This window comes from Lampris incognitus, chromosome 19, assembly GCF_029633865.1.
Source record: "Lampris incognitus isolate fLamInc1 chromosome 19, fLamInc1.hap2, whole genome shotgun sequence".
In the NCBI taxonomy this organism is placed as follows: domain Eukaryota; kingdom Metazoa; phylum Chordata; class Actinopteri; order Lampriformes; family Lampridae; genus Lampris; species Lampris incognitus.
The window spans coordinates 8,600,378-8,669,042 of NC_079229.1; the positions used below are offsets into that span (position 1 = coordinate 8,600,378).

At 45.1% G+C, this 68,665-nt stretch overlaps 1 protein-coding gene across 1 annotated transcript; it reads left to right on the forward strand.

The window, feature by feature from the left end:
- Nucleotides 1-38,684: 38,684 nt before the first annotated feature.
- Nucleotides 38,685-60,264, forward strand: zgc:112982 (uncharacterized protein LOC503771 homolog). The gene is made up of 11 exons (XM_056299399.1): nt 38,685-38,897; nt 40,428-40,471; nt 40,633-41,313; nt 41,905-42,747; nt 47,135-47,304; nt 49,381-49,501; nt 52,283-52,352; nt 52,642-52,778; nt 53,200-53,308; nt 53,443-53,557; nt 59,032-60,264. The coding sequence occupies exons 2-11, from the start codon at nt 40,437-40,439 to the stop codon at nt 59,043-59,045; spliced, it is 2,295 nt and encodes a 764-aa protein (XP_056155374.1). The 5' UTR covers nt 38,685-38,897; nt 40,428-40,436; the 3' UTR covers nt 59,046-60,264.
- The last annotated feature ends 8,401 nt before the right edge of the window (nt 60,265-68,665 follow it).

The following is a 68,665-nucleotide window of genomic DNA, read 5'->3' on the forward strand; positions in this document are numbered from 1 at the left end:
ACACTTTGGCCTGCTGTTCAATCTGAGCGTCAATCCCCGGCCACCAGATGTAACTACGACCCATGGCTTTCATTTTAACCACTCCCAGTGCCCCACATGCAGCTCTTTCAGTAATTGTCTCAATTTTGGGAGCACAATTACCCAGTTGCCCCACAGAAGGCACACCTGGACCACTGTGAGCTTATCTTTCCTTAAGTAAAAGGGTGTCAAGGCAGTGTCCTGCCCTTTCACCACAGGAAACTGCGCTGACAAAATCATGCCCACCACTTGAGAGAGCACTGGGTCATACCTCGTTTCTTTGTGAATGTCTGTGATGAATACAGGCAGGGAGTCCAGGTGATGTATCACCACTGTATCCACTGAACCTGGTTTGTCCTTGTGTGCTACCTGCAGCAGCAGGCATGACAGGCCATCCGCACTACCATGATCACATGTGATCACGTGCCATGATCATCCCTGTACTGAATCGTGTAGTTGTGAGCTGTTAATACAAGGGCCCATCATTGAAGCCTAGCAGCTGCCATAGACAGACGGAACAGCTTTGCTGGGGCTTAATATTGTTGTCAGTAGCCGGTGGCCAGTGAGTAGGGTGAAATGACACCCATACAGATATGCAGGAAATTTGCATACGGCAAATATTTCAAGGGCTTCCCCTTCGATTTGAGCATAGTTTTGCTCTGCTTTGCTCAAGGTTCTGGAGGCGAACGCCATGCGTCTCTTGACAATCAGACATCATATGAGAAAACACCATGCCCATGCCATAAGGCGAGGCATCACATGCTAGTCTGATCTGCAGTTGGGGGTCATAATGAGTCAGTACTCTCTCTGAGAGGAGCTGGTCTTTTGCCACACAGAACACTTTTCACACTCCAGAGACCATTTCCACTGTGCCCCCTTGTGTAGCAATGCTTGCAAGGGGCTGAGTTTTGTTGCCATGTTTGGAACAAATCTGCCATAATAGTTTATTAATCCCAGAAAAGAGCGGAGCTGGCTTACACTCATTGGGGCAGGGGCCTCTGGGGATTTGTGGAGGCCTGTGGCATCGATATGTCCCAGGTATTCCAGTGAGCTTTTTAAAAACTCACACTTTTCATGCTGCACCCAGAGGCCAAATTTCTTCAAGTGACTCAGCACTGTCTCCCAAGTTTTTCAGGTGATCAGTGTCATCACATCCAGTTACTAGGACGTGATCCAGAAAAGAGTACACATCGAGGATCCCCTGAACAACTTGGTCATGACTCGCTAGGAGACAGAGGGCGCTGACGTTATTCCCAAAGGCAGCCGGTTGTAACGGAACATTCCCTTGTATGTTGTGGTGGTGAGGTATTTGTGGGAGCTCTCCTGGACTGGCACCTGAGAGGTCAAGTTTGCTGAAACCCTGGTGCCCCGCTAAAGAAGCAAACAAGTCCTCTATCTGGGGGATGGGATAATGTTTAGCACAGAGGACGGGGTTGATGGTTACTTTAAAATCCCAGCAGATGCACACACCCCCTTTTCCTTTGTGATTGGCACGATGGGGGTGGCCCATTCACTGAACTGGGGAAATCAGCAAGAGTTGTTGTAGGCACTTTCAGCTTCTCTGAAATAAGGGAGACTGCTGCCCCAGTGTCTAGATCCACCTCTGCTGTTTGCCCCTCTATTTCTGGCCTGACCCGGATTGCAGAAGAGGCTGGATTGTCCCGCTGTACGACATTTCTTCTCCACGTCTCATCATTAGCTACATCTACCATGTTCAGGGCTAATTCAGCGTCTGAGTGTCGTATCAGTGTCACTCGGCTCAGCACTAGTGTCCAGCTTATTAACCTGTCTTTGCATTTTCCTTCCTTTTCCTTTTTCTCCCTCACTGTGTTTGCTGCTTTATTTCCCTGCTTCTGTCTTTGCATGTGCGTGAAACGTGGCCTTTCTTATCAGGGCGGTGGCAGATCTGATCTTTGTAGAAGCAGTCACTTTCAGCATGATTTGAACTACCACTCCGGGTGCATGTCCTCCCTGGAGTTGATGAGGGACGTGGCATTCACCTTCATGGAGCTGGTAAGCGGCTGGGACTCCCTTGCCACCGTCTCTATAGAGATAGCGATTTCCACCGCTTTCTGGTAGGTAAGGGCAGCTTCCAATAACCCCACTCTTCTGCTCCACCCCCTCTGCCGATCCGGGGAGGGCTGCAGACTACCACGTGCCTCCTCCGATACATGTGGCGTCGCCAGCCACTTCTTTTCACCTGACAGTGAGGAGTTTCGCCAGGGGGACGTAGCGCGTGAGAGGATCACGCTATTCCCCCCAGTTTCCCCTCCCCCCCCGAACAGGATCCCCGACCGACCAGAGGAGGTGCTAGTGCAGCGACCAGGACACAAACCCACATCCGGCTTCCCACTTTCCTCTGTGCAAAACTGTAGTCCACTGACTTCCGGTTTCTACTGCAGCGGTCATACCAATTTCCTGTTTGTTGGCGCGTGCTATTGACAATGGCATGTTATGAGGATGAGTCCTCATAATTGTGGACGTAACCTGATATGTACAACTTGAAACTTTTCACCCGTTTGCTGGTAGGTGCAGGTGAAAGTTGGTTGACTATTCTGTGCATGTGCATGAGTGTTAGCATGAAGGAGGTGGATATTTACTTTATCATCCATTTTCTTCAATGTCTTTAGAGGAAAAATGGATAGTGAAGAGACTGGTGTAACGGCGTCCAAGCCATGTCCAAATAACACAAAAAGACAAATGACAAAATCAAAGTTTGTGTTATCTGGTTTCAACGAAAGGACTGGCTAACGGCAAGTGTAGCTTAAGAATTCCCTTTTCTGTTTCCCATGCTTGATGTTTGGAGGAGACACGACTTGGACCCAAAGAAATTGTGGATTTGAAACATTTATCCAACAAAATTAGGAAACGTGTGTGTGTGTGTGTGTGTGAGAGAGAGAGAGAGAGAGAGAGAGAGAGAGAGAGAGAGTGAGTGAGTGAGAGAGAGAAAGAGAGAGAGAGTGAGTGAGTGAGTGAGGGTGAGTGAGTGAGTGAGAGAGAGAGAGAGAGAGAGATAGAGTGAGAGAGAGAGAGATAGAGTGAGAGCGAGTGAGAGAGAGAGAGTGAGAGAGTGCGTGAGAGTGAGTGAGTGCGTGAGTGAGAGAGAGAGAGTGAGTGAGAGAGAAAGGGAGAGAGACAGAGAGAGAGAGAGAGAGAGAGAGAGAGTGAGAGAAAGGGAGAGAGAGAGAGAGAGAGAGAGACACACACACAGAGAGAGAGAGACAGAGTGAGACAGAGACAGAGAGAGTGAGAGAGAGACAGAGAGAGAGAGAGAGAGACAGAGAGAGAGAGACAGAGAGAGAGACAGAGAGAGAGAGAGAGAGAGAGTGAGACAGAGACAGAGTGAGAGAGTGCGTGAGAGAGTGAGTGAGTGCGTGAGTGGGAGAGAGAGAGTGAGTGAGAGAGAAAGGGAGAGAGACAGAGAGAGAGAGAGTGAGAGAAAGGGAGAGAGAGAGAGAGAGAGAGAGAGAGAGAGAGAGAGAGAGACACACACACAGAGAGAGAGAGAGACAGAGAGTGAGACAGAGACAGAGAGAGTGAGAGAGAGACAGAGAGAGAGAGAGACAGAGAGAGAGAGACAGAGAGAGAGACAGAGACAGAGAGAGAGTGAGACAGAGACAGAGAGAGAGTGAGAGAGAGAGAGAGAGACAGAGAGAGTGAGAGAGAGACATACAGGAGTAGTTTTTGGCATCAGGCCGTTCTTGTGGGTACGTCTCTGTGTGGTTGCTGTAGACCTCTTGCTGTATAACAAGGTAGATAGTGTCGCTGCTGTAACTTGGTATCTGGGATGTGATGCTGCTGTTGATGCAGCGTGAGCTGTTGATGGCCCCTCAACCCGTTCTTCACATTCCTCCCATCTGGTTGCAGATAAAGGCCGACATCCTGGAAAAAAAAAAGCCTGCTTTGACTGAAGATCTGTCCCCTTTGCCATAGCAGCTTTAAATAAAGTACCCCGGTGACAACGCTCGTCCATGTGTCTCATTAATGGTCATGCACAGTTATATGTTGTGTTACACACAACATAGAACTGTGCATGACCATTAATACAGTTACAGTTGTTGTGTGTAACAACTGTGTAACTGTATCTAACTATGGACGTATGTATTATGTAAACAGTATGTCACATACTGTAGACATAATACATACGTCCATAGTTAGATACAGTTAGATAACTGACCAAAGATAAATTAGATAACCGGCCAAATACAATTAGGGAGAAAAAGAAGGACAAACCCCCCCCCCCACCACCAAAAATACACATACTGTATGTGTAAGTATGAAGATGAACTTGTTTTCTGATGTGATGAACTTGTATTTGGCTGTACAGACTGTGTGGTAACAAAATTCATTAAGTAAGGACAATTAGGCATCTACCCATCTACCTATCTATCTATCTATCTATCTATCTATCTATCTATCTATCTATCTATCTATCTATCTATCTATCTATCTATCTATCTATCTATCTATCGTTGTGGTCAAATCTTATGTTTTAATGGCCTAAAAACTGAACCAAAACAACAAAAACACCCAAAAAAACCCAAAACAAAACAAACAAACAAACAAACAAACAATATGAGCAGCAATTATTAAATAATTTAGCAGCTCATTGTCAATAGTTGTTCATTTCATATATCTGCATTATTGGTCCCTGGTTGTATTTTCTTGCTGACAGGTTCCGGAATTCTTTTGATGGATGGATTCTAGAATTAGTGAAACAGCCTATATAAAGCCGGCTCATGTGGAAATTGACCATTTCGCATGTGGAGGTGAACGAGTGAAGACGTATAACGTGCAAAGTGCTGATTGTTTGATTTGTGAAACAAGAATGAGTTCCTCATCAGAGAAATCCATGTCAGACGGGAAGGGATTTCAGTATTATGTTCTGCCTAGCAGTACTTCCTACTACCTGCTGCAGAGCTTCCTAGGAGAGGGCTGCTTTGGACAAGTCGCCCAGTGTCTCAAACTACCTGCAAAAGAGACCGTGGCTGTTAAGATCCTAAAAACTAACAGCAAGTATGCTCTGGAGGCTGAGAAGGAGGTAAAGATTTCAGCCTACAAAATAATGAGTAGGCTGACTAAAACGTTGTTTTAAAGTCCGTTTTTGTTGCTAAAATATTTAGTCTCAGGGGCGTCTGGGTGGCGTAGCGGTCTGTTCCGTTGCCTACTAACACGGGGATCGCCGCTTCAAATCCCCGTGTTACCTCTGGCTTGGTCGGGCGTCCCTACAGACACAACGGGCCGTGTCTGCAGGTGGGAAGCCGGATGTGGGTATGTGTCCTGGTCGCTGCACTAGCGCATCCTCTGGTCGGTCGGGGCTCCTGCCAGGTTAAAAGAAGCAGCTGGCGACTCCACATGTATCAGAGGAGGCATGTGGTAGTCTGCAGCCCCCCCCCGGATCAGCAGAACGGGTGGAGCAGCAACCGGGACGGCTCGGAAGTGTGGGATAATTGGCCGGATACAGTTAGGGAGCAAAAGAAGGAAAAAATTCAACAAAAAAAAAAACCTGTCTCATCAAAATGTATGAGGTGAACAGCTGGTATAAGTATTTATATTTGGTATAAGTACTTTGTATGAACCTCTCTAACTTGTGTATCCACAGCTGGCCATGCTGGAAGTAGTCAGGAGTCTTGATCCAGACACTCATAACATCGTCCGCTTCCATGAAGGCTTTTTCTATCGCGGACTCACGTGTCTGGTGTTTGAACAGCTACACATGAGTCTCCTCGACTACATGAGACAGACACACTGTCAACCTCTGTCTCTGAATGAGATTCGTCCCATCACAGTACAGGTACAGTGACACGTTAAACTCTCGGGTTGTTCGTCTTGCACACCTTGAATCTACTAGGAAAATGAGTGACAGAATGTGACACGGTGCCCAACATTCAAAACTCTGCCAGTGTGGCGAGTGTGGAGAGTCATCTCTTATTTCTGCCTCTCCGTCTCCAGCTGGCCACCGCCTTCAAAGCTCTGAAGAGCATCGGGCTGATTCACACAGACCTGAAACCAGACAACATCATGCTGGTGGACCAAGTCAATCAGCCGTTCAGGGTGAAGCTGATTGATTTTGGTCTGGCTGTTCTCTCCTCTGAGGTTCAGCGTGGCAGCATCCTTCAGCCTATTGGTTACAGGTGAGTAGTACTGAGACCCGAACTGTCCAGCAGTGTGTCTGCAGTTCTGCTGGAAACCAGAAGCTACAGTTGTGCTATTCTTCCATACTAATGAGGAGAAATGTTAGATCTGATCATTCTCAGCCGGTGAGGACATTAAGCACTGATTTTTGTTCATTTATTTATTTAACCTTATGTGACTAGGAAGGTCTCTCGAGATTGAAAATCTATTTTTTGAGGGAGACCTGGCCAAGACAGCACACCACAATCACAAAATCATGTTAAGACATACAGCGGATACACAAATGGAGAAAATAGAAATATATCAAGCTTAGGAAAAGCAATTTCACTCTTCCCTACACCGTCTTTTATTACAGGTGTGAGTGATGGGTGAATTCATCTACAAATGTGTGATTTTGTTTTGTGGGTCCTTGGTAATGTTTGCTGTCTTTGGTCCTTGTCTCCCCACCTTTAGGGCACCAGAAGTTGTCTTGGGCCTCCCCATCTCAGAGGCAATAGACATGTGGTCCCTTGGCTGTGTAATGGCAGCGATGTTCTTGGGAAGAAACCTCTACCCTTCTTGGAAAGAATTTGACATGGCAAGTCACCTGGTGTCCCTCACCAGCTGCTTCATCACACAGACAGAATCTCACAAACCCATTGCTGAAGCTGAAGGTGGGTTAATGTGATGTTGTGTTGTCTCTCCAGATGAGAGCCATTGTGGCGACACAAGGCATGCCGGCAGATCACTTGTTGGATGCTGGTTTGAGGACGAGGTGTTTATTCACCAGGGACTTAAAACATCAAACCTGGAGGCTCAAGGTAGTGCATCATAACAACTTGCTGCTTCAGCTGCTCAGAAAACACATTAGATAAGTAACAAGTGAAATTGTTGAAAAGGTTTCAAAGACTTGTTGCACGTTTGTTATTTCTTTTAGCTGCCATGGGAGTACTTCCGGGACACAGGAAAATCGCCTAGGTGCCCCAGCAGGTTTAGGTTGGGCTCCCTTGATGTCCTGTTGAAGGTAAGTGGTACCGCTGGTACCGGTTTATTCTACAAGTGATGACTCAGTTGAGAACCGTCACTTTGCTCCTTTAACATGAGCCAGGCATTTTCTTTTGACTTGACTGACTTGTGGTTTGTGTGGTCTCTAAATCCAGTGCAAACCTGAGGGGGCAGACGAGCACGAGGAGGAAGACATCCGGGCATTTGTTGATCTGCTCAAAAGAATGCTCAACCTGGATGCTGCCCAGAGAATCACCCCCAGCCAAGCTCTGAGACATCGCTTCCTCAGCATGACCCACCTTGCTATGGGCTATCACCACAGCTCCTAGTGAGTGACTGTGTGTGTGTGTGTGTGTGTGTGTGTGTTTGTTTGCGAAAACACATGTCCATTTTAAATGCTAATTCTCTTTCTTTTATAACACGGGTCTTATTTGTCTAGTTTTCCATCGTGCATATCAGTTGTGATATTTTTCTCACCAACTTCATTGTCAAGGTTTTGAACACGGGGCCACCACAGGCCTCAGCTTTACAACAACGTCTTATGGGGCAAGTGAATATGAGCGCCAGACATGTTTTAACAAGTCCAGTTGAACCCAGTTATCTCACCACATATTCAAAAGTTAAAACTACCCCGAGATCCCAGAAAGTTGAGTCAGTTATTCTGGACACAAAGTTAGCAGGAGAAACGTGTCACCACTCATCTGATGCCGGGATCAGACTACACGAATTCAGCCCGATTTTGACACGACTCTGTCGTTGCCAGCAAGTTTCCAGCATCAGGCCTGATTATGAACATTGGGAACGACGAACGGGGGTCTTGACCCCGTGTAGTGTGACATGATGGAAGAACAGCGACGTGGCGTCTGGACGCTCCACGACACCCTGACATAAAGTCTAGCATGTCAGAATTTATTTTATGTTCCTGCCTCGTCCGACATCTCCTACAACGTGTTCCTTGAGTATCGCCAGTCTCCGGGCTTTCAGGAATGACCAGCCTATTTAAATACCCTAGGTAGCAGTAACCATCAACTAACTACGCTGCCAGTGCAAATTAAAAGTCATAGATAATGGGAAATCATGAACACAGTGTAACTCAGGCACTAGGTCTTCTTTTGTTTTTTGTTTTGTAGCTTAAAGGACGGGTTCAAGCTTGTGTTCAGTTGTATCATAAGTGGCTGTTTTAAAGCTGCGTCTCGCTGTGGTCCCGTGTCCAAAAACACAAAAACGAAGCCGGTAATTAAAATATCATAACTGATATGCACAATGGCAAAAACTATAAAAGTAAGACCAGAAAGGATTGATCCTTTAAGGTGTTTAATTCATAAAGACATATTGACGTGGATTCATTGATTCATTCACTGATTTATTCACCAGTTGATTCATTGACTGATTGATACATTATTTGTTTTGTATCCAGCGTGATGGACTCCTTTAACAACATGTACATCTGCCCACTCTCGGAGCCGTCTTGGGGGTCTGAGATCGCTGAAACCTACAGCCAGCAAGACCAGGACCCCATGACCTCCCTCCCATATGCTAATGGAGGAGGAGATGATAAAGAGGAGGGTGACATCAAAGGAGATGATAAAGAGGAGGGTGATATCGAAGGAGGAGATGATAAAGAGGAGGGTGACATCAAAGGAGTTGATGATAAATTGGAGGGGGACATCAAAGGAGGAGATGATAAAGAGGGTGACATCAAAGGAGGAGATGATAAAGAGGAGGGTGACATCGAAGTAAGAGATGATAAAGAGGAGAGTGACATCGAAGGAGGAGATGATAAAGAGGAGTGTGACATCAAAGGAGGAGATGATAAAGAGGAGTGTGACATCGAAGGAGGAGATGATAAAGAGGAAGGTGACATCGAAGGAGTTGATGATGAATTGGAGAGTGACATTGAAGGAGGAGATGATAAATTGGAGGGTGACATCGAAGGAGGAGATGATAAAGAGGAAGGTGACATCGAAGGAGTTGATGATGAATTGGAGAGTGACATTGAAGGAGGAGATGATAAAGAGGAAGGTGACATCGAAGGAGTTGATGATGAACTGGAGAGTGACATTGAAGGAGGAGATGATAAATTGGAGGGTGACATCGAAGGAGGAGATGATAAAGAGGAGGGTGACATTGAAGGAGGAGATGATAAAGAGGAGGGTGACATCGAAGGAGGAGATGATAAAGAGGAGGGTAACATCGAACGAGTTGATGATAAATTGGAGGGTGACATTGAAGGAGGAGATGATAAAGAGGAAGGTGACATTGAAGGAGGAGATGATAAAGAGGAGGGTGACATTGAAGGAGTTGATGATAAATTGGAGGGTGACATCGAAGGAGGAGATGATAAAGAGGAGGGTAACATCGAACGAGTTGATGATAAATTGGAGGGTGACATTGAAGGAGGAGATGATAAAGAGGAGGGTGACATTGAAGGAGGAGATGATAAAGAGGAGGGTGACATTGAAGGAGTTGATGATAAATTGGAGGGTGACATCGAAGGAGGAGATGATAAAGAGGAGGGTGACATCGAAGGAGGAGATGATAAAGAGGAGGGTGACATTGAAGGAGTTGATGATAAACTGGAGGGTGACACCGAAGGAGGAGATGATAAAGAGGAGGGTGACATTGAAGGAGGAGATGATAAACAGGAGGGTGACATTGAAGGAGGAGATGTTAAAGAGGAAGAGAACATCAAAAGAGAAGGTGGTGTAGAGGAAGGGAACATCGAAAGAGAAAATGATGAAGATAAGGGACACACTGGGGACGGTGACAAAGAGGGGCTCACCCAAAGAGAAGATGATCAAGAGAAGGGAGACAGAAGAGAAAATGGTGGAGGGGAGCAGAAGAGAAGTGAAGGAGCAGGATGTAGAGACAAAATTGGTGGAGAAAAAGATGAAGGGTTGAAAAGAGAAAGAAAAAGAAAAGGAGGAAGAGGAGTGATAGGAAGATGGAGAAAGGGTTGGAGAAGTAGGAAGAGGACAGGAAAAGATGAGGAGGAGGAGAAGGAGGAGAAAGCAGAGGAGGCGGAGGAGCAAAACAAAGAGGACAAGATGAAACAGAGCACATTGATATCCCCACCAACAAAAACTAATATTCTTACTCCTCCTTCCCCCTCCTCACGTTCATCCCCTCTCCGTCGCCCCTCGGCCCGTCCTCCATGCTGCACACTCCTCTAACCCAACAGACATGTAACATAAATGTATAAATGTTAAATGTAAATATTGAGCCTACATATAAATGTTAAATAGTCATGTGAATGTTGGAGCTAGATGTGCTCGGTGTCAGCACTCTCATCAGAGCTCCTGAGTCTTCTTCCTGTGAGGACGTCCTCTGACATACCTGCACTGAGACAGCTGGACGCAGGACGCTGTATGTAAGAATGTCCAGTCAGTCCTGGCTCATCCTGGCCACCCCCTGTCCAAGGGCTTCAAGTTGCTTCCGTCTGGCCACAGATACAACCTGCCAACACACAGGACCAATACACTCAACAACTCATTTGTCCTGGCTGCCATTAGCCTTTTATTTACTGTTATTTGTCTGATGGACAATTGTTTATAAACTGTATATAAGATAAATATGATGAATTAATTGATGAGTAGTGCAGAAAGGGTAGGCTTAAATAAGTTTACGCTTCCTCCTACTCCCTTTTGAACATGTTATATTTAATGTGTTGTTTATGATAATTTATTTATTGATTTTGTTGCATAGGTTTATTCATTTCACTTTAATATTATTTTGTTTATATCCTTTTTGTGTTTTTTTTGTTGTTTGTAGAGAAAAGCACTTTACTGTTGTTTAATATTTTCATTCATGGTTTTAGAAAAAAAAAAAGACTGGCCTGTTTAATTTCTTTCCTGTACTTATTCAGTCTATCCTTGTAGATTTCATGGTGAACCTGAAGTTTAGTCTTTCTGCACCGTCTTTCTGCCTGGCGACACGCTCTCTTGAGCTGCCTAACAACCATTCCATTTCTCCAGGGGGCTTTTTGTTTTACTATGTTTTTAGTTTTAACCGGTGCAATGTTGTCAAAAGATCTTTCGTATTTTTGAGTTGAAGTTGTTCACAAGATCTTCAGTTTGTGATGCCATGAACAGTGATAACTCATTTACAGTTTTCTTAAAGGTTTCAATTGTATTATTGTCAATGAAACGTTTTTTGTTTTTGGGATTATTCAAGTGGTCTCATGGCACAAGATACATTAGAGGAAGTTAGAAAAATTAGGAACAAAATGGTTAAAGCCTGTTATACTCCCCACCCTGAACTGGGCTTTAAAAAAAAAAAGCGCAAACGCCACCTAGCTGGAAGGAGGCGATAATCTCAGCTATACCAAAAGAAGGCAAGGATAAAATGGAATGGGGGTCTTTTATATCAATGTCTGTTCTTAATGTAAATTATAGACTATTTACCTCCTTCATGGCCAAATGATTAGAAGAGTTCCTACCCACACTGACACATAATGATCAGACAGAGCGATACACAATGCCCTACAAGACATTTTTAAATGTGAAATTCTTCTAGATAGTAAGACCATATATTTTGGGTATATACCCCAAGAATGGTTGAAAGGAGAGAAATATTTAATGAATATACTACTGGTGGCTAGTAAAAAGACTCTTACCAGGAAATGGTTATCACAGGAGAACCCAACTTTAAACACATGGATGGAAATTACAGTGGACATTTATAAAACGGAGAGGATAACAGCATCTGTTGATCATAAATTGGAACAATTAGCCTTATACTGGAAAAAATGGTTTGACCATGTAGCATCCCATGGGCCTGATTTTATTTTCACAAATCAATGATTATGTTGTGAAGAAAAAAATCCCCCCCTACCTGTACATACTTTTTTCCTGTGTTCTGTTCTTCCTTTTCTATAAGTGGATAACAAAGAAAATTATAAATATATATATATTTAAAAAAAAAGTACCAGCATATAGACATTCCCAAAATGCTTTCCTAAATGAACCTGGTAAAGAATATTCACATCTATTTAATTTGTCAGACCAGCCTGGTTAAGGTGTGTCGTGGAATCTGTGTGGATGCATTGTTGCCCCAAAGCAAAACACCAAAATATGGAAGTCATTCTGGATGTTTAGCTGTTTGTACCAAGATTATTCACGGGACATTCAAGGACGTCTCTTGGGTTTCCAGGTTTGAGCTGTAGAATGGGTCACTTGCTGACTCCTTCGAGGACTGATGATGTGCTGACGGACTTTACAATCATTAATGTCGCAAATGCTGCGCTGTGCTTTTGTTAATTCATTGCTGTTTTAGTTCTTGTTTATGTTTGGTTTTGTTTCTTCTCTTTTTTTTCTACTTTCCTTTTTTGGTCTTTTGTACTTTACCATTTGTATGTATGTTCCTTAAAGAAACTCAATAAAAACTTAAAAGAAAAGAAAAAAAATCAAGTGCTCTTCTGTTGTACAGGAAAAGCAGACATCAAAAAACATGCAACAGTGACCTGAAATAGCAACATCCATGATACAGGGTACAGTAATATTAAGTCCTTTTGATATGACTAAGTCTATAGTATGTCCCCTATTGTGGGTGGGTCCAGAAACATGGTGAGTGAGAGCAAATGCCTCCAATAAGCCTTTAATGTTTCTAGCATCAGGGTCTGTTTGATTGTCAACATGAGCATTAATGAAGCCGGGGGAATTACACACGGGACATTCAAAGATAAGTTTAGGGTCTTTATTCCAATAGTAAAACTATGGATAGATAAAAGGTAAGGGGTTCACAACATCACAACATCCCACTTTAGCTCTGTGGGAGTGAGAGGGTTTTTTTTTTGTTTTTTGGAGGGAACAACCGCTTCAATTCAATGCAGTTCAAAAAAATACAAATATGAATAAATACGGCAGTGGCAGCCTCTATGGATAAAAATAAACAGCATTCTACACCACTCTTTGTATTCACAAATGAAAATACAATGAAAAAATATAAAAATAAAACAATCTCTATTACACTGTTGTATTAGCATTAGCCTATTCTCAAGGCTCAGCGTTTTTACCAATTTTCACCAAACAATACCCAGATTTTATTAAAAGGAGCAGATCGGTTTAGAGTGATTTTCACCCAGATTTTATGCTTCCACGGATCCAAAAGTTGTTCCTGTTCATGTGAGGTTATGTAACAGTGTTCTCTTGTGGCGAAATTCGGCATGCTGGATGGCTTTGAAAAATAAAAAACTGAAAACGCTGAGCCTTGCCTATTCTCTTGAAGTCTACAACAGCGAATCTAATTCGCCAACTCTTGTTCTTATGCACAAACATACATATGCACCTCAAAGTTATACAAATAAACAAAACAAACTCTTATCGTTTGATTCACATTTGTAAACGGTTTTAACAAACCTCAAAGGTTGAAAGAGCTTAGGGCGGACACAAAACCCTCGCCGCCATCTGGTCTGCAATCGTTCGCCTTCTCTCACGTTGTGCCTGCTCTGTTCTGCATGGTCCAAAAAAAGCGTGTTCACAACAACCATTGTTCATGTCCTGACAGCGCGACACAATCAGTGATACGCGTTCCATACTTAAAGCGGCAGTAACATAAATGTCAATATAACAGAAATAGGGACTTAAACCGTGGTTTCCGAGTTTATAAGAACATAAATGAGTTTCTTTACATTCTACACTAACACTTCTTTACCACCGGGTTACACCACTCGCTCCTGCTTAACTATCGACGTCCTCGGTGACTGGATCAGTAGTCTTCACCTCTTTCAAAGCTTCTCTAAGGAACACTGAACCTAAATTCGCTAGGATCTGAGATACAACTGCTGAACTTAGGGACAGTGACTCTAAAGCTGATTTTGGCTCAATTTGCGGGTTTGTATGCACAGCAGCATCGATTGTCTTACTCCTGCGAGGAGCAGGGATGGGAACCTGTACTACAGTTACAGGGTCAGGTACGGGCTCTGAATCAACAGTTACTGACTGTCCCAGTTCAGGGTCCAAAGTATCAGTCTCCATAACACTGGGCTCTACATCAGACATTACTGCCTCAATAGACTGAGGGTCAGCAACAGGTAGGGGATTGGTTTCTGAATTATTCTTTACCCTAAGAGAAACCTCTTCAATCACAATTCCATCATCATGTTCTCCCATCTGACCTCTATGATTCTGAACCTCCAGACTGAATAAACTCATGGACTGGTCTGGTAATCTTCTTTCTAAGCATAGAGCTAGGGAGAGTTGGATTTACACATGGCCTAATGTCTACACTGTTCACTCTCTTAACAGGCCCTCCCTCAACAGGTTGAACTGTGTACGTAGTTCCCTGTATCGCCAAAATCTGATACACAGTTGCACCCCATGCATTCTGTATTTTGTTTCTCCCCAAAGGTCTATGTCTTAAGTACACATGCTGACCTTCCTCTACCGGGGGGACAGGACACCTTGTCATTGTGAACAGCAATCTGTTCAGCAGCTTTCTGCTCTGAGTATTCTTTTGCTCGTGCATGTGCATCTCTTAGTCTTTGATGATGAACAGCCAACCAGTCAAGTTTCTTATCCTCAGAATGCTCCTGTCCAAACAGGGCATCAATTAGGAGATGAGGATCCACACCATACAGTATGTAATGACAATAACCTGTCGTTGAGTGTGGAGTCACGTTGTATGCATACACCAATTCTGGTAAATGCTCAGGCCAATGCCTCTTTCTGTCAGCGGGCAGTGTGCGCAAAAACTCATGTAAATTTCTACTAACGCTCACATTGTATAAAAACTAAAAAAAAAATTTTTTAAAAAAAAACCGTTCACATTGTGCATTTCCTGTAGGATGATGGGGAGTAGTTCGCATTTTCTTTATCCCATACAACTTGAGAAGTTCACCTATTAGCTGGCTCTCAAAATTTCGGCCCTGATCCAAATGCAACCGTTCAGGCACACCATACTTCATGAACCATTCCCTTATCAGCACCTTAGCTATGGTGTCTGCCTTTTGGTCACGTGTGAAAAACGTGTGTGAACTTTGTAAACACGTCTGTAATCACAAGAACATTTCCTCTGCCATCTGTAGCTGGCTCAAGCACTGTGAAATCTACAGCTACAACCTCCAAAGGTCTCGATGCAAGGAATGATCTCATAGGGGGGTGAATTTTTGGATGTGGCATTTTAGTGAAACAACAGCGCTGACATTTTTTGACCCACAGCTCCACATCCTCATGCATCCCGATCCAAGAAATGCGGCCAACTGTGCTACCAACCTTTGCTCTTTGGCCCCTAGTTTTGCACTTTTGAGATCACATAAGGGGTTGTTGTCAGTCACTACCTTGAATTTTGAATCAAGCAGATATCCAGTAGTTCGAGCATCATGCTACTTTAGTTCTTGTCATTCTTTTCTGCATTTCTCAGCCTCCAACTGGCATATGCAATTACCCTTTTTCTGTCATCCTGTTGCTGATATAGGACCGCTCCTAAGCCATGACTACACGCATTGGTCTCTACTATGAATGGACAGGTAAAATTAGCATAATCAAGTATGGGTGCACTGTACGTTTTTCTTTCAAGGTGTCAAAAGTATTTTGACATTCTGTGTTCCATAATGCACAAAGCATTTAGTTGACTTTAGTTGGGCTGCCAGTGTTAAGACACAAATTCACAACATCATGAAGTGGACCGGAAATCTTTGAAAAGCCCTTAACATATCTCCTATAATAGCTACAAAACCCAAGGAATGATCTAAGTTCCTTCAATGTAGCAGGGGCTGGCCATTGTTTTACAGCTGCTACGTTTCCAGGATCTGTTGCTATACCATCTGTGGAGATTTGACGCCCCAGGAACTTGACTTCTTTTTGAAGGAGATGCCATTTCTCCAACTTCACCTTCAGTCCTGTCTCTTTAAGGCGTTTTAGCACTGTTTCTAGCCTCTCTTAAGTGTTTCTGGAAGCTCCACGAATACACTAGTATATCGTCTAAATATACTACCATAATCTGGAAGACCAGGTCACTCATGGTTGCCTGCATTAACCGTTGGAACATTGCAGGTCCATTGCAAACACCCATGGGCATGCGAAGACACTCAAACAGACCAAAAGGCATTGCAAATGCTGTCTTATGCCTGTCACGTTCATCAATTGCCACCTGGTGGTATCCATTGGCAAGATCAATGGTTGAGAAAAACTTTGCGCCTTGTAAAGCATCAAAGCTCTCATCGATGCGGGGTGGGAACACATCTTTCTTTGTCTTCTGATTTCGCTTTCTATAGTCTACACACAGACGTATAGTGTCATCAGCCTTTCGTACTATCACCACAGGAGAAGCATAAGAGCTGTCACTATCCTGAATGACACCTTTCCTCAATAGCTTTGAAATGTGCTCTTGAACCTCTCTGTACAGTTTCGGTGGAATGCGACGGTACGGTTGTGCAACTGGTTCCTCGTCAACCACCTTAATTTCATGCTTAACCTGATCGGTATAGCCAAGGTCATTATCATCATCTGTGAAAAAACACATATGTACTTAGCTAGTAACTCACATTGCTTGTTTCTCTCTTCAACTGTGCCACCAATGCCAAGATTGTCAATGACTGACTGCACTCTACTCTGAGCATCAGAATTATTTGTCTCTACTGTGACCTGCTCAACATCAGCAGAGATGGGTTGAAAATTTACTTCACAGGTCTGTTCACCGTCAACACTCTCAACTCAAGATACAAAACCCAGCCGGGTTCTCGGGCAGAGCCACACATCCTCTTGTGAGAAATTCACAACTTGGACTGGGACAGTTTGACGCTGACCACTCAACAACAACGTTGGAATGATTGCGAGACCTTGAGGGAGCGTTGTGTTTCCAGGTTCTACAAGCAGTTGAGCATCTTTCTCAGCCCCCTTAATGGTTCCTTTTACCATGACAGTGGCTAAGGATGATGAAGGTATGTGTACCTTATCTTTACCAGTGACTCTGGCAATGGCTCTCTTATCAACATTGCATTTCTGCATTTGCCGAAACACAGTTCTCCATTCCGAATCTAATTTCCCACCCAGTGTAGTATCAAATTCAGATTGCACTAACTGCCAACACTTGCGAATGATATTCATACCAATGATACGGGGTTCTGTCATCTGGGAGCTCTTAGAGTCCTTCACAACCAAAAAGCCACAATCTGGGATTTTCATACCCATTGCTTCAACTTCCAATTCAAGGTAACCTAGATAAGGTATCTCTAGTCTATTTGCAATAGTTATTCAAAGCCAACTAGAGATGGAATACACATCCTTCCGAAAGAACCTTTCAGTGATGGTGCTTACACTGCTACCAGTATCCACTAAACAATGTGCTGTAGTACAACCGATATTAAGCTCTTTTACTTGGCATTTTCCTATTGCACGCTCTATCACCTGCTCTCGTGTTTGGTTGTCCTGTCTGTGAGTTGTCTATCTAGCCCAAACTGTCCGACTCTATACAACCCGGGGGGGGGGGGGTCTCGTTTCCCTGAGCATAGCTTCTGTCTGTAATTCTTGGTGATACGTCCCGCAGTCTTGCACTTTAAACATATCGGCTTACCATCGTCTGTGAATTTAGGCTGAGCTCTAGGTTTGCTATCTGAGAAGGCACCAGTGCCCTCCATTTTTGTGCTCTGTAGTGGACATAGCGTTTTTGCTCATCTCTCTCATACTATACATGCCACTGTATTCAGTCCTGTTTTCCCTTAAAGAGGACAGGATAACTATGCCCTTACAATGACGTCACGTGTGTGTGTGTGTGTGTGGGGGGGTTGTACACTACAGTGGACATGTTGTAACATTTGAAACAAATCAAGCTTAATTTTTTTTGCAATGTGTTTTTTTACCACCCAAAATTTAATTTATGTAAACAAAAAAAAGAGAAAGAAATTAAACAACATTATTTTTCCTGGGTCTCATATTACAGAAATAGGGACTTAAATCATGGTTTCCGAGTTCCGAGTTTATATGGATTTAAATGAGTTTCTTTACATTCTACACTAATATTCCTTTACCACTGGGGTACATTAACAGCACCTGAGATGATGAACCAATCATAATCAGTGGAAACCCTAGACAGTACCTCCAAAAATTCATCAAGAAAGCCATGTTTAGATTTTGGTGGCCGATAGACAGTAATTTTTGTAACACCCATCCCATATAGCTATATAAAAATCTGCTATGTGTAGTAGTACTGTGGGCGGGGCCTGGGTACGTTTTCAAAATAAATGGCGCTATTACCTGTATGCTCTTAAATTATTTGAGTGGTTCTCTCTTTTGAACTAAAATAACTGGCGGTGCCTCCAAATAAATTTATGATATATAATAAAGACATATCACTTGGATTTTGGTTTTGTCTCTTGTCCTAATTCTATCTATCCTTTTAACAGTTATTAAATATGAATAACCTGTGACACAACAAGGTTTCTTTAGATGTAATGCCAAATTATGGTAGGCTATTTATTTACATTAAACAGAACTTCTCAAAATCACATTTATGAATAAAGACAAGTAGGACTAAATCCCAAATATGAATAAACACCAAATGATATCAAATAACATCAAGCATAGGCGAACACATACACACTCACACACTCACACACACACTCTGCAACCTATGGTCAACCGGGGTCAGCCCTATGTTCCCACAACCCAATGGTCCCACAGCCCTATGTTCCCACATTCTAAGAATTTTTTTTTCACTGAAACTGTTGAAAATTAGGCCCTATGTTCCCAAAGCCCTATGTTCCCACACTTCTAAGATTTTTCTTATTTCTAAGATTTTTCTCAAAATGAAACCCTATGTTCCCACATTTCTAGGACATTTTCAAAATTAGGTCTTGTGTTCCTACATTTCCCTTCAATGTAAGCCCTATCCTCCCACAAGATTTTTTGGAAGCACTTTATAGTAAATGAATGAGTAATTTTTTTCCACAATATTTGGTGAAGAGCTATAGCGGACAGAACCGACCCCCTGGTCCACAGTGTTTGCTCAAATGGCTGTTTTTCATGGAGGTGAGTTAAATTTCGGTATGAGGGTTCATCACTCCACAGCAACCCCATGTTGGAGTAGCGGTGTTGAGCTTGAGAGTTTGGAAGCTAGCTCTCTCCTTCAAATCGCCAGCCGCGGGATTGAGTGGCGAACCCTCAACTACCAGGGGTAGAAATGTGGGAACGTAGGGCCTAATTTAAAAAAAAAAATCTTAGAAATGTGGGAACATAGGGCTGTGGGAACATAGGGCCTAATTTTGAAAAAAATCTTAGAAATATGGGAACATAGGGCTGTGGGAACATAGGGCCTAATTTTGAAAAAAATCTTAGAAATGTGGGAACATAGGGCTGTGGGAACATAGGCACGCTCCTGGTCAACCCACTTGTAAACCAAACCCCCGTTGCAGGCCTGAGTCGTGGCTTGGGAGCGTAGAGGCCTAGAAACTAGTGGCTGCGTCACTTGGTCACACAAGCAAAATAAAAAAACAGGTGGTCAGTACTCACAGATCCAGGGGACATTTAGAAGGGGAGGACGAGGGGAAACTGGGTGATGGGCGCTCGGCAGGGCGCAGAAGAACAGCGGCGGAGAAAGAAACAGCAGTGACAGTCGACTAGCGCTCCAACAGGAAACAGTTCTCCAAAGGGGTCCAACGGAGCTGTCCTCTCTTAAAGCCACACATCATCAGTCTCCTGAATCAAATAAATCAGCTAAGCAACAAGTCCATACACTATTTCGTGGCGAGCTAGCGATAGCTTGTCTTAACCAATTCTTCAAAGCTGAGCTAATTGTTATGATGCTAATGCTAACAGCTACTCGCGCTTAGCAACACGATGCGTTTTTACACCATAACATGTAGTCACAGTATGAAAAGCAATACACAATCTCATATTTACCTCTTGCAGATCACAAAAATCCGAACCCTTTGGATAACTGTTCGTCAACCACTAACATTTTGCTCTCGAACAATCTGCACTGTTCACTTGACGGTGACCATTCGCTTTTTTCCCCCCGTTCTCCAACACACCAGACCTAACAGCTTACAACCAAGCCCCGCCCCCTACCTGAGAACAGAATCTGGATTGGCTGTCATTTAAGAACATGACAATTAAACCAAAGGACAACATAGATTGACATAATGCGGCTAATTAAATTAGGCTGTTAGACTGACTACACGTGCTTGGTCCTGTACATATTATGCAAACTATGCTCATTTGCATAAACTCTAACCCTTTAACTGTAAAGATTATGACTTCTCTATTTTATCCTTCCTCATATATCTTTAACATATTTAAACATTATGAACTTAACTTTTAAAACTATTTATATCCTAAATGAATTTTAACCAAATGTCTAAATGCATTTTAGCCAGGGCTACATTATTAAAATCGTTGCATTACAATGTATAGTAAAAGCAAGGTATCCAAAAGACGTGATCCCCGTGGGGGATTTCCTTGCAGCTATAGGAATCTCTTATCAGATCTGGTGGTATGGATGAATTTGAAGCGACTGTGCCATTTCTATCAAGGTCTCGGTCAGTTGGGTGAAGTGCAGGTTATGGGTACTTATATCCATCCATCCATTATCCAAACCGCTTATCCTGCTGTCAGGGTCGCGGGGATGCTGGAGCCTATCCCAGCCGTCATTGGGCGGCAGACGGGGAGACACCCTGGCCCAGAGGTGGGAGTCCCGCCAGGACAGGCAAACCAGGCAATAGCTTGGGCCCCCGTAAATATATGTGGGGAAAAGGGCCCCCGATGGCCACACATATAGTATTGGCACATTTTGCAAAGACAGCTATAAACCCTCTTAAACGTGTCAGAAAGGCAAATACCCCCCCCCCCCACTGGCCACTCGTATTTCCGCGTTTTGCAGTGACAACTGCAAAGTCATAAAGTAAAGTGACATTCCATAAAGCATAAAGGCACTAGTGCGCCGTCGCTGAAAACGGAAACCCCCTTTGCGAGACCCCTTCTAGTTTTGAGAGTCGGCGAGCTACCTGTAACTAGATGATGTACCACGGATTGCCGAAACGTTTGCATTAACCAAACGGTCCAAACTCGACAAAGGCTACAAATTCTTCATCGAACGGTACCTGTTTGATTATGCTAAATAACTTATGTTAAAGGCAATAACTTTAAATCATAGTCAGAAAGAGAGAGATCTTGAGAGAGAGAGAGAGAGAGAGAGAGAGAGAGAGAGAGAGATCTTGAATTCAACTAAATAACTTATGGAAAGATCGCGCCATCTCAACCAATCTGAAAACTACAAACAGTCGTATGGTCAGTCATGATATATGGAAGTGAAGGATGGACTTTGCCTAAAACAGATGAAAAGAAAAAGAATGCTGCCGAAATGTGGTTTTGCCGCCGTTCGCTGAGAATAGGTTGGATAGAAAAACGAACAAATGAAAGTGTGCTACAGCAACTTGGAACAAATATGATCCTTCTGTCGACCATTCAGAGACGACAACTAAAATATTTCCGCCACGCTATGTGTCATAAGACCTGCACTATTATGAAAAATAGAAAGATAGATACATAGATAGATAGTGATGGTGGTCGACAGTTGGACGCTGCCTGCCATTCCCCTCATCACCTTTTCTTTTTATTAACCCATATAATTTTATCATTATTATTTTTACATAATGATGCTGGTCGCGTGGCTTGGTCCTGGACTGTTCCGGCGACGTCTGGAACTGCTTGGCATCCTGCGCATCATATTCTTCATACTGTCGCGGGCTGATATTTACACCTCAGTGATGACGAGCGGCGTGGGCAAATACACGATGCTGCGACAGACCGCGTGGCCGTTAGCTACTGTAGCTAGCAATAGCGGCTAGCGACCGCGCTATGCTAACCTGCTGTCCTGACGCTCGGTAGCATAACGTTAACTTTATGTTGTAGACTCACCCTTTTGGTGTTCAGCGACGAAGGGGGGTCTAGCTGATCACTCTCTGTCTCTCTGGCTCTTTGGTGGTATAGGGGTTTGCTTGGGGCTGTAACCTGGCGGGAAGAGGAGCTCGACTCACGTCTATACTTGTAGGACTCCAGATAACAACTGCCTACGCTTCCGGGTCAAGCTGGCTATCCCCGCGATAGCGCGTGCCCCCCACTCAATGGCAGCTTCCCTCTCTAGTAACCCTGACAACAGCCCCTGTCCCGACAATCTAGCTCGGTATTCGCCACACTACCCCCCCCCCCCAGACTGCTGAGTCCCTTCAGCACCTAATCACTAACTTATTAAAATAACAGAACACGCTGCCTAGTAACTGCAGTAAACGTAAAAGTAAAAAGTCTGGCCTGAACCGCCAGCTATCTTCAATTGCCCAAACATAACTAACAGGGCCTCTCAAATATATATATAAAAACAAAAACAAAAAAAAACCACTTAACTTATCTAACCCCAACTATCTCTGCAACTGACCTGACTAACCCTTAACTAATGTCGGTCAGTCGCGGTCTCCGTCAGTCAGGAGTCGTCTTGGTAGCGGGCAGGCCTGGTTATGGACCTGCCCCTCCCAGTAAGTTGGGCTGGGTTGGTAGCTTCTTCGTTTGACCCAGAGCTGGAGCCACTCGGGGGTGCCGGTTGGGTCTTTGCTCTTCGTCGGCGACGACGTGCAGCAGGCTGTCCACGGCTCTGCGTCAGTCGAGGAGATATCCCGGGGAACGCTCCGACCTCCGGCGGTCGCTTCATGGAGAGGTCGGGGGCATCTGTGTCGTCCTTGGCTGGATTCCCAGGATGAGTGGGGGTACTTGCAGGAGAGCTGGTGCAGACAGGCGGTGTATGTGCATCCTCCACTGCGTCCTTATCTTCATCTTGGAACCCAAGTGGTGTGCAACGTGTAGGTTGTCTAGCAGGCTGTCCATCACCGGTGTCTATCCTGTGTTTGACTACATAGAACTGGCCAAGGTCTCCATCGGTTGCCGCAAAGATGGACTGGTACTTCAGGAGAAGAAGGAGAAATGCCTCTTGCTGTTCTTCACTCAGGCCCTCACTTGCTGAAGTGAACAGTTCAAAGATGGAGAGGCAGGTCTAGCACACTTGCTGGCTTCAGACGTCGTATCTGCTGCGAGAGCTCAGGAGGCGGTGGTGGGGTTTTGGAGAAGAGATCAGGGGTTTCCTCCATGGCTTCGATGAGGATTCCAAGGCAGGTGCCTCCCGGAAGGTTCGTGGTGGAAGGAGACAGGTTGCAGATTCTTATAGGCACCCTTTCATCCATGTCTACGATGACGCTGCCTGGGGACACGCCGTCCGCTAGTCCATCTGGCTCCAGGACTGCTGTCACTCCAGGTTTGGGATCCTCCACCACACCCCATACGTCACATTCACTTTCCGGAGGAAGGGTTGATGGGTTCAAGAGAAGCACTCTGGAGACGGCATAGTTCTCCACTGACCTCTCAGCGATGAAGCTTGGCACTGGCTCGCCCTCGATGAACACCTTGCCTCCGCTGAGTACTGTCACATCTGCCGCCAGCATGAAGTGTAGTCCCATGAGGAGGGAGTCGCGGATAAGTGCTACGTACACATCCCAGTCCCGGCTTTTGCTGCCCATCTTATTTGTCACACTGTATCCTTGTGCAGTCCCCATCGCCTTTCCAGTCTCGGCGTTCAAGAGGCAAGCTGGTTTACCGTTCGAGTGGTCCGCTAACTGGAGCTGCTGGAACACTTCTTGCGACATTACAATGGCTTCCGCACCGGTGTCGATGACGCACTGGACGGGGATGTGATTAACTGTGATCGGGACCATTAGGCTGGGGCCTTCGCCCTTGGCTCAGTCTATATTGATGACTTATCGATGCTCAGCTTTTTCATTCTTGGGGGACTCCATTTGGCCGCTTGTGGAGCTGGCCAGGTCCGGGCCATTGAACCTGGCCAGTTCTAGTTTCCAAATCCTCCTGGGGCTGGGTGACCTCGAACAGTCCCTCTTGAAGTGACCAACCTCCCCACAGTGGTAGTATGCGCCCTTTTGAGTGGTAGATGGGCTTGGCGATCTGAGTCGGGTTGTTGTGTTCGTGGAGCCCAGCGATCGTGTGGGGGACCTCCCGCGCTCCTGATCGACCTTGGTGTGGAGCCTGGAAGGGCTAGCTGCAGCTGTCGTTCCATTTCTTTAATCACGTCTGCTACCAGGGCCTGCACTTCCTGCTGTAGCTGTGGAGCTTGTGTTGATGGCGTGGCCGAGGCTATCTCTTTTCCTGGATTCTCATCAGCCAAGGAAATGCGCCTGACTTTCCCTTTCCCCTCTGTATCTCGACCCAGGGTTGCTTTGTAGTTATACTCATGGGCCTCCGCAAGCTTCTGGGCTTCTGCCAGTGTTTTTGGATCAGCGTTCATGACTTCATAGGCAAGCTGCTGATTTAGGAGCCCCTTGAGGAACGCATCCGCTTCCAGCTGTTCCTGGAGCTCTAGGTCGACCCCGGGGTAGGCTAGCGTGATGAGCTGGTGGACCTCTTCTGCGAACTCAGCCGAGGAGGCCTCCTTCTGCTGACGGACCTCGTTCGGGTTACGCCGCGTGGTGGAAGGTGGAATGTGCTTCCCATAGCGCTCTCAACTGCTCTGTGAGTCTTCTCTGATATGTTCTGGCAGAGAACTGATAAACCGTACTGCAGGGCCTCTCAGCCGCTCGTGAAGCCTGTCCAACCAGTCTGCAATGGAACGCATTCCAGTCCTCACTTCCGTCGAAAGGGGCCAGAAGCTTCGTACTGGGGCAACATGCAGACGGATGGGGTTGATCAGGTTGGGGGTGACTTTGGAAATGGCTGTTACTGCTTGGTGCAGAGCTGTGGTTTCCCAGACCATTGTCGGCCCGCCTATTGGCTGTGCTGGCAGGGAAGTTCACGTTGACAGGGGTGGTGATGAACCTATTAGTTGTCGGATAATCACCTCTTCTGTCTTTTCTGTGCCGTCGGCGGCCAGCTGATTCCACATCTGTGTATTCTTCTCTGTCCCAACTAACCAATGATGTGCTCTGGGAGTGTCGCTGGATCACGTCGAGGACAGGAGCGAACTCAGGGGCTTGTTGGGAAGCTGGGGTCGACAGCCCACCAGCTGCAGTGTCCCCTTGGTGTGGGGTGCTGTTTGGAGAGAGGTCAGGAGGGCCCAGGACGGACGCAGACGCCGCTCCCAGGTGTACACTCACATCTCCACCACCATTGTCTGCGCCAACAGGTTGCTGTGTTGTGGTTCCAGCCCCCTCCTTCTTCATTATCCCCACCTGCTCCGTCCTTAGCTGCTCATGCATTTGTTGCACTTGCTGCATTTGCAGCATAAACTGCATTTGTTGTGTTTGCATAAACTGTTGCTGTTGCGTTTGCATGCGTTGCATGAACTGTTGCATTTGCAACATCATTGGCTGTAGCCATACTGGTGCCTGCTGTTGCGGCCTCCCTTCCCCTTCAGCTAGCTCTCCCTGGTCATTCTCTCCGTTCTCCCCCATCTTCTCTTTGCCTTCCCTCCTTTCTTCCTCCGCGTATCCAGGTTTGAACAGTCGCCCGCGCGCGCGATAAAAGGCGCCGACACGCAGTGTTAGCGTTCCGAAGCTAGCTAGCTAACTAGCTGTTAGCACAAACGGCTAGGCTACTGGACTGTTCCGAGACTTCTTCTGACAGACACAATCCCGTTTCCTGACACCATTTGTCGCGGGCTGATATTTACACCTCAGTGATGACGAGCGGCGTGGGCGAATACACGATGCCGCCACAGACCGGGTGGCCGTTAGCTATTGTTAGCTAGTGTAACGGGGGCAGTTCTATGCTGTTCTATGCTGGTCAGCCTGCTGCACGCCCGTCACTCTCATCAATAGCTCTGCGTTGTGTTCTATTTTGGGTGGGGCCCCAGGTGTTGTGGGGGGCCCTCAGTCTCTCATCATCATCATCATCATCATCATGATCACGGAAGGAGGGGGGACACACAGGACTCTATTTGGCCCACCTTGCCATTTATTTTGGTTTCAAATCCTTCGACAAACGTCCAGTCCTCCAGCTGGAGCGGTGTTTCTTACGGACGTGGGGGTCGAAGCTCAACCACTGCCCGGACTTCACTCGTGTGCGTTAGAAGGAGAAACCGTCCACGGGACTCCGATGTAAGAAAGGATAAACAAGTATTTTATCCCACAGCTTGCAGTATCTTCTTACAGGGATACTCAAGGTTACGTTCTCCTCAACCAGCAAAACTGTGCTACGGTAAGAAACACGCGTGGCTCGGCTCGATCGCTGCTTGAGACTCCTCCCACAAAACAAAAATGGCCTCTCCCGCGTTCCCTCTTCCGTGTACCCACAAGACCTCTCTCTTAAAGCGACAGTACATGTATATGACGGTCGTTGTAAAACATACATAAAAGTAAATAATGACATAAAATAAAATGTAGTAAACACAAAAAACAGCACACAGACAGGATTTTGTGATATTTCATACTCAAACAAAATAAAATAAAAACATTAATTTTAACCTGGTTACACTAGCAATAGCGGCTAGCGACCGCGCTATGCTAACCTGCTGTCCTGACGCTCGGTAGCGTAACGTTAACTTTATGTTGTAGACTCATCCTTTTGGTGTTCAGCGACGAAAGGGGGTCTAGCTGATCACTCTCTGTCTCCCTGGCTCTTTGCTGGTACAGGGGTTTGCTTGGGGCTGTAACCTGGCGGGTCCCGGCACAGACGGGAGGAGCAGCTCGACTCACGTCTATACTTGTAGGATTCCAGATAACAACTGCCTACGCTTCCGGGTCAGCTGGCTATCCCCGCGACAGCGCGTGCCGCCCACCCAATGACAGCGTCCCTCTCTAGTGACCCTGACAACAGCCCCTGTCCCGACAATCTAGCTCGGTATTCGCCACAATACATTTTATAAGTCCATTATAATTGTGTTATCCTCTTTCAGTGTTGTATTGTGTAAATAGCGTAAACACAACATCCATTGCATGTTGTGCGTCTTGGGAGAGAGACCCCTCCTCTGCTGCTCTCCCCGAGGGTTCTTCCCATTTTTTCTCCCTGTTAAAGGTTTTTTTAGGGAGGTGTTCCTTATCCGGTGAGAGGGTCTAAGGACAGGATGTTGTGTTGCTGTTCAGCCCACTGAGGCTAATTTGTAATTTGTGATATTGAGCTATACAAATAAAATTGATTTGATTTGATTTGATTTAGACAGATAATATAGATAGATAGATAGATAGATAGATAGATAGATAGATAGATAGATAGATAGATAGATAGACAAGACAGACAGAATCATAGCCATAATCATATGACTATGATTAGCTAGTCTTAAAGTTACCTTTGGAAATTCAGCTTGAGCATTCCTGCATTTCCAGAAGTCGTCTCTACATCCACGAGTCGTCTACGGCGCAAACGGAAGTGACGATGACCTGCTACGGAAGTTAATTAGCGTCATCGTGAAAACAGTCTCAACGTCCAACCGGAGGACATGACGTCGGCGTGTGAATGGTAGGCCAAGTCTTCAGTGATTCTTAGTCTTATATCAACACAACTTTCTTCAAGTCACTGACTCCAGAGTCTTTTTAAATCATTTATTGCACATGCTTCGAAAGCAACACTAGAAAAGCTATATGGCACAAAGCATTTTACTGCAGAGATCAAATTATTCAGACATTCAACAGAAAACAGTAAAAAAATAAAAAATCGAAATTAAGAATTTAAAAATGAAACGTGTCATTGTGTATTTACAAATGTAGTCTTAAGGTAATAAACACCTCTGATCACAACTGTAGTTTCACCATGGTATGCCGTGTGCTAGAACTACATGCATAATAAAGATTCTACAGAGAATCAGTTCCCAATATACACAACACAATATTCAGTTTAAACGCCACATGAATATTGCAAATGAACACACCAGAATAACACAGAATAACATATTTCAATACTGAACAGGTTAGTGCACATTTATAATGGACTGCTGACTCCAGATCCCTCTGGAAGTCTAAAACCTAATATGCCACTATGCCAGAGGACGGTCACGGAAATATGTTACACAACACCTGATTCAATTTGAACACATTTAATATTCACGCCAATCTCTTCTATGTACAACAATAAACACATTCATTGTTAAGACACCGAATGAGATGTACTTTGGCTGAGTCACAATTACAATATACTGACAGCAATAGTGAGGGATCATGAACTGGTGCTTTATAGCTGCACCACCTTTAGAAACCTCTGATTGTGACATTTTAAACATCAACATTGTCGTTCTTCAGCATCTATCGGCGTGGATTTGATCTTTTACATTTGCTGGGTGCTCTGGCAGGTCCAGGGCGGTGGATTGAGACGGCCCTGGTGCTCTTTTCCCCCGCCCGAGGATGGCCTCGGATGGGTTTCAGTTCTAACCTCGCAAGCTAAAAAACACGCAATGATTGCATCGTTGTGACAGGGCGGCTCACCCGCGTCTCTTCGCTTTTACTTTACATAGCTTCAATAGTCTCCCCTGACTCGGCAGGTTTCAGAAAACAAAACACACACACACACACACACACACACACACACACACACACACACACACACACACACACACACACACACACACACACACACACACACACACACACACACACCAGATAGCATCCGGATGTGGGCCACTTCAGGCAGTGATGCGGCACTGATGGCCTTCTTCTGGCCCTGACAAACTGGATGTGAGCCTGAAGTGGCCCACATGTATAACAGCAAATGTGGCCCAAATATGCCAAATCAAATGTGGGCCTTTTTTGGCAAAGATGCGGTGCTCTCGGTAACATGTAATCTGGATGTGACCCTGAAGTGGCCCGTGTGGTAAATGGTGACTATGGCCCAAATATCACAAAACAAATATGGGCCACCTTTGGCAAATATGTGGCACATGCGGCATTGCTATGGCTTGGTTCTGGCCCAGATCTGGCAAACAGGAGCGGACCACCCAAGTGCCATCATTCCATGCGGTATGTGGGGCCGGATGAAAGTGTCGGTGTGGGACGGGTCCAGGCCACAGCCATTTTGCTTTCACACACACACACACACACACACACACACACACACACACACACACACACACACACACACACACACACACACACACACACACACACACACACACACACAGCCTCCACCATGAGATGAGATGTTGAGATGTGTTGACACTGTGCTAAAAGCACCATCATAGTAGTGGCTCCTCATGTATGAGCATGTTCCGGCTCCTCTTCATTACGGGACTGATGACTCTTGTGTATTCAAGTGTAATGTGACCGTTCTGCTTAACAATGAGCCACATACAACTTTGTCAACCAGTTGTCACACACCAACAAGGGAACACTGGCCTCTTGCTGACGCTGTACAACTTGTCTGTCGACATCATTTGGCCAAACACGACAGATTTACGCCGGGGTCAGACGACACCAATTCAGCCAAATTTTGACACGATTTTGAAGTCGTCGACAAATTTCCAGTGTGGGATCCAATTATGAAGGTGTGAGACACCAAGACTAGACAGAGCCGGCCACAGATCTGGCCGGCACGGAGGGCTTTCCCAGTCTTTCCCCAGCGCACCCCTTCCTCACCTTCGTTTCCTCACGGTGACAGCCACCCAGCGGCGGCCCCGCCCGGCACGATGTGCTGTCCATGCCACACGTGGCATCTCACCCAATCTCCCTCCATCTCTCTCTCCGTCCACGCCAGCCTGCCATCTCTCTCGTCTGTCTCATCCATCTCGGTCGTCTGGTACATTCACCTCTGTCCGGTGTGGCAGTGGTGGTGAGGCTCCACTTGCTATGCTGGCCCAAGAGAGTGAACTGGTGGCTGCAGTGGGGAGAAGAAAAGTGCCACAATCACGCCAACTCACCTCCTGCTCCCCGCTGGCACGAACAAGCCACAGCAATTTTTTTTTTGTTCTTCTTCGGAATCAGTTTCCGGTTCGAATATGTGTAGCTGAATCACTCCTATATTACCACTTGCCATTGTGTAGTGCACAAGCAAAAAACAAAACAAGCACAAGTTAGTGTTTGATGAGCAGAGTCGATGGTGAGCAGGTATATGCACTACATGCACGGCGGATGAGGTGGGAGATCTGAATTGGGGGTGTGCATATTCATATATTGGCATATTCATAGATTCTGGATTTTTTTTTTAATGAGGGAAAAGGAGTAGATGTGATTTTCAGGATTTTAATAAGATAACTTATTTTGCAGGAAAAAAAAACACATTAGGGGCATCTGGGAAGTGTAGTGGTCTATTCCGTTGCCTACCAACATAGGGATCGCCGGTTCGAATCCCCGTGTTACCTCTGGCTTGGTCAGGCATCTCTACAGACACAACTGGCCGTGTTTGCGGGTGGGAAGCCGGATGTGGGTATGTGTCCTGGTTGCTGCACTAGCGCCTCCTCTGGTCGGTTGGGGCGCCTGTTCAGGGGAGAGGGGAAACTAAGGGGAATGGCGTGATCCTCCCACGCGCTACATCCCCCTGGTGAAACTCCTCACTGTCTGGTGAAAAGAAGTGGCTGGCGACTCCACATGTATGGGAGGAGGCATGTGGTAGTCTGCAGCCCTCCCCGGATCGGCAGAGGGGGTGGAGCAGTGACCGGGACGGTTCGGAAGAGTGGGATGGTTGGTCAAGTACAATTGGGGAGAAAAAGGGGGGGGGGATCCAAATAGACAATTTATTCTGTCGAGCAGAGCATTTTATATGTCTTAAAACATGAGTGGAGGGGGACTTGAAATATTTTGTTCTTTGGTAAATGACAGACGGCGCCATTCAGAAGCTGAAGCAACAATACAACAAGAGTGGTGGCCCGGCTCTGGAGGTCACATTAGCTGAAGTCCAGGAGGACCTCAAACTCAACCCTCCACAAGTTCTTACCTTGGAGGAGGTAGAGCTTACCAACGGGGCAGCTAATGGACACATGAAGGACTCTCCTGGATCTGGTAAGACGGACTGTTGGGGGACTGGGCATCGTGGCAGCCGTGATCAAAACCCAGTATAAAGAAAGTGCTCGATTCATTAAGGAAAGAGCGAAAAGGAGAAAAGTCAGCTGTTACGAACTGAATTTCGGCCTCCATTTTCATCGCGGGTCGGGGAAAACCTGATGATGGTACTGTGTGGGAAGCCAGTCTCCAACACAGTCACATATTCAAGTAAATTAATTTCTCGTGAAACAAATTTCATGTGGTTCTTTTTATGTCCGCTCGGATGACTTTGCAGGACACCTGTGATGTCAAATAAACAATTGTTTTTATGGGTCCAAACTACTAACAAGGTCTGAGCCTCGCAGGCCTCTACTGGGAACATCCAGTGAGGTTGTCAGGTTAGTTACGCAATAGGGGAGTTATTTCATATGTAAAATATAGAGTAAGAAATTAACTGTTCTCTGACTACAAACTACGGCGCATAGCCTCTCCTAACGGGTGAGGATAAATACGCAACATGCAAGAATAATGTTGTGTATTCGTGTGTCGTCTGTAAAATGGAAAGTGAGAGACGACTTTGCCTCATGGTGTACAACATTAGGTACAGTACATCGAAGAGTAAGGCTCTTGCTTTTTCTGTGCAAAATCTGGATTAAACAGGTTAAATCAATTTGGGATAATGGGTATCAACTGGATTTAACAGGTCGGTCTTTCGACTGCAGAGCAGCATATCCCTCATGTGATGAGTCGGCCTTTAGCTAATCTGAATGATTTGCTGGCAACTTAGAATAATTGGGCTGTTTTAGTTTGTACCAAAGGCAGCACGGTGGTGCAGTGGTTAGCGCGGTCGCCTCACAGCAAGAAGCTCCGGGGTTCGAACCCCGGGGTTGTCCAACCTTGGGGGTCGTCCCAGGTCATCCTCTGTGTGGAGTTTGCATGTTCTCCCCGTGTCTGTGTGGGTTTCCTCCGGGTGGTCCGGTTTCCTCCGACAGTCCAAAGACATGTCGGTCAGGTGAATTGGCCGTACTAAATTGCCCCTAGGTGTGTGTGTGTGTGTGTGTGTGTGTGTGTGTGTGTGTGTGTGTGTGTGTGTGTGTGTGTGTGTGTGTGTGTGTGTGTGTGTGTGTGTGTGTGTGTCAGCCCTGTGATGGGCTGGCAGCCTGTCCAGGGTGTCTCCCCGCCTGCCGCCCAATGACTGCTGGGATCCCATGACCCCAAGTAGGATAAGCGGCTTGGTTAAGATTGGATAGAGAGTTTGCACCTCAGTTGCAGTTGTACTGTATATATATATATATATATATATATATACATATATATGTGTGTGTCTATTTGTGTTGTTTCAGTGTTTGGACCAGAGTGTCATAGAATCCTATTGTTAACTGCTAGTCTTTATAGAATTAAGGGTTATTATTGATTAAATCTGGGCGATATGGAAAATATAATCATGATAATCAAAGGGGATTTTACACTATATCTGTCAACATATGCAAAAATACCATGTTTAAGAGTTCAGCTGAGGACACGTAATGTGAAACCAAAACTACTGTCATGTAAATATTCCCCTCAATATTTCAGACCTCATTTGGTGAGAAATTTTAGGAAGTAGGTTGTCACTAAAATATATCACAATATGGCAATATCAGAATTTAATTCTGATACTAAGGCGTGGAAAGACAACAAATCAGAATAATGAATTATTGTATGAATGTCTACATGTCTTAATTTATGACTTAGTTTATGACTTTTCTATAGAGTAAAGCAATTCCTCAGTTTACATTAAATATTATGGTTAGCTATCAAACATTTCAATAATAACAATAACAACAATAATGATGATAATAATGTTATTATTATCATTATTATTATGATGAAAATCCCCCTAGGGGCAGTACAGGTTTCATAGAGGTTTCATTCATTCAGTAGTTGTAGTAATGCTGCATATTCCAAAAAGAAAGTTATTGTTTTGACTGTGTTTATACAAATTTGCAGGACCGATTGGAATGGTGCTCTTATCGAGGATGTTTTGATCAACAAATAATGGCGGTAAACGATTAAAGTTAGCAGAGGAGTTGCTTGAGTCAAATCGTGGAAATCCCATTGAATCATGGTGATGTGTTTGGTTTTCAGAGTCTGCTGGCTGCCTGGCTCCTGGTCAGAGTCACTGTCCCAGACTAACCTGGGGTAAATCCTAGACCACAAGCCTCTTATAGCAAGATTCATGTTTTACTGTGTATTGTTTTTTTCACACTCAACTATCCTAGATAAGGGAAGGGATCATGTTGAGACTTGAACCGGTGACGGCTCCAGGAATCCTCTCCCTGGTCCTGAATATCTTGTGTGCATCATTAAACCTCATCCGGGGTGTCCATCTCATAGAGTACACATTCCAGGTATGAGCCCCCTGCCTCGCCCCCATCTTCATCACTTTAAAGACCTTCTTTTCAGCATCAGTGTGCGAATGTGAAACCGGTCCAGCGTGTAGAAGCTTCATGAGTCCAGTGTCCACTGAAGAAACGGCTAAAACGGCGTGCGGCGGTCTCTGAAACCAGGATCTCTGTTGTCACATCTCGCACAGTATTTTTGAGATTAGAATTAAATTGTTCTTTTTGTGAGGGATAAATAATAAATGATTAATGAAAGTTAATTATTAATGGCCCTTGCTAAACTTGCCGCAGCGGACGGTCCGTTGAGAAGTAGATGGTGATGGGGTGTCTGTTCATATAGCTGTAAATACTGGGGCACTTGGGAAGCCTCGCGGGCAAAACCAGAGCTTGATATTCCATGCATGACATTTTCTTACGATCAACTAATTAATTCAGATTTCACGACACCTTGACTTGAAGACGGAGGCAATGACGCTTTCTTTTCTTCCACCCAGGATGACTATGAAGGAGTGTGGAGTGTTGTGGCATTTCTACTGGCATTTCTCTGCTGCGTGTTTCAGGTACAGCGTAAATGTTCTTCTCATGTCCAAAGCAGAACTTCTTTCTAATCCTTCTTTCTGACTGGCCTCAAGTTCTTCTGTTTAATGTGTAGAAGTATATGGGAGCAAATGACCAAGATTTGAATTTTATAAGCCATTTGCAGCACAGTGGTTAGCGCAGCTGCCTCACAGCAAAGCGATATTTTTTTACAGGAAGTGGTTGCGCTTTACGTACGCCGTTTCTAAGACTTTGCAAGAGGACAGACCAAAATGCAACTCTGCTTATACTCTCATGAATAAGACCCATTTTCATGGCAAAGGATAAAATGAAGGATACAGTGGAAGTAATCTCTATTTTGGAAGGAAGTGTTGGTCTGACAAGGTATGAGGTATGTCTGTCTCGACTGATTTCAGGCGGGCCTGGAAAGAATTTCTTCGTCTTTATGACCTAAAAAGTGATTTATGTAATCGAAACAGCTCGCTGGTCCGTTTCTCGCCAAGTTAATTTATGCAGAAAAACAATATAATCACGTTGTACCTCTTCAAGCGTGTTATGCTTAAGTTTTGATTAAGCAAGATGTATTTCCCCTACCTTTAGATCAGTATTATTTCGCTGCCTACATTTTCAGGTTTTAAGAGTTTACATTGGGTTAGAGGTTAGGGTTAGCGTTAGCATTAGCATTACTGGGATCGTCCCGTGCGTTAAATGTAATGTTGCCCATGTGGTTGATGCACATTTCCTGATCGGTAAATAATCTGAGATAGTCGGGCATCTCTCGGCAGTACTACGATGAAACCCATTGCTTTTCATTACCACGCCATTATTCAGTCAAGGCAGAAACTTGTCTGTTTCTGTAGAGGGGTCAAAGGGCGGGCTGGGCTGCAGAACAGAGCTCTGGAGCTGGTAGGGATACAGTGCTTTGTTAAAAGCCCTACCAGTCAATCTGAATATGACCACGCCGGCCAAACTGCCCGAGATGACTGACGTATTCATTCAGCAAGGTTAAACGCAGCTCTCATTAACAGCAAATGTTCCCAATGTAAATACCGTAGTAAGGCAGACATTATCCTACTGGCTGGCGAGACTCCAGACTCAAAGTCTGATGCAAAGTGTGTGACAACACAAGCATTGTTTTCTATGCTGATGCCATTGTGAAGCTACAGGAGCAATTTGATCACAGGTTTGCAGAGTTCAAGACACACAGAGCCACTTTTCAAATTTTTGCTGACCCCTTCTCCTTTGATGTGCAAGATGCCCCTCCTGTGCTTCAAATATTTGATACCTTGTTTGTTTTTGTTGTTGTTTTTTTTTTAGCTTATTAGTATTCCATCTTGTCATAACAGAACCTGATGTCCCCTTTTTGTCTCACACTGTTCGTTTTTGTTCCTGCACTTGTACTGTTACCTGTCTTGTTTTGATCACCTGTATATATAAATAAAAAAAATTTTTTTTAAAAAGATTGAGAACATTGGATCGGTTGTACTTTTTTTTTTTGGAATACTTGCGGCCCAGCCTCACCCAAACTCTACCTCCAGCGGCCCCCAGGTAAGTTGAGTTTGAGACCCCTGAGATAGAGAGAAAAGACATGTGAGAGAAGAGAACAGTTTGCAATAGTCATTAGTCATAATCAATGAAGTCATCAACTAGTCATAATCTATACTCTATAACCTCGTCAGCAGAACAGTGGTTGGTAAATTCACTGAGACAGAAAACCGACCCGTCATGCAGTCCAGGTTGTGAAGCACTCAACTTAAAGGCAACTAATTGTAGGTTAAGGCGAAAAGCTGAGTTTTAAGTTTGGAGTTAAAGGACTCAACAGACTCTGGTTGTCTGACGGCAGCAGGCAGGTTATTCCACAAGAACGGAGCCCGATAGGAAAAGGCCCTGCCTGCCACCAGCTGACTTCTTTTTAACTTTGGGTACACACAGGAGCCCTGTATTTTGAGAGCGAAGAGCTCGAGATGGACTGTACGGTTTAAGGAGATCAGACAGGTAAGATGGGGCAGCAGAAGCCCCTTGTATTCTGATCTAACATGGATAGGAAGCCAATGAAGGGAGGCAAGAATTGGTGTAATATGGTGACATTTCCTAGATGTCGTTAGGATTCTAGCAGCAGCATTCTGAACCATCTGAAGACTTTTAGCTCTAGAATGTGGCAGACCTGAGAACACAACATTACAGTAATCAAGTCTGGATGAAATACATGCATGTATTAGAGTCAGATATGGACAGGAAAGACCTAATTTTAGCTATGTTACGCAAGTGAAAAAAAGGCAGTCTTGGTGATTTCTGTAATGTGCTTATCAAAGGAAGGCTGGGAGCAAACGTAACACCCAAGATTTTTGGCTGCCACACTTTGTGAATCCACAGAGTTGTCGATTGTTATCGTTACCTGATCAAACTGGTGTCTGTGTCTAGCATAATAATGATTAAAGACTAATGTGTCTGTCATAAGATAACCGATAACCAGCTTTCCCCTAACTGGAGATGGGGGACACATAGCTTTAAGGCGGAGCATGGGCCTTCGACCGGGGGACAACATGGACTTGATGACGATTTACCGTCTACATTTTCTAATCTGGACTGCTTTTCTGCAGAAATTTAAGATTTAGGGAATTTTAGAGCAAGTCACGTGGAGAGAGACCGGAAATGAGAACGAGGTCACGAGAGGGTTTGAAAATGAGGAAAAGAAAGAGGAAGGAATACATCAGATTGCTCTAGTCAGTCATTTGAGAACAGAGGTGATGGGACGGGATTTTTCAAGGACCCACATGAGGTCGGAAAGCTTGTAGGGGGGGGGGGGTTGAGCTGTACCACTGACCAGGTTAGAGCCCTTAAGGTTGGTGTATTTAAAGATGTGTGACTTGCTCCCGACTCGGATTAAAAGCAAAGAGGAAGGGAGTGATAAACAGGGTGCCACTCTCAGTAGAGGCTGAGTCATTTCGGGACGTTGCAGGTGTGTGTGAGCCCAGGGAAGAGGAGAAGAGGAAGGCCGAAGAGGAGGTTTGTGGATGTGGATGTGTTTGAGGGAGGACATGCAGGTGGCTGGTGTGACAGAGGAAGATGCAGAGGACAGGAAGAGATGGAAACGGATGATCCGCTGTGGCGACCCCTAACGGGAGCAGCCAAAAGTAGTAGTAGTAGTAGTAGTGGTAGTAGTAGTAGTAGTAGTGGTAGTAGTAGTAGTAGTAGTAGTGGTAGTAGTAGTAGTGGTAGTGGTAGTTGTTGTTGTAGTAGTAATAGTAGTACTGGTAGTAGTAGTGGTAGTAGTAGTAGTAGTGGTAGTAGTAGTAATAGTAGTACTGGTAGTAGTAGTGGTAGTAGTGGTAGTAGTAGTTGTTCTTGTTATAGTGGTAGTAGTAGTAGTGGTAGTAGTAGTAGTGGTAGTAGTAGTAGTAGTAGTGGTAGTAGTAGTAGTAGTAGTGGTGGTAGCAGCAGCAGATGTGTGTGAGGCAAGAATGACTAGATTCCAAGGAGGGGAGAAGGGGGACAGTAATTCTGTGTTTGACCTTTGAAGGGGAATTGTGAGTATGTGTGTTAAAGGGTGAGGCCATATGAGAGAGCTCCTCTCAGATGTTTTTTTCTTCCTCTGTCAAGAATATGGACAAGTTGCTGCACTATGTAGTGGAGTCAGAAGATGTGGGGCGGCCAACTGCAATGTGGAGGAGTGTAAAGTGGAGAAAGCGCAAGCAAAGTGCCTGCACTGCAAGGGAAATCATGACACGGGGTCAGCAAAGTGTCCAAAAAAAAGAATCATGGGGGAGAAAGTGAATAAAAGGAGAGCAGAAATGGGAGTGGGGTATGCTGAACCTGCTAAGAGAATGGAGAGAATGACGACGAGATGGTGGAAGTGCAAAAAGAACTGGAGCAGAAAAGGAATGGAGCTGACCAGAATATCTGAATGGACAAGAAAATATTTTGGCATTCACTACCATGGTCCTAAATTGTGCTGCTGAAATGAAGGAGAGGTCGGAACGAATCAAGATGGCGTTGGACGCTGCCAGGAGATACTTGAAAAAAACAACAACAGTTGGAACACATTTTATTTATTCTTTTTTTTATCACGTACAATTGTTTTTTACATTGCAACAATACAATATCATTTCAGTACAGGGGAGAGTCAAAACATCTACTTCCGGCTGCTCCCATTAGGGGGCGCCACAGCGGATCATCCGTTTCCATTTCTTCCTGTCCTCCGCATCTTCCTCTGTCACACCAGCCACCTGCATGTCCTCCCTCACCACATCCATAAACCTCCTCTCTGGCCTTCCTCTTCTCCTCTTCCCTGGCAGCTCCATGTTCAGCATCCTTCTCCCAATATACCCAGCATCTCTCCTCTACACATGACCAAACCATCTCAATCTTGCCTCTCTTGCTTTGTCTCCAAACCGTCCAACCTGAGCTGTCCCTCTAATATAATCGTTCCTAATCCTGTCCTTCTTCGTCACTCCCAGTGAGAATCTTAGCGTCGACTGTCTTATCTTAGCTCTAACTCTAAAGTCTTAGCATAGTAGACTCTCACAGGGGAAAGGCAAAACACAAAAAGTAATAATCATAGTCACATCTGAGTAAAATAATCCTATTTCTATAAATGTCATAGGATCTTTTTTTTAAAGGTATTTTATTTTCACGGACCCCTTGCAATTACACCACGGACCACTAGGGGTCCGCGGACCCCCGGTTGAGAAACACTGCTTTATGCGAATACCGTTTCAGTAGATGGCAGTATTGCGACATTTCAGATACCAACCGCCGGAAAAAAAACAACACGAAGAAGAAGTGCCCCGTCCGCGCAGGAAAGCCATTTCCCGTTGCGTGTTCGCTCTGGCGAAGCGGAGCACCTGAGTCAACGTCAACGCCGCGTCCATCCGGAGGACTTGAGTCAGGGGTTGCGTTAGATTTAATTTTGCGTTACGGGTTGTTAACCACGACTGTAAACTGCGCGGTAGTCGTCGTTTTTTTGTGTGTTTTCCCCCCCTTTTAGCGGTCGAGCTCGCCGGGAGCGCGGACGTAAGGTGAGACGGGTCATGGCTAACGCTGGCTTGCTAACAGCTAGCTAGCTTCTATTTTATACGAGGGTGGATGGATCAGTATTGATCATGGTTTCTCGCTTCATGTTGGAAGCGTGGGGATTCATGTTTAAGGGAGAGTTTTCCCGCGCCCAACATATCGACCCCAATGTCGTTTACTGGTTTGCGGTTTTGCCTCGTTTCCTCTTCAGCAACACTTTTCATTCCCCGCCGTTTTCGTTGTAATACGACGTCTGGGGTTTGTGGCGTAACGTTAGCAACAGCGCTAACAAAATGGCTTTGATCCCGGCTTGAATAGTACCGCGCATAATCAGGGGCAGAGCATGAGCAAGTCGCGTGCGACTCGTGTTGTCTGTCAGTGTTGTAGGACGCGAGTTCAGTGTGTTACAGTATCTACACACGTTTAGTTTTTCCACTGCGAAGACTTATATTGAAATGGGCTATAAACTGGGCCCCTCGGTATTGACCCAACCGGCTGATAAGACTTAGGTTTAATGCCAACTATGAAAACTACATCAAAGAAGGTTGAATCAGTTCATCTGGATACGTTTATTATTGACAGATACGTTTCACCCCTCAACTAAGTGACCTCTTCAGTCTAAACTGACTGCAGGTATCCCCCCACCCCCACTCCTTATAGCTAAACAATACCGAAACCGACCGATTAATACCGACCCAAACCAACGACCAGTTTCATATGCAAATATGGTTGTGACCATATTTGTATTTCTTCTTGTAGTTTTTGTCTTTGTGTTGCACTGCTGTGGGCTGGGGGAAACGATGTTTCGTTTCATTTCATGTGCGCAAGTGCATGAAGTAAAATGACAGTGCTGCTGATTCTGATACCAACATTCCATAGTCCTCTGTGAATAGTACACATGGCCTTTGAAGCTCTAATTAATGGTCACACCCATATTTACATGTGAAACTGGTCGTTGGTTTCGATCGTTATGCAACTGTATAAACTACAACTACAGTTGTAGTTATAAACTACAGTTACCAAACTGTGTTGTTTGTAAGGGGTGGGGGATACCTGCAGCCAATTTAGACTTGAAGATGTCACTTAGTTGAGTGATGAAACGTATCTGTCAATAAACGTATCCAGATGAACTAATTCAACTTTCTTTGTTATGGTTGTGACCATTAACTAGAGTTTTAATGGCCATGTGTACTATTCACAGAGGATTTGGGAATGTTTGCAGCAATCGCAGCATTGTAAGATGGTGACAGATGTACACTTAGCCCCCTCCCCCCCTTGGTCAGGTACGGTCATTCCCTCGTCACATGGATGGCCTCTTTGACTCCCCATTTGATTTTCTTACCTGGATTATTGAGCATGCATCATGATATAAAAACAACACTTACTTTACAGTTGGTCTTAGGTAGGCAAGAGTAACACACTATGGCAACCTTCCATCTTGCAATGATCTTGAATAAGAAAAAAATTGTATTTTCATTTGTCCAACTCTTTGATTTTCATATGTATATCGGTATAACACTCTGCTTTTCTTAAAGGTGGAAGAAATGTCAAGACCAAGGTCGCGATCACCATATTACAGGTGAATGCACTTTCATGCTTGGACACTGTTCTTCAGAATTTACCCCAAGATCCATAAATTTTCCAAAATAATTCAAAACTTCATCATATTCATCACTCATTGACTATAGATGGCTCCTTGTGATTGCTAACATCTTCATGTTTCGATATGTCCTTACACAGAGTGAGCCCTCGGTGGAATGATGGTACAGGAGAAGGTTCCCGGAGGTTCCCATGGGAGGATCCGGACGTTGAACCCCAGCAGGTTCTGGCACACCTGGACAGGAAGACCTATGACAGGAGCTACCACCCCAGCAAGGGTTCTGAGGAACAATGGTACCACTTCGAGGAGGATAGTCCCTCAGGGGATCAGAGAAGATCCCCTACCTTTCGCACTGGGCACCAAGATCGCCTAACTCCGGAAGAACATTACCGCTGGACTCCACCAACCCATTTGGACCAGGTGGGCTGCGCTGAGCATAAGAGGTTCTCCCCTGAGCTGGCTCTCCACAGGCATGATGGCAGAGGAGACGGAGACCGAGATGGAGGCGGGATCAGGAATCACTCTAAGGGTTTAAAAAAGAGCAACAGACCACCATCTTTGGCTTCATCACACTCAGGCCACCAACAGAGGGAGCCCTTGTCAGGTCGGAGGAGAGAAAGCTCTTCTAGAGATTGGGGGAGGCCCAGAGACCACAGTCCAGGTGGAAGGTCTGGCAGCCAGGGGAAGGGAGATGGTAGGAGCTGGGGAAGAAGAGATGCAGGGGGTCCATACAGAGAGAGAGCGAGGGACGAACCACGTCAGACAGGGAGCCCCAACTCAAAAAGGCAGAAGAGAGAGATGGATGACACCATGCACCATGGGTAAATTATAGGCAGTGTGGCTTGTGGCACTGTTAAAGCGGAAAAAAACACAAAGAAGTGTGGAAGAAAACCCATCATTCCTGTCCTCAAACGACAAAACCTATCTGCTGGTCTTGTACCTCTCCCTGCTTAACATCTTAAACACTAGTCCACGTATGCCCAGCGTGTGGCTTTCCAGCCAGTCACTGTGCCAGCTGATTTCTCTAACTCCCACACTTCCAGTCAGTGTGAGATGGGTAAATTAGTGACATCAACTGGCATTGTGATTGAAGTGAAAACTTCTGGGGTGTGTGGACACATGGTTAAAGACCACTGATTTAAAGGCATCACTTTCTCTCCTCACGGTGCTCTGTCCATACTGTTGTACTTGTCATTGTGATGCAGTCCTTACTCAGTATGATTTCTTTGACAACAGTGTTGGTTTAAATTTTAATTTTAAAAATCTCTCGCTAGATCAGTTTCTTTAGCAGATAAATTTTCTTGACCAGATCAGTAGCCAATGTTTTGATACCTTTTATAAGGTAGACGTGACACTATCACCGTTCTACATGTTATCGCTGAACCGTCTCTCATGCTCTTATGTCAACACAGGTACGGGAAAGTGGAGGTGTTTAGGGAGCACCATTTCTTACCAGAGAGACCCATCGATGATGCATTTGGAGGAGGCCCCGAGGGGCATAGGGGCACCCTAGGAGACTTCTCCCACAGGGAGGGTCAGAGCTCTGGACTGCTTATTGTTGAACATGATCATGGCATCGTAAACAACAGAGAGCCACCGCGGTGGGAGCCATTCAACATTCAGGACCAGGGTTTTGATCCTGAAAGCCACACCCGCCAAATGGATTCCTCACAGGAGCGGTTAAGGAAGTCAAACTACAGGACTGAAACCAGAGAGGACACAAGGGCTCACTCCACTCAGGATGTCAGGAGAGGCTCTCGTTATGAAGCCAAGAGGAACCCAATGCGGCAGGTCAGGCCCAGTCCTACGAGCTCAGCCAATCCTGATGATCCGATGAACCATAGGGGTAGGAGAAGCCCTGCTTCAGCTCGAGTAAGGACAAGTCCTGGCCCCTCTAACAGCACAATGATGGCACCCTCTGGAGGCCCCCCTCATATTCAGCAGTGGCCCCAGGAACACCAAGGTCATCATCAAGAACACCAGAGCCAAGGCTACCGATCCAGGAGGGAGGACCGATACATGGACCATAGAAAGGAAGGCCCCAACTGGGTTGAAGAAACCGCACCTCAGTCTTGGAAACCAGATAGGCCTAGAGATACAGAGCGACATCTACCCAAAGATGACCTGGACCCAAAAATGCCACGTCATAGAGAACGTATCTGGAGCAGTCAACAGAACAGCAATGAGATGATTGTGGTAGCTGAGGAGACGCTCACCATTAAAGTGGATATGAGTCGACCGGTTAACAAGAACAGGTAGGGTACTTTTAGCAATAATGTCTAAGATGAGGGGTGAAAGTTCATGCTTTTTTTCCAGGGTTCATTGGAAGCTGCAGCAGGAAGAAATGTCTTATTGAAGATTGGATACTGCTGTGCTAGAAAAAAAAAGACAGCAATCGCATTCCACAAGAATGTAGTAAAAGGCTACATGTGCGTGGCGCTGCCATGGTCAGGATTAGCTGTTCATAATGAATCCACCTATGATAAAACTGTTATGTACTCTTGGCTTTGGAGGAATCATCCAAGGAATGACTCGTCCATTCACATCTATTTTAATCAGCCACCCAGGATGTTGAGAACCTTCCAGAAAATACCAATGAGTCCCACAACAAGCTACAGATTTTTTTTTTTTTTAAGGAAGACTTTACAAAGGGGAGTTCTTCTATACTCAAAAAACTTTGGACTGCGTCATCCCTGCCCCTTGTTTACCCAGGAAAGCAGGACATGCCATTCTTTAACCAATATGTTGTGGAAGAAACAAGGAATTATAAGCACAAGAAATATTCTCATTTAAAATATGACTCTGAAGTGGTGTTGAGGTATTGCTTGCCATTAGACATGGAAGATCCCATTGGTAGCATAGAATACCTATTTAAAAAGGAAAATGTTGGTACATGGTACTACAAGAATGTGAGAAAAATTCTTACCTCTGGTCAGAAAATTCACTCTCCTGGCAGTTTACAGAGACTTCCCTTCTAAAAGAAGAAAATGGATAAGTATCATGTATCAGGAATCCGTATGTGTGAACCTCTATATGCATTTACTCAACCATCATCTACCTTACGATTTGGACTGATGTGTAATGTGTAAGCAGGCTAGGGGCCTTGCACTTTCCAAGTGCACAGATTTGTATTTGAATCTAATGGTGAAGACCAAGGAAGAGCTACAGAGGACCATTAAGCAGGCACTAGATGATAAGAAGCAAGTCATGGAAGGCTGTTGCATCTCTGACAGGTTTTACACATGGAGATCTCCATAGAAGGGTTACCATGAGAACCTGGGACTTGGTGTGGACCATCTGGGAAGATGAGGGTGCTGAGACATGGAGTCAAAATCACCCCACTCCCACTGAGTGTCAAACCTCCCTTTGTCTGCTGTTGGACTTCAGATGGGAAACCAAGCCAGGAAAAACAACCCAGCTGGAAAGCAGAGGAAGAGAAATGCAAAATGGACTTATATCTGTGGTGTGGAAAGAAAAAAGATGGAGATCTTAACCAGCCATCAAAGGACACTGGGACACTGTTGTGAGAGCTGATCAACAAATTACTCAAGGACTGCTAAGATTATTTTTTGGCATTCTTTGTCTTCATTTGATAGCGATAGTCAAGAGAGACAAGAAAGGCAAGGGAGAGACAGATAGAGGATGACATGCAGCAAAGGGCTCGGGTCAGATTTGAACTCAGGCCACTGCGGTAAGGACTCAGCCTTATCTGGTACACGTTCTACCAAGTGAGCCACTGGGGCGCCCCACTCAAGGACTTCTTTCAATTCCTCCAAGGTACTGAAGCAAAATAGAGACCTGTTACTCCCAGATGGCTCATTTTAAGGTTACTGTGAAGAGGCGTTCACCTAGCATCCAAGAGTCATTTGGAAATATCAGCCACTGTATTTTATAACAGACCATTCTGAAGCTTTGAGACATTATTCGCATAATTTGGACTTTGAAGCGTTTCTGGAATGATTCGACACTTCATCTACTGTAGATAAATCAGCATCCCTCTTAAGCTATTGAAAGACAGAAGGAATCTGGTCTTTGGAGATCAGAGACATTTTGCCATACCTTTCCACACACATGGTTTTGGGTGACCACCATGTTATGAAAGAAAAAAATTCTTCATGATGATACTACAGTAAATCTCACCAACAACCCTTTTCCTCCAGTGATGTCATACAATCTGTATTTGGCTGACTCCAATTTTTTCCTTTTTATGGCACTTCCGAAGACTTTTTTTTAAGAGTTTCACCACTATCTCTGGGGCTGTTACAACACAGAAGAACAGATGCCACCGAACACAAGTTATGAGGGATAGGAAGTATGGGATGTGACGATTGGGATGCGAGTCTTGAAAATGGAAAACCGAATTGTTCAAGACCAGATATGAACATGCAACTGAATGGAAGTTTTTCCTCTGGGATGCTGGGAAACTGCAGGATATGATCTAACCAGCTGAGGCTGTTCTACGTTTCTTTTACCGTTAGGACACTTGTCAAGGAGAAGTCATTTGGATGAATCCAGATGGTCACCATTTGAGGGAATGGTCAATCCATGACAGACATTTCACATATCACATCCGGTATATTTGTGGCCATCAGTGGTGCTTTTCCTAATCATGTCGAGGAAAATGTATTTACTACAACTATGGAAGTTGAGAATCCGCAGCTCAAACATTGGGATTAATTGGAGGTAATTGGTTGTTGAAGACAGTGAGCTGAGATTTTGGAAGTAGTACAGGACACTTAACTTTTTCTCCCACTGTTCAAGTCAAGCCGTTCCATCCCTCTTCCCTTCAAATAGATGACTTCTTTGGAGATGGGGAATGAAACAGTCTCCAGTTCGTTGTTGGTTGCCAGATTTTAAATTGACCAGCCTCTATCTAGTGGATGATGTTATTAAATCCTCTATCTGGATGTAAATGAGAAGATGTCTCCTCTTGATGGTCAGTGCCCTGCTCTTCAGGAAAAAAAAAAAAGTAAGATTGGGTCGGGTAACCACTGGTACCTTTATGTGGACACTGATTTTCAAGAAGACAAAACCTGGGAAATGGTACAAATGCACCCTACTGGCATACGCCAAGATAAAATGGCTTTGCTGACCACTGTGACCAGTGGTTTCCATAATCCAGTCAACACTTCTGCTTTTCTAATGATTTCTGCAATTTCAGCAAGCCTCTTAATGCTGACTGATTGCTGGCCAATGTGCACAGTAGACACACTTGCTAACAACAGCATTTGGCTAGTGAATCCCAATGCTGAATGCAAACATCCTGGATGCTGTTTAAATGAGACGTCAAAGCCGAATAAACCCCATGCCAACAATTAGGCATCAGTGATGCCCTTGGGAAGTATGGAATAAGTGTTGTGGAAAAAAACCAGGCAAGATATTGTAGACTCAAACCAAGGTTCTGTAAAGGGACTTATGACCCAAGTCGATGGCCATCCACTGGTTCTTTGTCAGTGAGCATTTGGAGGAGTATCAGCGTCACTTGGGACAAAGCAAATATGGCTGAGGCGAAGACTATACTATTAATTTGACGTCTGACAAACCAGCCCAAAGTTCGTAAGACAGAGGCTAAATAGAAATGAAGTGTGAACTTTCACCCCACTATTCCTTTCAGCTGTCTCAATGACAGAAAGAGATCTTGAACTCTTCCTGCTGCATTTCAAACATCTAGCTTTAAATAGTCACTGAACCCTATAACATTGAAGAGAGTTTGCTGACATCTACAGGTTAAAAGCCATGTAGAGGTTAAAACATGGCACGCTGGTCTTGGTACTCTGTGATGTTAGCATGTTGGAAGTTGGCAGGATACATACAGCTGCAGCTAATAACATGAATAATGTCTGTTTGATTATCAGCACTGACACAGGCAGACAGAGCCAGCACTAACAATTGTTAGTAGTACTGTCAGTGCTGGGTTTTGGCGGTCCTACATCCAACAGAGCCATTATTGTTATTAGCTGCAGCTGTGTTTATCCTGCTGTGCTAATATAACAGAGTACCAAGACCAGCCTGCCATGTTTGAACCTGTAGATGTCAGCAGACACCAGGGTTATTATATAAATGGGGGGTGGGGGTGTGTGAATTGGTTTAATTTGCTTCTGATTTTGTCTGCAAGTCAAAAAACCTTCCCTTTGGTAAGATTTAATCTCAGATATACTTATTGTAGCAAGATTAGGCTCAAGGTTGGTGTCCAAGGTAAGTTTCTTTGGTAAGGTAATCAGTTTTGATTTTTTGATCTTTTTGACTTATTTTTGAAAGTTAACAAATTTTCATTTAAAACAAACATTTTAGTCATAAGATTTTAGTGTAGTTAGATTTAGTCTGTTATGCTTGCATTAGAATGCAATATTCTCAGTCTAGGGCAATAATCTTTTTAGTCCACAGAATCCAGTGATTTGAAGATATTATAATTGTTGAGAAACACTTACGGTTTAGCCAGCCAGTTAATGCTTTTATCATGGAAAGTAACCTCTTAGCAGTGTTTGGTTTGCTGCCAGATTGACTCATATGAACTTGTAGTTTGAAATGATTGAGATTGAAAGATGATTAAACATTCTTCACTCAAATGAGGGTTCATGTCATTGGAAAATAGTTTTACATCTCAGCTTTTTATTGACCCTCTGTCTTCCTCCTCCCCTGCAGCTCGCTGTGTTACTCCAAAGACAGACAGCTGTCTCTGGACCTGGTCAATGTGGGCCGTCAGCGTCTGGATTTCTTGCCCATGTTGGAGCACTCTGGGACCTACCGGGAGAGTACCATGCACACTGGGACCTTCGCCCAGGAAATCATCACACTGGTGCACCAGGTCAAAGGTCAGTGCAAGTGGTTTTGACCTGTACCTCTGGAGACACACGTATCCACAGGCCGAGGATTGAATCCTGCCAGAATAATGTAGCCTGTATACCCCTTATTCTGTCTCTTATCCTTTCTGCTGTCTGAAGAAAGAAAAATGCTGAAAGGTGAGCCGATTGCTCAGAAATTGTAAAAGTTATCCACACAGACTTCAGTACATCACAATTATCTGTATGTAACGCATTGATAAAGTTAAAAGGGGTACCTCCGGCTTGGTCGGGCGTCCCTACAGACACAATTGGCCGTGTCTGCGGATGGGAAGCCGGATGTGGGTATGTGTCCTGATTGCCGCACTAGCGCCTCCTCTGGTCAGTCTGGGCACCTGTTCAGGGGGGAGGGGGAACTGGGGGGGAACAGTGTGATCCTCCCACACGCTATGTCTCCCTGTTGGGTGAAAAGAAGCAGCTGGTGACTCCACATGTATCGGAGGAAGCATGTGGTAGTCTGCAGGACTCCCCGGCTCGGCAGAGGGGGTGGAGCAGCGACTGGGATGGCTCGGAAGAGTGGGGTAATTGGCCAAGTACAATTGGTGGGAAAAAATCCCAAAAAGAAAGAGGGGGGGTAGTCAACTTTTTACATTTTTTAGCTGAATACATGTAATGATCCTGGGATAGTAGAATTGATTGCCCCAGCATTCGAAATCGAGGTTGTCCCTCATCTCACTATGGTAGTGAGAACAGAGCAGTGAATGAGAGAAATAAAACATTATTTTCTGTTTTTTTCTCTGCGGTCAGGTTCTAAAGTACAAATTAAGTAGCAGAACTTCCATTGTGGATCGCCAGAGTGATTCAATGAAGTGATGCGAGTTACTGGAACAAAGTTATTAAACTATGTTATGTATAATGGAATTAAAGAACTTCAATTTGGGACAATGGTTAAATCTGGGAAATTTGAACTCGCGACAGTTGTGGGACGCTGAGGAAAAAAGTTGACTTCGGATTGCCGTCATTATGAACTCAGCGGAGTAAGGCGCAACTTACATTAACTTTAAAGGAGAAAAATCTATATTTCTTCACATCCAGGAGCAAATGCATATTACAGACAAGCAACCCAAATTGTCTGTCATATTGTGGTATCAAAGGTCGGTGTGACTTAGGTGACACACTCGGATTCCAGCGTTGTACCCCATAAAATATGAAGTGTGTAGAAGGGTTACATGTTAGCCAACTAAACTCTGAGTAGACTTGTGAGAGGCTGGGGTGAGGCGTTCTTCTACAACACTGCCACCTTCAGTCTAACCCACACCACCATCACTGTCCTCTACATCTAAACACCCCTATATATGGACACCACCATCACTATTCTACATCTACACCCCTTTATATCCTTTATATATGGACACAACCATCACTGTCCTACTACACCCCTTTATATCCTTTGTTTATGGACACCACCGTCACTGGTCCTCTACATCTACACCCCTTTATATCCTTTATACCTGGACACTACCATCATTGTCCTCTACAGCTACACCCCTTGTTATCCAGGTGTGAATAGGAAGACAGGCTAAGTATGAGTGCTTAGTTTCTTTTTAAATCTTGAGTCACTTAATTTGCTATATAGATATATTTTATAAAATGGTACGCTTCCAGCAGGTAGCAAGCCCATGGAGCTGTGAGGGTGATGTATCTCACTCAAGGATAGTTTGACCGGTGCATCAGAGCAGGAGTAGAACGTGGGCCTGGACCTCAGTAAACTTGGGAGACAGACCAAATGTTTAGAAAAGCAAGTTTTCTGTTGAGATATTATTATTTTATTTTTTTGTGATCAAAATGAGTGTCAGGTGGCGCAGCAGTGTGGTCAGAGAGAGTCTGTGAAGCATGGTGTAGTTTCAAGTCTTTTTAAGCATGGCACTGAACCACTACCAGCTCCAAGAGCACTGTTCAATTGCTTACCTCTGACCACCCTGTGGAAGGAAGCAAACGAAAAAAGAGTTGCTCTTTGGAGATTGATCAAGTATATTTTTGTTGTTCTTGACACTGTTGTCATGTCATTTTAAACAGCATTGTCTCCACTTCCTGCCTTTATCTCCACAGATCAGTACTTCAGAGGGGACAGAATTACACTGAACCAGCGTTTCTCAGCTCACCAAGAGGGAGGTGTTCCCGAGGACGAAGAGGAGGTAGAGGATGACGAGGATAAGCATACATTGAACAGGTACACCTCAATGCACTGGAGACATCAAAATACAGCAGCCGTTTTTCAAAAGCCCAAACACACACTATCGACTTGCAGAACTAAGCCGCCTTCAAGGAGGCTCTGGCTGCAGCACTGACACTCGGGGTTAAGTGCTCTGCAGCCATTCAAATATTGCTGCATAATGAATATCTTGGACCAGATCTCAAGGATGACAAATATTAGATTATCTGATTTGTTGCAGATAGAGCCCGACCGATAAATCGGCGGGCCGATCTTACCGGTATGTGAGCTAATTGCAGATAAATCGGTATTGGCGTTTATAATGAGTGATAAGTGACAATTAAAAAACTGACGGAAGATTGTCGTTTCATAGTTTGCAACTCCACTGTTGGCAACACACTTGCTAACAGTGGAGATTTGTGACGTTGTGATTTGTGACGTTCCAAACGTCACAAATCACAACAGTCAGCTGACCCAAGCAGAGTAGGCCACGATGAAGTTAGTTTTAAGTTGGGTATTTGACAGACATTAACTCCAGACCCAGCGGCTTACCCTGTGGTTAAGAGCAAGCACTTGGAGGTGAGCTAACTGTCCTCTTACTGCTAACACTTGGTGAAACTGAGTAAGAAGAAGCCGCTAGATCCGGAGTGAATGTCTCTTGAATATTCAACTTAAAACTAACTTCACCGTGGTGTAGAGTAGCCCACGACAGATCATATCTGTGTTCATGGTAAGTTGATAATTGTGTAGGCTAAGCTGTAGACCAGGGGTCTCAAACTACCGGCCCATGGGCCGTATGGCAGTTTTGTGCGGCCTGCACTATGTTTTAGATTTATTAAGAGATCCAGACTGCGTATCCATTTTGCATACTACTTTGCTTTTTTTGCTTCTTCTTTTTTTCAACATTTGTGTTTCTAGTTCTAAGTATTCAGTTACGATTAGTTGTGAGGCCAGTTGCAGATGACGTAACCTAATGTCAGTTTTGCAGTTCTTTCTCTCTCACTGATTGACTCACTGACTGACTGACTAACTGACTGAAGCCAGGCAACGCGAGTACATAAACCCAGTAGGCTAGCCCGCCGCGAAATATCTCACGTTAGCTTGCTGACATAAATTGTCGTCACTTTTTGCAGATGTGAAAAGTTGACCAGGAGTACCGACAGCTCAAAGAGAAATGGACACGACTACTACTTCACTGACTTTAACACGTCTGTGATCTGTCTCATTTGAAAGAAAAAAGTCGCCATCCTGAAGGATTTCAATCTGAAGTGACATTACAATACTAAACGTGCAGAAGAGTATGATCGGTTCAAAGGAGAGGGAGAGAAAGGCAGCACACTTTCAAAAAAGTCTGTCCTGTCACCAGAACTTCTTTCACAAGGCCAAAAAAGACTGTGATGCAGCTGTGGAAGCTAGCTATGTGGTACACGAAGCAGTGGCGAAGGCTGGCAAGCCGTTTACGGAGGGACAGTTTCTGAGAGACTGCATGCTGCAGGTAGTGAATATCAGTTGCCCGGTGAAGGCATTTTTATTCTGAAACGTCAGTCTCAGCCCAAATACAATGGCAGAATGGATCAGCAAGTTATCAGGCGACATTTACGGACAGTTGTGCGGTAAAGCAAATGATTTCGCACACTCAGAAAGAAAGTTGAATCAGTTCATTTGGACACGTCTATTGAGAGAAATGTTTCATCACTCATCTAAGTGACCTCTTCAGTCTAAACTGACTGCCGGTATCCCCCACCCTTATATACAATACAGTTGCATGAAGAGGTCACTTAGATGAGTGATGAAATGTTTCTCTCAATAAACATGTCCAGATGAACTGATACAACTGTCTTTCTTTGTTTTTCTTACTTGGATTATTGAGCATGCTTCAAGACAGATTTCACAGACTATTCTTTGGCACTCGACAAGAGCACATATGTAAATGATAATGCTCAGCTCGCTATATTTGTAGGAGGTATCAATGACCGTTTTGAGGTAACAGAAGAACTGCTAACTTTATACCTGGAATAAATTGACCCTGGAATAAATTGACTGGAATTAATTGCCCCCGTCAATGACGGGAAGAAAAAATGGGCTTGTAGCACTGATTCAAAGAAAGCTGGAGGAAGAAAATGTAGATCCCACAATTACATTGCACTGCATCATTCACCAGCAGGCACTCTGCAGCAAATGCTTGAAATTGGACAGTGTTATTTCACGAGATGGGGTGAGTGAGGTGGGGTGCAAGTCTAAAGGAGTCTGTGAGATTAGCAGGGGATAGATTATGAAGAGCTTTGAATGTTGATAATGAAATTTTAAACCTGATGCGCTGTGACACAGGAAGCCAGTGTAACTGAATCAGGAGGGGAGAGACGTTCAGTGGACATTGAACATGTAATAATCAGTGCTGCAGAATTCTGGATGAGTTGAAGTCGCTGAATAAGTTCATTGGGGGATGCCTGCCAGGATCGCATTGCAGTAGTCAATGAGTGATGTGACCAAAGCATTGACTAAGACTTCAGTGGAGTGTTGTGTTAAAGCAGGGCGTAGTCTGGAGATGTTTCGCAGATGGAGAAAGGCAATCCAGGAGACGTTGTTTACGTACATGGCTGGAAAAAGAAAAGGGTACTGTCCAGGATAACACAAAGGCTTTTAACCTGTGTGGAGCTGGGTATGGTGGCTTCTGCAATGGGGAGGGAGCAAATATTAGTTACTGTAACTATAACTCATGTAAGAGCTTTAGTATTGCTCTGATATTCATAGAAATGCATATTTACAACTTTTTCCCCACCCCACCCTTCTTCTCTCCAGACGTTTTAGTGCGAGTATGAACAACCTGCCTGATCCTGAGTCCATATTTGCCCGAGCAACACCCTTGCAGGTATGGAATGGCTTTCTTCTGTTCACACACACCTTAAAGTCCTTCACAAACCAAATCAATTGTTTACCATGTATGTGAAGGGTCAAACTGGACCACCCTGACAGTTTACACGATCTTCAGGCTGTTTGTTTTCAAGTCACTCATTTATACTGGGATCTTTTGCTAGACTGCATGCATATTGCTCACTGTTTAAGTGATAGGATTTTTTAAATGGCAACTGTGTAGTTGAATTGTCAGAGTGATGATTGATTGACAGTCTGAACTGACTATTGTGATCAATTACTTACAGTCTATGAGGCAGCAGGTGGCTCGAGACCCGGGGGACCTGAGGCACGACCTTGAACGGAGGCGGCAAATGAGACTGGAGGGGGTGAAAGTCACAATATCTGGTGGAGGTCTGTTACAGCTCCCCTTGGGCTCCAGAAGGTGAGAGTACAATGGAAGCATTTACTTTGTCTCAAATTAACCAGCAAAATTTGTGTGTGTGTGTGTGTATATATTTTTTAATCGCAGTTCAAGTAGATAAACCAGCAAAAGGAGAGCCTGTCAGCGTACTCATACAAGCTCACATACATGCACTTGGCCATTTCTTTAACCCCTGTTCATATCCTAGTTCTACACATACACACTGTTGTTTGATGGATAAAGTCTGCTTCTTTTTTTGTCTTGTTCTCATGTCAGATGCAGTGCATTGCGTTTTGACGAAGGGATCTGATTTGAAAAACAATATTGATTAAGGACCCTTGGACTGAAAGATATTACCACAAAGTGGGGAAAGTTGTGGGGAATTAGTCTGTTTGACCATTGTTTAATTATTGACAAGCTCTATTCCTTACTGTTCTGTCAGTGAGCAGAGCGCTGGACACCTTGACCACAATGAGAATGATCATGAGGATGAGGGCTATTCTGTCATGTCTGAGGGACAGGAGCATGGCAGGACCTGGGGTGGAAACATGGTGAGTTATAAACTGAACGTGTAATTCACATTGCACCTTTAACCATTAGATCCCTTCACGCCTTCTGGTTGAGAGAGCAGGCAGGAGGGGTCAAAGTGATGATATATAACCATACCCCCCCCCCCCCCCCACAGGGACCAAGGAGAGGCGCTACCGTCAGGCAGAATACGGGCCCCCAACATAGGAACAGTCGCCTTGGCAACCGCCTTGGGCCAGTGAGACGGCAGAACAGCCGCAGAAACAATACCGGTTAGTCATGGTGCAAATAAACAGTCTATGAGAAGCCTTTCCTTTCATTAATATCGCTGGAAATTAATCCCTGTGTCTGCTTAGCCTTTGTTTCCTCTTTGCCCCACACATCTTACCCTAACATGGTTTTAGGAGTGTTTTAAGGGCACTGTGGCTTTGACCCTTGAGGTCCTAATACGTTTATTTTTCTACTGTGGTGCTCATTGTACCTGAAAGATGATTTGAATGACACTGAACACTTAAAAGCATAGTTTGTTAAATGTAAATTTGTTGTATAGTTAATCTTTCCTGTGGATTCTCATCAAGTTTTTTGACGAGCACCTGCAGTTGAGGAGTCGAACAGCATGGTCCTGTAATTCCGGCAGTCAATTAGGTTGATTAAAAAGGCAAGAGATTTATATTAATGTGGATTTAGTTGACATAGAAACCAAATGTGGGACAAATGGTGTGTTTGCATGGGACAATGTGGGACACGTATAGGCATAGCCTATACTTTTAACTTAGAACCTATAGGCCTATTGCCTGAATTTCTTCTATGATGTTCTTTTTGAGCATCATAACATCATATCATTTTTGGTATGGTGGCACAATTAGCACGGTCGCCTCACAGCAAGAAGGTCCTGGGTTCGAACCCGGGGGTTGTCCAATTTTGGGGGGGGGGTCATCCCAGGTCATCCTCTGTGTGGAGGTTACATGTTCTCCCCATGTCTGCTTGGATTTCCTCCGGGTGCTCTGGTTTCCTCCCACAGTCCAAAGACATGTAGGTCTGGTCAATCAGCCGTACTAAATTGTCCCTAGGTGTGAATGTGTTAACCCTGTGATGGACTGGCGGCCTGTCCAGTGTGTCTCCCCGCCTGCCACCCAATGACTGCTGGGATAGGCTCCAGCATCCCGCGACCCTACCTAGGATAAGCGGCTTGGATAATGGATGGATAGATTTAGTTGAGCCAACAATGTGAACATGGGTTTATTCCAGGGAAAAGGCATAACTACACAGTAGTGAGTAAAGTAAAGTCATTAAAGTTATGTCTGTAAATACCACAGTCTAATTTTAGGTTATCATTCACCAATCACAGAATCATTGAAGAAAGCGATGGTAAACAGGATCTAGGCTGCAGAGATGTGGCTTTATCGTAGGATGCTTTGAATAAGTTGGTCAGAGAAACAAACGAATGCAAGCATCCTTAATGAATTAGGAACAAAAAGAGGACTAATGGCACATATATGAAAAGAAAGCTATCATTCTTTGGGCATACCTGTCGTCCAGGTGGAAGTAAATTAACGAAGACAGCAATTTTGGGAACTACACCAGCAAAGCGCGAGAGAGGCCGACCAAAAAGGGAGTGTCATGATGATATCATAGAATGGCTTAGTCTGGAAATATCGGAGGCAACAAGATCAGCTCAGGACAGAGAGAACTGGAGGAGACTTGTTTGGCAAGCGTGTCGTCCTGGTGGTGCTGGCAGCCCTCGCTAACAAGGAAGCCGTGAAGAAGAAGAATCGCAGAATCAGAGACATGATCAGTCAGGGATTCTGGTGTTGTTTGAGAATCACAGTGTAAATTGTGATGTCAAATGTAAACACAGCACACGTGCACACAATTCAATAACATTTAACAATTAGAAATATTGGAATTAAGTCAGTGGCTCTGAAATCCAGCCCTCTCAACCCCTCGTTCTGCTTGTTTTCAGTAGTGAGCGTGCACATTAGTGGTGTAACGGAACATAGTTGATCTGTGATCTGTACAGATCACCCCACCGCCCATGGTTCTGCACGCATGTGAACCGTGGATTAATTGCAAAATTTAACCATAAGGAAATACAGTTTTAGTGTCGCTGTTTTTAAAGTGATAATTCCCTAAATCTCAATACAGAGTTTCAGTGAAAAGATAGATGCATGCTGTATTTTACTCTGAAGGGCAGTGATTGGTTGATTATGCAAAAAACAAAAAAAAAGGTCCTTTTGCGTTCACGTAAAGAGAGGGCATGTTGAATCCCAACCAATCCATCAGGGATGCTCATCTCACGTTGCAAAAAGCGTAGTGACAGTCACAGCGAGCAGAGGAGCGCAAGAACTTGAAAAGCCTCCCACAGCTTTTAAATCACATGCATGGGAGCACTTTGGCTTCCCTGTAAAACATATCGATGGAAGAAGGGTGGTAGACAAAACTGTTACAGTGTGTAGGCAGTGTCACAAGAAAGCCCTTTGAGAAGGGCAATACATCAAGCGTGACCACCCATTTTGATGCGACATCACCTTGCATGTTGTTTTCATTTAAGACCATGGGCAAAAGTTCCACGCTGTAACACCAGAACCACCGGGATTTCACTCCTACCTAAAATGACCATGGGCGGTCAAAATGACCGCCGGTTTTTAAACTCTACATTCTGTCAAGATAAATACCCAGTTGAGCTATTAATGCATTACATATGTTAGTATGTCTGTTAAGAAACAACTGACACCAAAATTAACATTTTAACAACTTTTAATACTATTTTTAAACAATTTAAAATGGCCGCTGTCCAGCGCCTGTAATTATGTTGCGTCTGAAACAGTGTCTGTAACCAGACGTGTTGGCAATGATCAAAAAGCAAGTTTAGACTATTACTCTGCACTGGAGAACACTAGTGTGTTTCTAGGACAGAGCGATGAACTTCATGAAGGACATGATGCGACCAACACACTTCATGAATAGGGACATGACATGCACGATCATGCGCAAATTATGAGCGGCCATTTTGACACATTTTGATCTAAAACTCACTTTAATGCATCTCATCTCATCGCTTATCTTCAGCCGCTTTTCTGGGGTCGGGTCATAGTGGCAGCAAGCTAAGTAGGGCACTCCAGACGTCCCTCTCCCCAGCAATGCCCTCCAGCTCCTCCTGGGGGATCCCAAGGCATTCCCAGGCCAGATTGGACATGTAGTCCCTCCAGCGAGTTCTGAGTCTACCCTGGGGTCTCCTCCCAGTTGGCCGTGCCCAGTAAACCTCCAAAGGAAGGCGCCCAGGAGGCGTCCTAATCAGATACCTGAACCATCTCAACTGGCTCCTTTCGATGCAAAGGAGCAGCGGCTCTACTCCCAAGCTCCCTCCGGATGTCCAAGCTCCTCACCCTATCTCTGAGGCTGAGCCCAGACACCCTACAAAGGAAACTCATTTCAGCCGCTTGTATCCGCAATCTCACCCTTTCAGTCACTACCCAAAGCTCATGACCATAGGTGAGGATTGGAACGAAGATCGACTGGTAAACTGAGAGCCTCGCCTTTGGGCTCAGCTCCTTCTTCGCCACAACGGTCCGGTACAACGTTTGCATTACTGCTGATGCTGCACCAATCTGCCTGTCAATCTCCCGCTCCATTCTACCCTCACTTGTGAACAAGACCCTGAGATACTTGAACTCCTTCACTTGGGGTAACAACTCTTCCCTAACCCAGAGGGGGCAATCCACCATTCTATGGTAGAGAACCATGGCCTCAGACTTGGAGGTGCTGACTCTCAGCCCATTTCACACTCAGCTGCAAACCTCCGCGGTGCGCCGGAGGTAGCATTCTGATGAAGCCAACAAAACCACGTCATCTGCGAAGAGCAGAGATGCAATTCTGAGGTTCCCAAAACGGACACACTCTTCACGTTGGCTACACCTTGAGATCCTGTTCATGAATATCACAAACAGAACTGGAGACAAGGGACAACCTTGGCGGAGTCCGACACCCACCGAAAACGTGTTTGACTTTGTGCCAAGAATGCGGACACAGCTCTCACTTTGGTTATACAAGGACCAGGTGGCTTGTTGCAACTGCCCAGTACCCCATACTCCCGCAGTACCCCCCAAAGAGTGCCCCGGGTTACACGGTCGTAAGCCTTCTCCAAGTCCACAAAACACATGTAGACTGGCTGGTCAAACTCCCATGCCCCCTTCAGCACTTCCGCAAGGGTAAAGAGTTGGTCCGTTGTTCCACGGCCAGGACGGAATCCGCATTGTTCCTCCTGGATCTGAGGTTCGACAATCGGTCAGAACCTCCTTTCGAGCACCCTAGAGTAGACTTTCCCAGGGAGGCTGAGCAATGTAATGCCCCGATGCACTTTAATGCAAATAATTGGAATTTGAAGAGCATTCAGGGAGCGGCAGGTCTGTATCTTGTTTTTTTGTTCTTTTCACAAAGTTATTAAACTTTAAAAATCCAAAACGGTCAAAATGGCAGCCTGGGTCGTTCTAGTGTTTGTGTTTTACAGAATAAATGGAAAGCAAAGTTATATTTGTCTCCTTTTTTTTTTCTCCTTCTGATCTGAAAAATTACCCCATCTGTGACTCAAAACCATGAGTCTTGTGATCCGTTGCACTCCTAGTGCCCACGCCTATGCCAGCCCATAACTCCATCACTCCTGGTGCCCACGCCTACGCCAGCCCATAACTACATCACTCCTAGTGCCCACACCTACGCCAGCCCATAACCGCATCACTCCTAGTGCCCACGCCTATGCCAGCCCATAACCGCATCACTCCTAGTGCCCACGCCTATGCCAGCCCATAACCGCATCAGTCCTAGTGCCCACACCTATGCCAGCCCATAACCGCATCAGTCCTAGTACCCACGCCTACACTGGCCCATAACCGCATCACTCCTAGTCCCCACACCTACGCCAGCTCATAACCGCATCACTGCCATGTTGCCACCAGTGCAGAAAACAGTGTTTGGTCTTTCCCCATTCCACCGGTATCACCACAATTTTGCGGCCACCTTCCCTAGTTGATGATGGGGGTCGGGTCAGAGTAGCAGGTAGACTAAAGAAACCCCCTGTTTACATTTAGTCTTACAAACACCCAGACCTGATGACCATCCACGATTAATAAGAATATTTGAGTTTTGTAACTATGTTTTAACATTTATTGTGTGTGTGTGTTTGTGTGTGTTAGAATTAATAAAAGCCCAGCAGTGTGAGTAAAAAAGAAAAAGAAAAAAGGAAGCATTAAACTGCCACTGGAAGCATTATTAGCGTGTGGCTGGCCGCAGGTTCCCTTTACTGGTTGTGAAAACTCTCTTGTCATTGAGCCACACAGAGTCAGACGTCCATACTGTGAGCTCTTCACCTTTGGTTGTTGTGTAATAATGCTTCACTTTCCTGGCTTGGGTGATAACCTGCGCCGGGACCCTCCCAGAGGAAAATCCCTGTTTGCCTGTCATATTGCAGTCTGCCTGGAGGTGGACCCACTTCTCTGACCTGGTGATACCTCACCAGGTGTTTCAGTAATGCTCACGTTCTGTTCATGTCTGAGCCAGTCAGATTTTATCGCTACTCAAACCAGTCCAGTCCTGTCCGTTCCCCTTCTCTTTCCACTCACACCACTGTAGTCCTGACTTTTGCTCCATGCATGGCACCATTAAAACCACTTTTGACCCTGACACACATTTATCTGACCTAATTCCACTCAACCTCTCTTTCTCTCTCTCCCTTGCTTTCTTTCTCTTTCAGGTCCCGACTGGTGATTGGACTACTGTGGGGGGAAAGGTGTTTGATCAAAAATGAGTTTTCCCCTTAAGATGCTACTGATTGGCCGAGGTGACCGTTCAAACCGTTTTTTAAAAATCCAACTAACCGGGCAGCAGTTTGTCCCCTGTTTGAGGCGAGCTGAGCCCTGTCTTCAGTGACATAAAGCAACAGTCCAATACTGACTAAAAATATTGCGGGATGAGGATTGTCTGCCCCTGCTGGAGGACTCCCGAGTGGAGGGAAGGAGAGGCGAAGTATCAGTAAACTCCCTGTGATGTTGCAGTTGGGGCAGTATGACCTTACGTCAGATTTTACAGCCTTGTGCGTTCTTTCACTTTTTACTCCGTGTGTGCGTAGATGCCTGTATGCACTTGTCTTTTACTCCTCTCATGTAGGTCCCAGCCAAGGACTGTATAAGTTGAAGTGCATTTTGTTTCAGACTTCTTCATTACTTGTCTATTTGTGTCCAGCTGACCTGCTTGGTAGAGAGTGAGACAGATAGCTTCAGGAGAAACCTCATGTATGTCCGGATACAAAGGAGACCTTCGGGAGTCTGGCTGTGTTGGTCGTTGGGTCTATCAAACAATGCTGTGGTGCTTGATAAAGATTAACTGCTGTCTGGAGGTCTACAACCGATACCAGCAGACTCCCAGAGGGTCTTGTATCAGGGCTAGCCCGCCCTCAAGAGTTCCTTGGCTCAAGTCTAGTTTTGTGCTACTAAGCAGTAAACCGTGTAATTGCAACAGTTTAAGTAGCTGATATCCCGTTATTATCGTTGTACATTTGTTTGCTCATTTCACACCTACATCCATCCATCTGCTTTGTCAGTGAAGAGAAAGACCTTTCTGCATCTTTTTGTTTTAGTATGCTCTGTTGTAGTGTTTGGAAGCAGACGAGCGCAGCTGTTCAGGTTGATGTTGGAAACTTAAGTGTCACGCTGAAGTAGATGTAAATGGTCTTTCTGGAATGATTTGTTTCATTCATGTCATGCTCTGCTGTTGTCGACTGATACAATGTTTAAAGGCAGAAATCACATCGTTGACCGAGGACGCTGCGGGTATGCTCAACGGCCAAATAAATATTCTCTTTGTTAAAAACTCTAATGTCTGTTGAGTGTTCAAATAGCGTTGGTTACTCTGGATACAAGCCAGATGTTTTGTTCCACCATGGACTGGAAGTTTATCTGATTAAATGAAAGAACTGCTTCTTGCCTTGTTGTCACCTCCCCAGTGTATTGCATTCACTCATTGATTGGTGCAACGGTTGAAAGCAGTTTATTTTGCATTTTCAGCTTCAGCAACAAAGTTTAAAAAGATTAGGGGGGGGGGGGCGTCCGGGTAGCGTAGCGGTCCATTCTGTTGCCTGCCAACACGGGGATCGCCGGTTCGAATCCCTGTGTTACCTCCAGCTTGGTCGGGCGCCTCTAAAGACACAATTGGCCATGTCTGCGGGTGGGAAGCCGGATTTGGGTATGTGTCCTGGTCGCTGCACTAGCCCCTCCTCTGGTCGGTCGGGGCGCCTGTTCAGGGGGGAAGAGCGTGATCCTCCCACGCGCTACGTCCCCCTGGCGAAACTCCTCACTGTCAGGTGAAAAGAAGCGGCTGGTGACTCCACGTGTCGGAGGAGGCATGTGGTAGTCTGCAGCCCTGCCCGGATCGGCAGAGGGGGTGGAGCAGCGAGTGGGACGGCTCAGAAAAGTGGGGTAATTGGCCAGATACAATTGGGGAGAAAAGGGGGGGGATTCCCCCCGATTAGTAGGGTGTCTTTTACTGATGGCATGATTAGCCAAATAAAAGATTCCCACCTGTTGTCAAGACAACGCTAAGAATAGACAGGTTTTCACCTGATCAAATTACACATCACCTGAAGTAACTCATCAGCTGGTTGCTGCTGTGGCGATATAGACGTAGATGTCCATGTGCCGTGGAGTGACCAGTGATTTAACACCTGCAGCCAAGTCAGACAGACCATCAGTGAAATCACCTGGGGGCTGTTTTGTAAAAGTGGTTCATATACATTGTCGGCACGGTGGCGCAGTGGTTAGCGCTGTCGCCTCACAGCAAGAAGGTCCCGGGTTTGAACCCCGGTGTTGTCCAACCTTGGGGGTCATCCCAGGTCGTCCCCTGTGTGGCGTTTGCATGTTCTCCCCGAGTCTGCAGTGGGTTGTCTCCGGGTGCTCTGGTTTCCCCCACCATCAAAAAGACGTGCATGTTAGGGTTAATACTCCTGTCTGTGCCCCTGACCGAGGCAATGGGAAGACGAACTGGAGTTGGTCCCCGGGTGTTACAGCTGCCCACTGCTGCTAGCTACACGGCTCGGATGGATTCAATGCAGAGAAAGAATTTGCCCACGGGGATCAATAAAGTATCTCAAAATCCAAAAAAATTCCAAAAAATGTTCATAAAACATAAAGGGGGATGGGCCTTTTCAAAAACCAAACTCGAACCTTAAACGGCCAAACCTGCAGACAGAAGCAGACCCTCTGCCTCAGCCCATGGCCTTAAACTTCCTGTATTCAGGAATGGTAGTTTTTAGGATTAGGCTGTGGCAAAAGGAGTGTACTGTACTTTGAAAACAACTATTCCAACTAGTTTTACTGGAGTATGTGTGATCCTGGGCAAATTATGAATAATACAATTTTTAAATGAAATTCATAAAATTATGGATATGAATAAATGATCAATAAATACAACTATCATGTAATCTCAACATTTCATTGTAGCTTTGGTGAGGCACCGCCCGCCCTGATCACACATCACTGGTTAACAGGTAGGCACACAAACACAAAGTTTTATGCCCACAAGAACTCTTGTCAAAATGCGATGATGAAATGTGTAGATCAGCAAGTGCCCTAGCTGACCAACAGATGATGGCACGGTGGCGCAGTGGTTAGCGCGGTCGCCTCACAGCAAGAAGGTCCTGGGTTCGAGCCCCGGGGTAGTCCAACCTTGGTGGGTCATCCTGGGTCGTCCTCTGTGTGGAGTTTGCATGTTCTCCCCATGTCTGCGCGGGTTTCCTCCGGGGGCTCCGGTTTCCTCCCACAGTCCAAACACATGTAGGTCAGTTGAATTGGCTGTACTAAATTGTCCCTAGGAATGAATGTGTGTGTGTGTGTGCGTGTGCACGTGCGCAGCCTGTCCAGGGTGTCTCCCCCACCTGCCACCCAATAGGCTCCAGCATCCCCACGATCCTGAGAACAGGATAAGCAGTTAAGATAATGGATGGATGGATGGACTCTAATAATAGACTATCAGTAATGAGAAGGAGTCAAATGCGGAGTACTTGGGACGGATCCTGCAGTCATGACCGTTGCAGGATCAGCACCGTGACAGCAGAACTTGGGACACTTTGTAGTGTTAAAAAGCTCCAACAGTTTCAAATTTAGGCTACTCAATACAATTAGCTCCACAATCTGTGCAATGTTCTAAATTGGTCTGTTAATTTTTTTAGTACGTTGGAAATAAGTATCCTTACTATGAAAGCTGTCAAAATTCGCCTGCTCTGTGCTGCAGGGAAGGGGCCCACTCAGGGTTCATATGTTTGCATTACGGTGCAACTGAAAGAACTAGCCAACTGGTCAAAACTGCATATGGAAGCGCAACATATGCAATATCCTACACTACCTCAAATAATATTTCTTACTAATAATAAAGCTAACAAAAGGAAAGCAGCAGACACCTTATTCCAGCAGAAGCCCTGAACTGAAACCAAGAAATGATGCTAATGGATATGGCTAATGGAGATTCATGGTGGGAAGTCCTGTGAGCTGGTCAGCATCTAACCTGCCCACATTGTAGGTAAGGGATGCGTGTACCATTCAGACAATGAGAGACTCTTATTCTAAATGAATCGTATGCTCCATTTACTGATTTACATTTACATTTTCACATACATGCATTTACATCATTACTTGAGCATCCTTATGATAAAATTCATTTTTTCCCCCCTCAACCTGGATTGTATTTTTATAGTAGTGTTTTATTGGAAGGAGCATCGGGTGTACAAAAAACACAAACAAATACAGTGTAAATGGAAATGATTACCACACCCTCAAAGCACTCTTCCTAGCTTTACAGCCTACTGCAGAGTCCATGGTGTGATGGACTCAAATGCAAAGGAACAGCCATAACCTAGAACACATTTCTGTGTCTGGCTTCCATGCAGAGCATTTATCGCTGATTGATCAGTTTTTCCTGTTCTTGTGCCGTGTGAGGCAGGGCTTTTTTGCTCTGGATTTATCTGTACGATTCAATGCGTCGCCGGCCACAGTCAGCAGGAACTGTACGACGTGGGCCAACCATTTGCTGTTTATGTTAGGGACCCTCCCAATATGGCCTAGTAGAGCAGCAGTAGACGAGCTAATGCTACCAGTATTCAGGGAATTCTACCCAAGCACAAGAGTGATACTAGACTGCACAGAGATCCGCATAGAGACAGCTAGTTCAAATGTTTTGAACACCATGACATACTCCCATTATAAAAGTAACACTACACTGAAATCCCTAATTGGGATCACTCCCTCAGGGTCAGTTAGCCTGGTAAGTAATCTATACACAGGATGTATTTCTGATGTATACTTGCCCTGTGTAACATGCCTCAGTTCGGTTATGGGCACAGCCGGTGAATACATGTTACTAAGCGACACAGCCCGACTCTGTCTGTTATTCATATGCACCTACACTTGCAACAATCTATACACAGGATGTATTTCTGATAAGGAGATAACTAAGAGGTCAGGTGTTCTGGACCTCTTAGAGTCAGGTGATGAGGTCATGGCCGATAAGGGCTTCCTTATCAAAGACCTGCTCGATGAAATAGATGTAAAACTTGTCATCCCTGCATTTTTAGGCCCAAGTGGACAGTTAAGCTGTGATGAGCTCACAGACACACAGAGTATTGCTGGCTTGAGAATACACGTCGAACGGTCAATAAGACGCATAAAGGAGTACCACATTTTTGATGGAGTCATACCCCTTTGACTAAGTGGAACAGTCAACCAACTGTGGACTGTGTGTGCTCTCCTAACAAATGTTCAGGGACCACTGTTTTAAGCCTTTGTTAAATTCAGCTGACAAGAAAATAGTGCACACAAACCTTAGATAGATTGAAACATTTTTAACTTCATTTCAGTACAGTCCCATTTTTTGGCCCAGGAGATGAGCAATCACTATCTTAGTTTAGTAAACAATTGATGATTTGAGTTGGTAGCGAGTTCCAGTCTATTGCCACAACAGAATGACAGTTGACCGAACATATTTTAGTTTAAAATAAACCAACAGTTTTGTTAAAGTTAAAGGACAAAGAATGAAAATATTGTCGATGGGACAATCTAATGTATAAATATTGAATGTACCGTATAAAAATGAAATGTATCTTATTCTTTAATTTATTGTGATTAAACAGCTTCTTTGAATACAGCCCTGTGTGTGTGTCTCTCCTCACTGGCACAGAAGAGGCAGAAAGTTCTGGAAAAAGAAAAGATCTAGCTTAGTTTTCATGTTGTGGTAAATGACGGTAGGTGCTCGAGGTTGCTAGTCCAAACCATGTTTGCTGCTGCTGGCCCCGGCTGCATTGATTTCCGATTGAGTAAGAAGGGGGCGTGGCTAAATTCCCACCACTTGGTTTTTTTTTAATCCAAGATGGCCGCGGCGTGAAATGGGCGTAGTACCCTCGCAAAATGGTGTCGGGGGGGGGGGGTTCGTAGCGACGGGGACTTTGAAAACGGGGACACGCAGATAGCAACGCAAGCCTTGTCCACGTCTCAGAAGACGTCGGCTGTTGGCTGACAGAGGAACTGTCCCTGCTGGTTGAACACAACCAAGTCTGTTACTTCTACATTAATTTTCTAAACCATGGCCGCTATTGGTATCAGTCCTAGCCGAGCGGTTAGTGACGTCGCCTTGTAGTGTAATACAACTCGTATCGAGTCCCGCACCGGGCAAGAAAATATCCAACCCGTTACACTATTTTGCCTTTTTTTTTAAATTGAAGCTGTTTTTTCTGCCCAGCTTCCATGTAACAAACGTTAAGTCCGACGAACCGCAGCACATTTTATGCACTTGTAGACCCACCGAATTTGCTCCAGGATTTGTTTTTTAATCTTGTGTGTGTAGAAAAATCTTTGCCAGTCAAATTGGCCATGGCCGCTATTGGTATCAGTCCTATTAGATACTGACCAAATATTAAAACCCTGTCAAGAAGTTAAGAGTCTGGAAAAGGTTTTGGAGCCCTCAAGCGGAGGTCTTTGTTGGCTACACGCATAGGCGTTTCTAGCCCATCTTTGGGGGTGCTGCTGCACCCCTAAATTGAACCCCAGCACCCCTAAAATTGAAGAGATTTTTTTTATTTGTTACTGTATGTCCATGTTTAATAAGCTGAAGAAATGTCAAAACCATATCCAGTATATGGTTTAAACGTAATTTTTTAACAACAAAAATACAGCACCCCCCCATGCTTCGAAAATGGTTTGATCCACCTCCCCCAAATTTATCTTGCCTGGCCGGCCGCGATATTATGAACCCTACATAGGCCTCGCCAAAATCCCGTTTCTGGCTTTGTCACGTGTGCGCCACCGTAGCAACGCGAAAATATGTTGTTATGGGGTTAGCGCTCATCAAGGAAACGCTGTACACCCACAATTTAACCTGTCTAAGTTATCCACAATCAACATTAATATAATACCAATAACGTATCCAAGGAGCAGAGGCAGACCTTGTAACCTAAAATTGTTAGGTTAGTCAACTTAAGGCTATTCTTTCCCTCACAATCATAATTTCAACCCCATGGTTCACTTTTTAGACGATTCATAAGTTATGTAACTTAATATTTTGATTATTTTTAATCAAAACCAAAAATAATCTAGTCTATTTATTAGATATATGTTCATTTTCAGACAACTAACGTTACTTACCTCCGTTCTGTTGTTGACAGCCAGCAGTCCAAAATTACAAAAGCAGCCAGCTGTCCAAAATTGCGAAAAATACAAAATTACAAAATTGAAGGTAGCTAACGTTAGCTTTGCTTCGCACCGAGTTGATAGTTGATTGTTTCCTTAGCAACGCAGCGGAAATCCGGCGTCCGTTCGCGAGATTTGGGACAGGGTACGGGATTTTGGCGAGGGCTATGTAGGGTTCATAATATCGCTGGCCGGCCAGCACTCTGGGTGCGCAGCACCCCAAAAGCTCTGATCCTGGAATCGCCCCTGGCTACACGTATGAGGGATCAGTATGTGATGGAAGTTCAGTATGAAACATAGACTACATTGTTTGTTAGGCGGCTTCTGGATGATCTCTGTTCTTTCATTTGTCAGACAATAAAACTTCACCCACAGGAGAAAAGAAAAGAAACACGCAAAAGCGGAAGGGGCGGAGAATTCCCCGGCAGAACCGACGGTGTACATCCGGCGAGTTGGACCGGCGCACTCCCATCGGCATCAGTGGACGCGTGCTAACATGCAGGTTCGGTTTAGGTCAGACGAGTCCACTTTATATAAATCTCGTATTTGCGAGTGAAAACGAAGTTGAACTTCATCAAAGACCGGAAGAGCAACTTGCCGAAAAGAGCTACCGTACTTAACATAATCTGCGCGCACACAAAAATTGTTTAGACTGCATTGGTGAGTCTCAGCTGGGAAAAGCCAAACCTTGTAATAGGGTAAGTACGGTAGCTTGTGGTTCAATTTTAATACATGTAAAATGTCCACTACGGGGGGTCCGCGGTGGTGTAGCGGTCTAAGCATCGGCTTTGTGTCGACGCAGTTGCCCACTGGGGACCGGGGTTCGCGCCCCGGTCTCGTCAGATCCGACTATGGCCGGACTCGATGAAGCAGCGATATTGGCAACGCTGTCTTCGGGAGGGGGGCGGAGTTGGGTTGTGATCGTCACATGAATGCGTCTCTGGGTGTGTCGGAAAAAGCAGTGGTTCGGCCTGGAGGCGCCTTGTCACGGAAGTGGGGCGGCGTCTCCTTCCAGACTGCCGGCCGGAGAGATGCAGCTGGCGAACGCATGCAGTACGAGGGGGGGCGTTTGAATTAAAATAGGGAGCGATTGGCCACTAAATTGGGGGGGAAAATGTCCACTACGTTTTCCCATGCAACGTGCAGTGTCTGGTTGGGAGGAAACCCTGCATAGCATCGGCACTCCACGGCACATGGCCTGGTCTGTATAGTGTTGGGATCTGCTGTCTGGGAAGAAGAGGTGGGATAGTCGGAGAGATGTGGAAAGAAAGGAGACAGGGGGGTACAAGGAGATGCAGCGTAAAGCGAAGAGGGAGGTGGCGAAGGCAAAGGAAAAGGCGTACGGTGAGTTGTATGAGAAGTGGGACCCTTTAAGGACTTGTACCGATGGGCTAGACAGAGGGACCGAGCTGGGAAGGATGTGCAGCAGGTTCGGATGGAACAGATGGACACAAATGGCGACCCCTATCGGGAGCAACCGAAATGTGTGGTAGTAATAGTAGTACCATAGAGGCTAGTTCCCATCGATGCAGAGAGCGGTCAACTGAGCATGCGCAAGTACTCGTTGCCTCCGTTGCTTGGGTAGGTTAGGGTTAGGGCGGGGTTAGGGTTAAAGTTAGCTAATCAGACGCAGAGTAGGGGCGGGTCTTCCTAGAATCCTAGCGCCTGGATGCTACGCGGGGCGTGTGGAGGGATGGTAGAGGCATTTCGCGCATGCTCAGTTGACCGTTCTCTACTCCATTTCCGTTCTCTGCATCGATGGGAACTAAGCCTCTACCGTAGTGGATTGTTGGGATCTGCTATCTAAGAGACCCATTTATGACCTACGTCACGCATAGTAGGTACGACCGTACTTCCGCCATTTTGCTGCCAAAGTGCGCGCGCATACTAAATCACGTGATCAGTGTTTACCAACTTAAAGGGTCTATTGCTTAAAATAGATATTTACTGTGGTTTATGGGGCGGAAGTGGTTGTTTCACGATGCAGGGGGTGCAGTGCACACATGTTTTGGATTGTATGAAGAAGCTTTTCTACGTCACTATTTTAAGAGTTATGTCAGAGGCAAGGAGATGAAATGGATTTCTAGCTTTTGGGGATGTTAGGCTTTATTTGCCGACAGAATGAATGAAATGGTGTAGTCCATTTGAACAAGAAACTGTATTTTGACAATAGCACAGTTTTTACACCAGTTTATTAAAAAAACATACGTATCCTTCGTTGGCTGCTCAGTTTGGTCACAAGCTGTTGCTGTACCCACGATTAAGTCTTGAGATGTCACTAGATCATCTATGGATGAGTACAGGAGCCCCTGCTGATGAACGGTGTCTGGCAGATGGTGGGCGCCAGTTCATCACCTTACCGGCAGAGGCAGTTTTTGAACACAAGTAAACAAACAAACAAAGTTGCAGAGGGCGACTCAACGCTCTGAATATCACATCAAACCGGTGGGTTTAACTATACATGTGTGTATCTCTGGACAAACATCATAGCAGCCATATAATTTACCATAAGGCATTAACTCTCAACCAAGGGACAGACCCCCCCTCCCCCCCTTCTGTCTTGGTCAAGAGGTCGCAGGTTCAAATCCCACATTACCCAACCAACATGTGTCGATCGCTTACTGCCAAAGAGCCCCGAATATGTCACAGATTTCATGTCAT

Excerpts from the sequence above, each read along its gene's own strand:
- zgc:112982 (XM_056299399.1), top strand. The coding sequence starts at position 40,437 with ATGTCAAGACCAAGGTCGCGATCACCATATTACAG. Across the intron at positions 40,472-40,632 it reads TCGCGATCACCATATTACAG|AGTGAGCCCTCGGTGGAATG; the intron begins GTGAATGCACTT and ends GTCCTTACACAG. Across the intron at positions 49,502-52,282 it reads GATAAGCATACATTGAACAG|ACGTTTTAGTGCGAGTATGA; the intron begins GTACACCTCAAT and ends TCTTCTCTCCAG.